We start from the raw sequence: 72089 nt of genomic DNA, 5'->3' as shown, positions 1-72089 counted from the left end.
CACAATGTTCACCAAAATCTCCGGATACCAATCCGTTGGACTATTGTGTCTAGAGTATTTTGGAAACCAAGGTTGGCACTAAAAAATACCAATCACCTCAAGCAAGCGCTTCGCCGGGAATGGGCCAAAACACCGCAGGCCATTTGGCCGTTTGAAGGCCATAATTCGTGCAAAAGGTGAGAAATTCGAACAAATCTATACTTATTCCAAAATTTGATGCTATTTCCGTCATTTTTTGCTTTCATTCAATAAAATTTAAAAAACAATTTAAAAATTATGTCGTTTGACTCTGTTGCAGTTGTTTTATCTCACCCTGTATACATAATACACTTACAAATATGTGGTGTTTGGTATAAAAACATTAAGTTCGGCCGTGCCGAACTTTTTAAATCCTCCACCTTTTATATAAAAATATCTGAATTCAAACGTGTTCCACATTAAACTTATAATACCTGTAATACAGTGGATACTTTGATAAAACAGATAAACTTTTCAAAAAACCATAAAGTGGGTGAGGGACATTAAATAGGAGCCATACCAAAACGATAGGTCTTGACAATATTATACTACAAAGATTGTTATCAATTGCGAGTCTTAAATACCAAATTTGAAACAATTTCGTGATTACATTTGACTAGGATTATCAAAATGCCTAATATCGGTGGGTACCGTTATATATGAACTATAGGAAAACGTGGACCTAGATATTCAATGTTCTTCCACCGGAGTTAGAATCCATTACAATACAATTGTTTACACAAATCCGTAGAAAAATGTGGCAACAACCATCAAAATACCGAGTAACGGGAGGTACCGTTGTATGGGGGCTATATGAAAAAGTGGACCGATATAATATCAACCATCATAGAAATAATACAAATTGTAGTTCTACATCAAATAATGTGGATTGCATCGTGATTTCAATGTGCTGGCTTTTTAAGATTTTTACAATGGATTTGTAAATTAAGATTGAAATTTCCTATTTTAGTTAAATTCCTTTCTTTCTAACATACTACTAACTCAAAACTCGAAAAATAAAACATGTACTACCATATAAATGCCAGGGACCAATTAATACCAAGTGTTTCGTACCAAAACAACAATACCATTGAAATAAAAAGTTCAATGTTATCAATAGACCCAAATAACATTATTTTGCTTTACTATACGAGTTTACACACATAATTGTGTGCTTATATCCGAATGGATCCGAAAATCCCCCCATTGTTCATGGTGTTCTACTTGAAAACCTCAGCGTTAGCTTATCATGTTCACTTTTCAACTGTTGTCACTACACAACTAAATCACAATTTCATACAAATATACACACTCTGTTTATCAAACGTTTTGTGTGGAAACTCGTTGTGAGAATGCATTGAGAAATTACTGATACAATTATATTTCAATGCGTCACTTCTATTAACCGGTGTGGGATCAAAGTCCACGATTGTCTCTGCTCTACAAATATGAACAATAAAGGCGTTTTATTTATTTTTTTTTTTTTTGGCTTGTTGTCATGGGATTTAATTATCCACAATCTCAACATTTTACGATCGCTAGAAAAAAATATGTTTTTTTATAACGATTAACTGACAATCTTTGACGAAGCAATTTTGGGGAAGCTGTAAATGCAATTGAATAGTTTATAGTTTTGGCAGACTTTCAAAATGTGTAATAGTTAGAAAATAATGATTGGTAAGGACGGACGGCTTTTTGACTTCCTTCATCACCATTTAGAAGATGTTCATTCAATTAAGAAATTAAATAAATAACACAGTGACACATCGTGGTTCAAAAACTGGGGTGGGATGCGGAATTCCTATTGGTTATGAAATGTCTTGGTCAGCAAATTAAAACTCAAACATGTTATTACCCCTAAAGATTTTAAGAGATCCAGAGAGTTTGGAGGATACGAATGTACCAAAGAAAGTCGTAAAGGTGTGTACAGAAGAAATTTATGGACGTCTGATCACTGGTGTGGAGCAATGAAGTGTTAAAAGTAGAAAATGTTAGAGTTGTAAAATCGAATTGAAAAAGCCATAGCAAGTGCAAAATCAACTTTAATAAAATAAAACCTTTTCACAAAAGTATTTTTAAAAATTATTTAGCATTGTGAGAAGTAATCAAGAGTAAAATTAAACGGGTATAAAAGCAGTTAAGTTCGGCAATTTGGAAGGAACTTGAAAAATTAAAAAAAAAGTAAATGAAAACCGTAATATGGGGACTATACGAAGACGTGGGCCTGCTTACGAAATTTTTTGTCATAGGCTGTAGTACCCATTACGAATTTGAATACGATATTTGAAACAGTTCCAGTGAAAATGTCGCAAAAGTCATTAAAATATCTAATATCGGGAGGTACCGTTATGTGGGTGCTATACGAGGACGTGAACCTGCATACGAAATCTTTTGCCATAGATTATAGCACACATTAAGATCTTCCAATATGAAATTTAAAACCATTCCGGTGAATATTGTTGCTGAAATCATTAAAATATCGACTGTCGGGAAGTACTGTTATATGGGGGTTATACGAAGACTTATTACGAACTTCAAATACGAAATTTAAAATAATTCAGGTAAATAATGTCGCTAAAATCATGAAATACTGAATATACTGATCGGCCTATATAGTCAATTGTCTTTCAAGGGGTAAAGTACCCACAAACAACTTCGTGTGTGCAATTTCAGACAATTCCATTGAAAAATGTGGCTAAAATCATCAAAATTCCGAATATTGAGGGGTACCGTTGTATGGGGGATATACGAAATCGTGGACCTATGCAGATAATTCTCTTCCAGTAAAGTGCACATAAAGAAGACAATTCCATTGAAAACTCTAGCTAAAATCAAAACAATACCGAATATCGGGGGTGGCGTTCTATGGGGGCTATACGATATCGGGGATCGATGGTGCCCATCTTCGAACTTGACCTGCCTGCAGATAAAAGACAGATCTGTGGAAAATTTTAGCTTCCTATCTTAATTCGTGATTACAACAGACGGACGGACAGGGCTAATAAGAATTTCTTAGAATTTTATGCTGAATATATATACTTTGTTGGGTCTAAAATTATTATTTCGATGAGTTAAGAACGGAATGACGAACTAAAAAAACCCTCAGTACTATGTATGGTGGATAATAACCCCACAAAGTAATGGAAAGTTCGCAATCGGTAGAAGAAAGTCTAAAGAAATTTTTCAATATATATATATATATATATATATATATATATATATATATATATATATATATATATATAAATAAATATATATATATATATATATATATATAGGAAAGTTCGCAATCGGTAGAAGAAAGTCTAAAGAAATTGTTCAATATATATATCTATATCTATAAAAGAGGAAAATGTTTGTATGTTTGTTTGTTTGTTTGTTTGTTTGTTTGTTTGTTTGTAATTTATGGACTCGAAAACCGCTGAATAGATTTTCCTGAAAATTTCCATATATACTGCAACATCGCCTGAAAGTAACATAGGCTATAAACATTTTTGAATTTCCACTTGGAACTGGAGATATAGCATCAGAATCGGAGGTACCTCCCAAAAATTTAGATTTTATATGCACATATCTATTGATTGGTTGAAGATACAGTCTCCAAATTTGGAATACGTAACGGAATTTGGAACAAAAATAAGTTTGCCAAAATATATTGTCATCGGTTCAGATTTGGATATAGCTCCCATATATATTTTCGACCGATTTCGTTCATTTGATGCCTCAAACACAATATGAATGTTCGATTCCAATGAAATTTGGAATGTGTGACGGGATTTAACCAGAAAATAAATTTGTCAAATTATATTGAAATCGGTTCAGATTTGGATATAGCTCCCATATATATTTTCGGCCGATTTCAAGCATTTGATGCACCAAACACGCTATGTATCCCCAATTTCAATGAAATTTGAAACGTGTGATAGATTTTATCTAAAAAATTGATTTCCCAAATTATATTGAAATCGGTTCAGATTTGGATATAGCTCCCATATACATTTTCGGCCGATTTCATGTATTTGGTGGGCCAAACACGATATGTATTTCCAATTGTAATGAAATTTAAAATAAGTAACGGAATTCGGAGCCCTGATGAATTTGTCAAATTAAATTGAAATCGGTTCAGATTTGAATATAGCTCCCATATATATTTTAGACCGATTTCATGTATTTTATGCACCATACACGATATGTATGTTCGATTCCAAAGAAATTTGGAATATGTAACGGAATTTTGATTAGAAAATAAATTAGTCAAATTATATTAAAATCGGTTCAGATTTATATATATATTTTCGACCGATTTCATGTATTTTATGCAACACAGACGATATGTATGTTCGATTCCAAAAAAATTTGGAATATGTGACGGGATTTTGATTAGAAAATAAATTAGTCAAATTATATTGAAATCGGCTCAGATTTGGAAATAGCTCCCATATATATTTTCCGCCGATTTCACATATTTGATGCACAAAATACGATACGTATTTCCGATTCCAATGAAATTCGGCATGAGTGGCTAAATTTGGTACAAAAATAAATTTGACAAATTATATTCAAATACGCTCAGATTTGATTATAGCTCCCATATATATACTCAGCCGATTTCAAATATTTGATGCACCCAAAGCGAGAGAGATAAAATCTGGCACCAGAAAAAATTGCCAAATTATATTGAAATCAGTTGAGGTTTGCATATAGCTAACATATATATTTCGGCCGATTTCATACATGTTACGCACCAAACATGATATATAACCGATACCAATGAAATTCAGAATGTGTGGCGGAATTTGGTTACAATAATAAATGTGACAAATTAATTGGAAATTAGTTAATATTTGGATATAGCTCCCATATATATATTATCGGCCGATTTCACATATCTGACGACCAATTTCAATGAAATATGAAAGGTGTGGCGGAATTTGGTGTAAAAGTAATTTTTTTAAAATTATATTTAAATCGGATCAGATTGGGATATGATTTCAATAAGAACCATTGACCCACAACGCCTTGGCTAACACTAAAAAACAACACAACAAATGATTTGAAATACGCTTATTACGGCGAAGTATGTTGCTATCTCGAATTCACTAATTACAATAGAAATGCCACTCAACTTCAAAAGATTGCAGTTTACTGCACGCTTGGTATTTGCTATGAAATAAATAAATCCGAAGGACAAACCCTTCGTGTATTTATGTCATGTTACTGCTTTTCTAATGGTTTTGGTTATTTACGCATAAAAGTAGTGCAATAATTTTTTTTTTAATTTTAAAATTTGTTTTTGTTTTTTCTTTAACCAACATATATTCGTAAATAAAATTTTGAATGCATATAAAATCAAAAGGGGTAGCGAAGCGCACCGGGTTCAGCTATATATATATATATATATATATATATATATATATATATATATATATATATATATATATATATATATATATATATATATATATATATATATATATATATATATATATATATATATATATATATATATATATATATATTTTTTTTTTTTTTTTTATATATACTAGCTGGCCCAGTCCGCGTTGCCGGCCCGTAGTTTTTGTCTATTATGCATATTTGTCAAAGTATAATTATTCACAGATATGACTGATATAAGTGTTCACATGCTGGTCGATTAAAAGTGTTTAAAAATACCTGTACCCATATTTAAGCCATGGGCTTCAATATTTAAACCGTGGGCTTCAAATGTGTGGATGTGATTTATATATATATATATATATATATATATATATCTATATCTATAAAAGAGGAAAATGTTTGTACGTTTGTTTGTTTGTTTGTTTGTTTGTTTGTTTGTTTGTAATTTATGGACTCGAAAACTGCTGAATAGATTTTTCTGAAAATTTCCATATATACTGCAACATCGCCTGAAAGTAACATAGGCTATATACATTTTTGAATTTCCACTTGGAACTGGAGATATAGCATCAGAATCGGAGGTACCTCCCAAAAATTTAGATTTTATATGCACATATCTATTGATCGGTTAAAGATACAGTCTCCAAATTTGGAATGTGTAACGGAATTTGGAACAAAAATAAGTTTGGTAAATTATATTGTAATCGGTTCAGATTTGGATATAGCACCCATATATATTTTCGACCGATTTCGTTCATTTGATGCCTCAAACACAATATGAATGTTCGATTCCAATGAAATTTGGAATATGTGACGGGATTTGATCCGAAAATAAATTTGTCAAATTATATTGAAATCGGTTCAGATTTGGATATAGCTCCCATATATATTTTCGGCCGATTTCAAGCATTTGATGCACCAAACACGCTATGTATCCCCAATTTCAATGAAATTTGAAACGTGTGATAGATTTTATCTAAAAAAAATTATTTCCCAAATTATATTGAAATCGGTTCAGATTTGGATATAGCTCCCATATACATTTTCGGCCGATTTCATGTATTTGGTGGACCAAACAAGATATGTATGTCCAAATTTAATGAAATTTAAAATAAGTAACGGAATCGGGAGCAAAAATGAATTTTTAAAATTATATTGAAATCGGTTCAGATTTGGATATAGCTCCCATATATATTTTCGACCGATTTCATGTATTTGATGCACCAAACACGCTATGTATCTCTAATTTCAATGAAATTTGAAATGTGTAGCGGAAATTAAAACAAATATACATTTGTCAAATTATATTAAAATCGGTTCAGATTTGGATATAGCTCTCATATATATTTTCGACCGATTTATGCACCATACACGATATGTATGTTCGATTCCAAAGAAATTTGGAATATGTAACGGGATTTTGATTAGAAAATAAATTAGTCGAATTATATTAAAATCGGTTCAGATTTGGATATAGCTCCCATATATATTATCCGCCGATTTCACATATTTGATGCACAAAACACGATACGTATTTCCGATTCTAACGGAATTCGGCATGAGTGGCTAAATTTGGTACAAAAATAAATTTGACAAATTATATTCAAATACGCTCAGTTGTGATTATAGCTCCATATATATACTCAGCCGATTTCACATATTTGATGCACCCAAAGCGAGAGAGACAAAATCTGGCACCAGCAAAAATTGCCAAATTATATTGAAATCAGTTGAGGTTTGGATATAGCTAACATATATATTTCGGCCGATTTCATACATATTATGCACCAAACACGATATATATGACCGATTCCAATGAAATTCAGAATGTGTGGCGGAATTTTGTTATAATAATAAATGTGATAAATTAATTGGAAATTAGTTAAGATTTGGATATAGCTCCCATATATATATTCTCGGCCGATTTCACATATTTGACGCGCCAATTTCAGTTTGTTGTAAAAGTATTTTTTTTTTAAATTATATTTAAATCGGATCAGATTGGGATATGATTTTAATAAGAACCATTGACCCACAACGCCTTAGGCTAACACTAAAAAACAACACAACAATTTATTTGAAATACGCTTATTACGGCGAAGTATGTTGCTATCTCGAATTCACTACTTGCAATAGAAATACCACTCTACTTAAAAAAATTCCTGCACGCTTGGTATTTGCTATGAAATAAATAAATCCAAAGGACAAACCCTTCGTGTATGTATGTCATGTTACTGCTTTTCTAATGGTTTTGGTTATTTACGCATTAAATTAGTGCAATATTTTTTTTAATTTTTAAATTTGTTTTTCTTTATCCAACATATATTCGTAAATAAAATTTTGAATGCATATAAAATCAAAAGGGGTAGCGAAGCGCACCGGGTTCAGCTAGTATATATATATATATATATATATATATATATATATATATATATATATATATATATATATATATATATATATATGTATTTATATATATACTAGCTGGCCCAGTCCGCGTTGCCGGCCCGTAGTTTTTGTCTATTATGCATATTTGTCAAAGTATAATTATTCACAGATATGACTGATATAAGTGTTCACATGCTGGTCGATTAAAAGTGTTTAAAAATACCTGTACCCATATTTAAGCCATGGGCTTCAATATTTAAACCGTGGGCTTCAAATGTGTGGATGTGATTTACAAATCTATTAAGAGCATATTTGGCTGGCTTAAGTCGTCGGCTGGCTTCTTCGGAAATGAATAAAGGAGCCTAGGCCCAAAATCGAACTAAATCAACCTAAAACTCCTTTGTTCATCTACGAAGAAGCCAGCCGGTGACTTAAGCCAACGAAATATGCTCTTAATAGATTTGTAAATCACATCCACACATTTGAAGCCCACGGTTTAAATATTGAAGCCCATGGCTTAAATATGGGTACAGGTATTTTTAAACACTTTTAATCGACCAGCATGTGAACACTTATATCAGTCATATCTGTGAATAATTATACTTTGACAAATATGCATAATAGACAAAAACTACGGGCCGGCAACGCGGACTGGGCCAGCTAGTATATATATAAATACATATATATATATATATATATATATATATATATATATATATACATATATATATATATATATATATATATATATATATATATATATATATATATATATATATATATATATATATATATATTGAACAATTTCTTTAGACTTTCTTCTACCGATTGCGAACTTTCCTTTCTATATTTGCTGTAAAGAATCAGCGAACAAGTTGAAGATTTTTTCAATTTGTTACTCTTTTTTTTTGTCATTTTTTTTTTCAATTTGTGTTATCATATTGAATTCAGTGAATTTTTTGGGAACAAAATAAAGAATAATTGTTCACTATATAATTTTTCACCAAAAAATGAAACAAGTGCGAAATACGATGTTAACTGACATCTAACTTTCAACTCCAGGGCCGACATCGTGGTTCAGCTGGAAGATTCGAACAAAAAAAAAACAAAAAAAAAGCCTAATGGGGCTCATTTCAAAGTCTGGACCTACTTCTTTCATGTGACAATAATCCGTCCAATGAGAGCTCAAAATGCAAAAATCTTTGGGAGTACAATCAGCAAAATACCAAGTATAAAGGGTGCAAAATAGTAGAGCGAATGGGACTTTTAGGATTAGGATTAGGATTTCTATCTTTCCAGAAATTCTTCCCAAGCATTATTAAACATCATTAAGGTATCTTAAATCTCCTTTATAGGTCTGATATCGATCATAACTCAAGGATAAGGGTACAACCCGATTTCATATTTATATAACCATCGTATGATTTATGCTATAACCATCGTATGATTTATGCTAAATTATTTTAGAATCATCAATTCAGGTTCGTCATCCCATAATTGTCGTCGCTTTATAGTCCCCAAAAAGACTACACATCATATTAGAATTCAAAAAGAAAGCAGTAAAGAAAGTCTTAAAGTCGGGCGGGGCCGACTTTATGATACTCTACACCACTTTGCTAATTTACTAGAGCTGCGCATAACAATTAAAAGTTTTTATGGGAGAATTCAATCATACTCGCTATGATTATAATTATAATTTAAAGTTCAAAGGGCTAAAAATGCCGAAGCATTTGTATCTTTTAAATTCGGACTTGTATTGCCCATTTGGTGCACAATTAATTTGAAATCGGATAAAAATATATATGGGAGCTATATCCAAATCGGAACCGATCTCGATAAAATTTCGCAAAGATATTTCTGAGCTGTATTTGATATATTTCCCTGAATATCGTTGTTACGGAGTGCATATTACGGATGAACAGTATATATGGGAGCTATAGCTATATCTGAACCGATCTTCACCAAATTTGACATACTAGCTTCTAGACTCAGTTCGGTCGGTCCAATTCGGGCAAATATTAGACGTTTGGTGCACAATCAAAGGTAAATCGGACGAAGTTATATATGGGAGCTATATCCAAATCTGAACCGATCTCGATAAAATTTAGTAAAGATGTTTCTGAGCTGTATTTGATATATTTCCCCAAATATTGTTGTTACAGAGTGCATATTAGGGCTGCGGAGGACATAAATAACAAACCGGATGAACAATATATATGGGAGCTATAGCTATATCTGAACCGATTTCGATAAAATTTGGCATATTTATTTTCAGGCCTAATTTGGTAGTATGTGCAAAATTCCATGCTATTCGGACTGATATTACACGTTTGGTGCACAATAAAAGGCAAATCGGACGAAGATATATATGGGAGCTATATCTAAATTTTGACCGATTATCTCCAATTTCAATAGGGTTCGTCCTTGGGCCAAACAAATGATTTGTGCAAAATTTCATCTGGATAGAGCAATAAATGCGAACTGTACTTTGTATACAAAAATACATGGACAGACGGAAGGACGGACATGCATAAATCGACTTAGAATGTGATTCTATGCAGATCATCAAAAGGAACTATGGGTCTATCTCGTTTCCTTTTGCCTGTTACTAAATTTAGCATGTTCCTGCTTTTCAGATGGTCAGATGTTCCTGGCATGTTCACGCGTTGGAAGACCGAGCTATTTGTTTGTTTACGCATTAAAGTATTACAATAATAACGTCGTTAAAATTTTTGAATTTGTTTTATTATTTTTTTCTTAATCCAAAAAATATTCCCAAATGAAATTGAATGCATATAAAATCAAAGGGGGTAGCGAAGCGCGCCAGGTTCAGCTAGTATGGTCTTTATGGTCTTCAAACGGCCAATGAAAAGCCCGAATGTTGCTCTGCGTTAATTTGGTCCATTCCCGACGAAGCGCTTGTTTGAGGTGATCGACACTTTGTTATTTTTTGTGCCAACCTTGTTTTCCAAAATACTCCAGACACAATAGTCCAACGGATTGGTATACGGAGATTTTGGTAGCAATCGTGAGCTGGAAATGAAGAGAGGAACCTTATTTTGTAACCATTCTTGCTGAGTGCGATGGTCCTGAGTCCTATTGGAATGTCCAAGATCTGCGGCCAAAATGTTGGCGTGCTCAAGCCTTTAATAAACCCTCCGGAATATTTTCACGATAATATTCGGCCTATATTCTGATGCCACGGTCGATTAATACGAGCGTAGAGCGACCATCGGCTGTTATGGTGACCCAACCCATCACTATTGCCGGCGCTTGAGTTCTTGTGGTCAACCGAAGGTGCACATTTTCAGCTAACCTCTTTGGCAAGTAAACACGATTATTTTGTTTGTTTACAAACTGCTAAACAACGAATGTTTTCCTATCAGAGGAAAACCAAATTCGGCAGTTTAATTCGACACTCTTTAGCTCTTTTAAGTCTATTTTCTTTCTGTTGCGCTGTAAGTTCTTGCACTTTTTGGAATTGCAATGATTTTACCCCGAGCTCATTTTTCAATATTAGCCGAATGGAATATTGCGATATGTTCAGCTCACGAGCCATTTTTCGGAGACTGCGACGCGGGTTTCGCTGAAGTCGCTTCTTTACTTTTCGAAACCTTTCAGCTGATGTGACTATATATATATATATATATATATATATATATATATATATAACGGTATCTCTCGGTAACGGTAATTCGGTATTTTGATGCCACAGTTCTCCTCAGATTTATCTAACACATATAACGATACCTACCGATATTGGGTATGTTGATAATCCTAGTCACATTTACGCACATAATTGTTTCAAATTTGGTATTTTAGAAGGTAAGGTGGATAATAATAATAGTTCTGCCCGGCCGAACTTAATTTTTTCGCTTGTTTTTAAAGTAATATGTAATATTTGTCATTGAAATTGCGCGTTGGAGACCCCATAATGTCCGTATCTTTTATCATAGTATAATTAAAAGACGATTAAACAAATGTCCGGATCCTTTATATTCGGTATTTCACTGATTGCAGTCCCAATGAATTTTGCATATTGAGTTCTCATTGGACGGATTATTGTCATGTGAAAGAAGTAGGTAGGTCCACGCTTTGAAATGAGCCCCATAACGTTTTGTCGGTTATTTTTGTTTGTTTAAATGTTTCCGCATCTTCCAGCTGAAGCACGATGTAGATCCTGGAGTTGAAAGCTAAATGCCAATTTCAGACACGAAACATCGCCATTTGCGTATTATTCATTCATCATTTTTGATATAATTCATTCAGAATTCAAAACAATAAAAAATGTACACTTCTATATAGTTTCTAAATTGAAAAAATTTCAAGCTAAAACAATTTTTTCTTTTTTATTTTTATTGGCATATTTTACGCAATTTTTTTTTGCCAAGATTCCATTACGAAGTTGTATGAATTGTGAAAATCCGTCAAAACGTTCTTGAGTTATAAGCATAGTAACTAATAAACAAATTGAAAAAAAAAAAAACTTCAACTTGTTCGCTGGTTTTTTACAGCGAATTTTTAAAAGTCCTTACGAATTTTGGTCCTTACTATTATTTTGAAATTTGATTCCATTAAAAAAATTTTCTCTATTTTTTTTCCGATTAGGCTCTGTTTTGATTTTTTAGCAATTTTGAATTATTTTGTCATCATCTATTCAGATCCGCCACTCCATAATTGTCGGCGCATTAGAATTCAAAAAAAAAAAAAAACATTACAAATGTACATTCCAAAAAAATGAGTCAAATCTATATCCAAATCTAAAATCTGATCATTAGATATCTAGTACCAAATATCATTCTTGTGGGGTGCATAATATGCATGTGAGGGATTTAAAACCCCAATTCGAATGAAGCATATGTATGGGAGCTAAGCTGTATCTAAACTGATTTTCTGCAAATTTGATGTACTGCTTCTAGACTGAACAAAAATTAGGTCATATCGGCTGACATTGGCTATTAACCAAAATCGGTTGAATATATATGGGAGCTACATCTAAATTTTTAACGATTCTTATCAATTTCAATAGGGTTATTCCTTGGGCCAATGAAAACTTGTTTGGAAAATTTCATCTCAATCGGATAGTGAATGCGATTTGTCTTTTCTTCACAAAAATACATGGACTGACATCGACTCAGAAAGTGATTCTAATGAAGATTCTCAAAAGAAACAATGCCACTTGGCCGACAGCTGTTAAAATGATTTCCGTGACAACTCATTATATTGTTTAAAATCGCACAAAAGCATTTTGGTGAGAATTTTCCAGAAAAAAAGTTATTCATGATGGAATTCAAGCGCGATAGTGCGATTTCTTGATATTTGGCTGGAAAACCAAAAGTGGCTATTGTTAGAGAACTCCAGCATTTAAATGTGAATAAATCTTATGTGTCTCGTACGATCGCTTGTTACCGTGATACTGGTAGCGTAGCCCGACGTCAAGGAAGTGAACGAAAGAAAACAGCAACATCAGCAGAAATGTTTCGAAAAGTAAAGAAGCGACTTGATCGAAACCCTCGTCGCAGTGGCTGAAAAATGGCTCGTGAGCTGAACATGTCGCAATATTCCATTCGACAAATATTGAAAAATGAGCTCGGGGTAAAGCCATTGAAGTTCCAAAAAGTGCAAAAACTTACACCGCAACAGAACTCAAGCGCCGGCCATGGTGATGGTGTGGGCCGCCATATCAGCCGATGGTCGCTCTCCGCTCGTATTAATCGACCGTGGCATCAGAATAAATGCCGAAAATTATCGCGAAAATATTCTGGAGGGTGTATTAAAGCCTTGGGCAAGCAAACATTTTGGCCGCAGACCTTAGACATTCCAACAGGACTCAGCACCATCGCACTCAGCACTCGCCACCCAAGAATGGTTACAGAATGAGGTTCCTCGCTTCATTTCCAGCGCACAATGTTCACCAAAATCTCCGGATACCAATCCGTTGGACTATTGTGTCTAGAGTATTTTGGAAACCAAGGTTGGCACTAAAAAATACCAATCACCTCAAGCAAGCGATTCGCCGGGAATGGGCCAAAACACCGCAGGCCATTTGGCCGTTTGAAGGCCATAATTCGTGCAAAAGGTGAGAAATTCGAACAAATCTATACTTATTCCAAAATTTGATGCTATTTCCGTCATTTTTTGCTTTCATTCAATAAAATTTAAAAAACAATTTAAAAATTATGTCGTTTGACTCTGTTGCAGTTGTTTTATCTCACCCTGTATACATAATACACTTACAAATATGTGGTGTTTGGTATAAAAACATTAAGTTCGGCCGTGCCGAACTTTTTAAATCCTCCACCTTTTATATAAAAATATCTGAATTCAAACGTGTTCCACATTAAACTTATAATACCTGTAATACAGTGGATACTTTGATAAAACAGATAAACTTTTCAAAAAACCATAAAGTGGGTGAGGGACATTAAATAGGAGCCATACCAAAACGATTGGTCTTGACAATATTATACTACAAAGATTGTTATCAATTGCGAGTCTTAAATACCAAATTTGAAACAATTTCGTGATTAAATTTGACTAGGATTATCAAAATGCCTAATATCGGTGGGTACCGTTATATATGAACTATAGGAAAACGTGGACCTAGATATTCAATGTTCTTCCACCGGAGTTAGAATCCATTACAATACAATTGTTTACACAAATCCGTAGAAAAATGTGGCAACAACCATCAAAATACCGAGTAACGGGAGGTACCGTTGTATGGGGGCTATATGAAAAAGTGGACCGATATAATATCAACCATCATAGAAATAATTCAAATTGTAGTTCTACATCAAATAATGTGGATTGCATCGTGATTTCAATGTGCTGGCTTTTTAAGATTTTTACAATGGATTTGTAAATTAAGATTGAAATTTCCTATTTTAGTTAAATTCCTTTCTTTCTAACATACTACTAACTCAAAACTCGAAAAATAAAACATGTACTACCATATAAATGCCAGGGACCAATTAATACCAAGTGTTTCGTACCAAAACAACAATACCATTGAAATAAAAAGTTCAATGTTATCAATAGACCCAAATAACATTATTTTGCTTTACTATACGAGTTTACACACATAATTGTGTGCTTATATCCGAATGGATCCGAAAATCCCCCCATTGTTCATGGTGTTCTACTTGAAAACCTCAGCGTTAGCTTATCATGTTCACTTTTCAACTGTTGTCACTACACAACTAAATCACAATTTCATACAAATATACACACTCTGTTTATCAAACGTTTTGTGTGGAAACTCGTTGTGAGAATGCATTGAGAAATTACTGATACAATTATATTTCAATGCGTCACTTCTATTAACCGGTGTGGGATCAAAGTCCACGATTGTCTCTGCTCTACAAATATGAACAATAAAGGCGTTTTATTTATTTTTTTTTTTTTTTTTGGCTTGTTGTCGTGGGATTTAATTATCCACAATCTCAACATTTTACGATCGCTAGAAAAAAATATGTTTTTTTATAACGATTAACTGACAATCTTTGACGAAGCAATTTTGGGGAAGCTGTAAATGCAATTGAATAGTTTATAGTTTTGGCAGACTTTCAAAATGTGTAATAGTTAGAAAATAATGATTGGTAAGGACGGACGGCTTTTTGACTTCCTTCATCACCATTTAGAAGATGTTCATTCAATTAAGAAATTAAATAAATAACACAGTGACACATCGTGGTTCAAAAACTGGGGTGGGATGCGGAATTCCTATTGGTTATGAAATGTCTTGGTCAGCAAATTAAAACTCAAACATGTTATTACCCCTAAAGATTTTAAGAGATCCAGAGAGTTTGGAGGATACGAATGTACCAAAGAAAGTCGTAAAGGTGTGTACAGAAGAAATTTATGGACGTCTGATCACTGGTGTGGAGCGATGAAGTGTTAAAAGTAGAAAATGTTAGAGTTGTAAAATCGAATTGAAAAAGCCATAGCAAGTGCAAAATCAACTTTTATAAAATAAAACCTTTTCACAAAAGTATTTTTAAAAATTATTTAGCATTGTGAGAAGTAATCAAGAGTAAAATTAAACGGGTATAAAAGCAGTTAAGTTCGGCAATTTGGAAGGAACTTGAAAAATTAAAAAAAAAGTAAATGAAAACCGTAATATGGGGACTATACGAAGACGTGGGCCTGCTTACGAAATTTTTTGTCATAGGCTGTAGTACCCATTACGAATTTGAATACGATATTTGAAACAGTTCCAGTGAAAATGTCGCAAAAGTCATTAAAATATCTAATATCGGGAGGTACCGTTATGTGGGTGCTATACGAGGACGTGAACCTGCATACGAAATCTTTTGCCATAGATTATAGCACACATTAAGATCTTCCAATATGAAATTTAAAACCATTCCGGTGAATATTGTTGCTGAAATCATTAAAATATCGACTGTCGGGAAGTACTGTTATATGGGGGTTATACGAAGACTTATTACGAACTTCAAATACGAAATTTAAAATAATTCAGGTAAATAATGTCGCTAAAATCATGAAATACTGAATATACTGATCGGCCTATATAGTCAATTGTCTTTCAAGGGGTAAAGTACCCACAAACAACTTCGTGTGTGCAATTTCAGACAATTCCATTGAAAAATGTGGCTAAAATCATCAAAATTCCGAATATTGAGGGGTACCGTTGTATGGGGGATATACGAAATCGTGGACCTATGCAGATAATTCTCTTCCAGTAAAGTGCACATAAAGAAGACAATTCCATTGAAAACTTTAGCTAAAATCAAAACAATACCGAATATCGGGGGTGGCGTTCTATGGGGGCTATACGATATCGGGGATCGATGGAGCCCATCTTCGAACTTGACCTGCCTGCAGATAAAAGACAGATCTGTGGAAAATTTTAGCTTCCTATCTTAATTCGTGATTACAACAGACGGACGGACAGGGCTAATAAGAATTTCTTAGAATTTTATGCTGAATATATATACTTTGTTGGGTCTAAAATTATTATTTCGATGAGTTAAGAACGGAATGACGAACTAAAAATACCCTCAATACTATGTATGGTGGATAATAACCCCACAAAGTAATGGAAAGTTCGCAATCGGTAGAAGAAAGTCTAAAGAAATTTTTCAATATATATATATATATATATATATATATATATATATATATATATATATATATATATATATATACTAGCTGGCCCAGTCCGCGTTGCCGGCCCGTAGTTTTTGTCTATTATGCATATTTGTCAAAGTATAATTATTCACAGATATGACTGATATAAGTGTTCACATGCTGGTCGATTAAAAGTGTTTAAAAATACCTGTACCCATATTTAAGCCATGGGCTTCAATATTTAAACCGTGGGCTTCAAATGTGTGGATGTGATTTACAAATCTATTAAGAGCATATTTCGTTGGCTTAAGTCACCGGCTGGCTTCTTCGTAGATGAACAAAGGAGTTTTAGGTTGATTTAGTTCGATTTTGGGCCTAGGCTCCTTTATTCATTTCCGAAGAAGCCAGCCGATGACTTAAGCCCGCCAAATATGCTCTTTATGTATTTCCAGCCTTATCCCCATGTAAGGGATCAAATTAATTGTTAGTATGGTAAAAATCGTAGCAAAATTTTCCAGTCAAATGAGCAGTAATTTGGAATTTACTGTATTTTGTACACCTCATAATTGATAGCTGAATGATTGTAGAATAGTCAAAGTTAATTACTTGTTTAAGACCATTAGCACCTTAGATTCTGCATTAGAGTCCTCATAAGTCCCCCTAACCATGTCGGTCTGTTTGTCCGCCAAAAGGTGGACTTGAGGGGTACTATTACATGGAGAAAATTCTAAAATTTGCAGATATGCTAAAATTTTTGTGTAATATTTTCACAAAATACACATTTTTAGCCAAATCCTTTGAAATATGGTAAAATCAGGAGGTACCTTTATACGGACACCACTTTGAAACATGGACCTAAATTGAAAAGTTTCTTCTACCCCTAATAATCCAAGATGAAAAAAATTGGCGTGATTTAAATAAGTAAAAATAGTTTTATCCACCTCATAATTGAGGGCAAAATGATTTCAGAATTTTACACTCATTACCGTAAGATGGGAATTAATTTTATTTGCCATTTAAATTGTAAGTTGGAGACTCCATAAAGTCCAATAGTAGAATTCAATGACGATTCAACGAATATTCGGTCCCTTGCTACTTTCTTATATTTGTAATTTGTTCATGTTTTCATAATTTATTTCATATAGGTGTACATCCCAAAGGTTTCTTGAATGTTTGGGAAGAATTTCCGGAAGGATAGAAATTCTTTTCTTACTAAAAGTTCCATTCGCTCTACTATTTTGAACCCTTTATATTTGGTATTTTACTGATTGTGCTCCCAAAGAATTTTGTATTTTGAGCTCTCATTGGACGGATTATTGTCACATGAAAGAAGTAGGTCCACGCTTTGAAATGAGCCCCATTAGGCTGTTTCGGTCATTTTTGTTTGTTTAAATGTGTTCGCATCTTCCAGCTGAACCACGATGTAGGCCCTGGAGTTGAAAGGTAGATCTCAGTTAACATCGTATTTCGCACTTATTTAATTTTTTTGGAGAAAAATTATATACAGTGAAAAATTATTCTTTATTTTGTTCACAAAAAAATCCACTGAATTCAATATGATAATACAAATTGAAAAAAATTGACAAATGAAAAATAACAAATTGAAAAAATCTTGAACATGTTCGCTGATTTTTTACAGCAAATGATTAAAGATCCTTACAAAGTTTGTCAATAGAATGTACTATTTGTAATTTAAAATTCGATTCCATTGAATTTTTTTTCGATTTTTTCCCGATTTGTGATTTTTGCAATGAGATCTCTTTTTCGTGATTTTTCAGCGATTTTGAAAAAGTAATTAACTTTTAACTTTGGTGCGACCGCGTTAAATTATTTCGATATCATCTATTCCGTTTCGCCACCACATAATTCGGTACTACACTTCCATTTAACCCACCATCAATTTCAAGACAATTAAATAAATTGGTATTAATATTCGAATTCAAAAATAAAATATAAAAAACACTACAAATGTACATTAGGAAAAAGTAAGTCAAAATGGAAAAAAATCATGCAAAATAAAACATTACTATTGTACATTTCAAAAGTCAAAATGAAAATGTTAATATATCACATTTTAACGCGATTTTTTTGGATATTATCCTTTTCGGACAGGAGACAATTCCAAATTTGTATGAATCGTTAAAATCAGTCCAGCGGTTCTTAAGTTATAAGCGTAGTAACTAACACAACTTTCTTTTATATATATAGATATATATATATACTAGCTGGCCCGGTCCGCGTTGCCGGCCCGTAGTTTTTGTCTATTATGCATATTTGTCAAAGCATAATTATTCAATGATATGAATGTTATAAATGTTCACGTACTGGTCAATTAATTTTTAATTTTTAGTCAAATGAACAGTAATTTGGAATTTACTGTACTTTGTACACCTCATAATTGAGGGCTAATTGATTTAAGAATAGCCAAAGTTAATTACTTTTTTAGATTGTGCATTAGAGTCCTCAGATTGTGCATTAGAGTCCTCATAAGTCCCCCTAACCATGTCGGTCTGTTTGTCCGCCAAAACGTGGACTTGAGGGGGTACTATTACATGGAGAAAATTCTAAAATTTGTTGAAATTCATAATTAAATGTTGAAATTTTTGTGTAAGATTTTCACCCCCAAATACACATTTTTAGCCAAATCCTTTGAAATATGGTAAAATGCGAAACATCGACCTACATTGAAAACTTTCTTCGGCCCTTAAAATCGAAGATGACAAATAGAGGCCAAATCGAAAATATAGCAGAACAACATAGCATGTCAAACTGAAAAAAATCACGTGATTTAAATAAGTAAAAATAGTTTTATCCACCTCATAATTGAGGTCAGACTGATTTCAGAATATTCAAATATAATTACTATTTTACACCCATTACCGTAATATGGGAACTTATTTTATTTGTCATTTAAATTGTAAATTGGAGGCCCCATAAAGTCCATATTTTTCATCATAGTATAATTCAATGACGATTCAACAAATATTCGGTCCCGTGCTACGTTTTTATTTTTGTAATTTGTTCATGTTTTCACAATTTATTTTATATAGATGTATATCCCAAATCTACGTTCCCAACCAATATTCTCTTGGGGGTTACAAATTCAATAGAATACAAATTTTTCTTTTCTGACCACACATTAGATGTGAAAGTGGACTTGGGGATACTCCAAAGTGGGGACTTTACATGAATAAATTTCTATGGCAATTATCTGTACGATGGTTCCTTACCCCAGAGTAGCATAAATACAATTTTTAGTGGTCAAGACCACTCCGAAAATTTTATGGGAAGAGGTTCTCTATCCCCTTAGAAACAAAGATGCCAAATAAGGGCCAAAAATAGAAGAAAGTGGCGAAGACTCCAAAAATGGCTTAAATCATACGATGGTTATTTATGAACGATATCATGACCTGCGAAAGCGATTTAAGGTATCTTAAATGTTCAGGAAGAATTTTTGGAAGGATAGAAATCCTTTTCTTACTAAAAGTCCCATTCGCTCTACTATTGTGCACCCTTTATATTTGGTATTTTACTGATTGTATCTTATTTCATTTTTTTGGTGAAAAATTGTATATAGTGAAAAATTATTCTTTATTTTTTTCACAAAAAATCCACTGAATTCAATATGATATTACAAATTGAAAAAATTGACAAAAGAAGAATAACAAATTGAAAAAAGCTTCAACTTGTTCGCTGATTTTTTACAGCAACTGTTTAAAGATCCTTACAAAGTTTGTCAATAGAATGTACTTTTTTTTAAATTCAATTCCATTGGAAATTTTTTTCGATATTTTCCCGTTTTGAGAATTGTTGCAATGAGATCTCTTTATTCTTGATTTTTTTAACGATTTTGAAAAAGTAATTATCTTTTAACTTTGGTGTGACCGCATTAAATTATTTCGGTATCATCTATTCCGTTTCGCCACCACATAATTCGATACTACACTTCCATGTAACCCGCCATAAATTTCAGTTCTCAAGAAATCAAGTCAATTAAAAAAATTGGTATTAATATTCGAATTCAAAAATAAAATATAAAAAACACCACAAATGTACATTAGAAAAAAGTAAGTCAAAATGGAAAAAATCATGCAAAATAAAACATTACTATTGTACATTTCAAAAGTCAAAATTAAAATGTTAACATATAACATTTTTACGCGATTTTTTTGGATATTATCCTTTTCGGATAAGAAACAATTCCGAATTTGTATGAATCATTAAAATCAGTTCAGCGGTTCTTAAGTTATAAGCGTAGTAACTAACACAACTTTCATTTATATGTATAGATATATATATATATATATATATATATCTATATATATAAAAGAAAGTTGTGTTAGTTACTACGCTTATAACTTAAGAACCGCTGGACTGATTTTAACGATTCATACAAATTTGGAATTGTCTCCTGTCCGAAAAGGATAATATCCAAAAAAATCGCGTTAAAATGTGATATATTAACATTTTCATTTTGACTTTTGAAATGTACAATAGTAATGTTTTATTTTGCATGATTTTTTTCCATTTTGACTTACTTTTTCCTAATGTACATTTGTAGTGTTTTTTTATATTTTATTTTTGAATTCGAATATTAATACCAATTTATTTAATTGTCTTGAAATTGATGGTGGGTTAAATGGAAGTGTAGTACCGAATTATGTGGTGGCGAAACGGAATAGATGATATCGAAATAATTTAACGCGGTCGCACCAAAGTTAAAAGTTAATTACTTTTTCAAAATCGTATATATGTATATAATTTTTCTCCAAAAAAATTAAATAAGTGCGAAATACGATGTTAACTGAGATCTACCTTTCAACTCCAGGGCCTACATCGTGGTTCAGCTGGAAGATGCGAACACATTTAAACAAACAAAAATGACCGAAACAGCCTAATGGGGCTCATTTCAAAGCGTGGACCTACTTCTTTCATGTGACAATAATCCGTCCAATGAGAGCTCAAAATACAAAATTCTTTGGGAGCACAATCAGTAAAATACCAAATATAAAGGGTTCAAAATAGTAGAGCGAATGGAACTTTTAGTAAGAAAAGAATTTCTATCCTTCCGGAAATTCTTCCCAAACATTCAAGAAACCTTTGGGATGTACACCTATATGAAATAAATTATGAAAACATGAACAAATTACAAATATAAGAAAGTAGCAAGGGACCGAATATTCGTTGAATCGTCATTGAATTCTACTATTGGACTTTATGGAGTCTCCAACTTACAATTTAAATGGCAAATAAAATTAATTCCCATCTTACGGTAATGAGTGTAAAATTCTGAAATCATTTTGCCCTCAATTATGAGGTGGATAAAACTATTTTTACTTATTTAAATCACGCCAATTTTTTTCATCTTGGATTATTAGGGGTAGAAGAAACTTTTTAATTTAGGTCCATGTTTCAAAGTGGTGTCCGTATAAAGGTACCTCCTGAGTTTACCATATTTCAAAGGATTTGGCTAAAAATGTGTATTTTGTGAAAATATTACACAAAAATTTTAGCATATCTGCAAATTTTAGAATTTTCTCCATGTAATAGTACCCCTCAAGTCCACCTTTTGGCGGACAAACAGACCGACATGGTTAGGGGGACTTATGAGGACTCTAATGCAGAATCTAAGGTGCTAATGGTCTTAAACAAGTAATTAACTTTGACTATTCTACAATCATTCAGCTATCAATTATGAGGTGTACAAAATACAGTAAATTCCAAATTACTGCTCATTTGACTGGAAAATTTTGCTACGATTTTTACCATACTAACAATTAATTTGATCCCTTACATGGGGATAAGGCTGGAAATACATAAAGAGCATATTTGGCTGGCTTAAGTCATCGGCTGGCTTCTTCGGAAATGAATAAAGGAGCCTAGGCCCAAAATCGAACTAAATCAACCTAAAACTCTTTTGTTCATCTACGAAGAAGCCAGCCGGTGACTTAAGCCAACGAAATATGCTCTTAATAGATTTGTAAATCACATCCACACATTTGAAGCCCACGGTTTAAATATTGAAGCCCATGGCTTAAATATGGGTACAGGTATTTTTAAACACTTTTAATCGACCAGCATGTGAACACTTATATCAGTCATATCTGTGAATAATTATACTTTGACAAATATGCATAATAGACAAAAACTACGGGCCGGCAACGCGGACTGGGCCAGCTAGTATATATATAAATACATATATATATATATATATATATATATATATATATATATATATATATATATATATATATATATATATATATATATATATATATATATATACATATATATATATATATATATATATATATATATATATACTGAACAATTTCTTTAGACTTTCTTCTACCAATTGCGAACTTTCCTTTCTATATTTGCTGTAAAGAATCAGCGAACAAGTTGAAGATTTTTTCAATTTGTTACTCTTTTTTTTTGTCATTTTTTTTCAATTTGTATTATCATATTGAATTCAGTGAATTTTTTGGGAACAAAATAAAGAATAATTGTTCACTATATAATTTTTCACCAAAAAATGAAACAAGTGCGAAATACGATGTTAACTGACATCTAACTTTCAACTCCAGGGCCGACATCGTGGTTCAGCTGGAAGATTCGAACAAAAAAAAAAACAAAAAAAAAGCCTAATGGGGCTCATTTCAAAGTCTGGACCTACTTCTTTCATGTGACAATAATCCGTCCAATGAGAGCTCAAAATGCAAAAATCTTTGGGAGTACAATCAGCAAAATACCAAGTATAAAGGGTGCAAAATAGTAGAGCGAATGGGACTTTTAGTAAGAAAAGGATTTCTATCTTTCCAGAAATTCTTCCCAAGCATTATTAAACATCATTAAGGTATCTTAAATCTCCTTTATAGGTCTGATATCGATCATAACTCAAGGATAAGGGTACAACCCGATTTCATATTTATATAACCATCGTATGATTTATGCTATTTTTGGGGTCTTGGCTACTTTTTCTTTTTTTTGGCCCTTATTTGGCATCTTTGTTTCTACGGGGGTAGAGAACCTCTTCGCATAAAATTTGAAATTTTCAGAATAGGGCCCATATTTGTCTTGACCACATTCATCAATTTGGCTAAAAAATTGTATTTATGATATCCTGGGATAGGGAACCATCATAAAAATAATTTCCACATAGGAATTTATTTAAGCAAAGTCCTCACATTGGAGTATCCCCAAGTCCACTTTCACATCTAATGTGTGGTCAGAAAAGAAAATTTTGTATTCTATTGAATTTGTAATTCTCCATGGGTGTTATTAGCTGGGAAATAAGTTATGAAAACATGAACAAATTACAAATATAAGAAAGTAGCACGGGACCGAATATTTGTTGAATCGTCATTGAATTATACTATGATGATTATATATGGGTCTCCAACTTACAATTTAAATGGCAAATAAAATTAATTTCCATCTTACGATAATGGGTGTAAAATAGTAATTATATTTGACTATTCTGAAATCATTCTGCCCTCAATTATGAGGTGGATAAAACTATTTTTACTTATTTAAATCACGCGAATTTTTTCCAGCTTGACATGCTACGTTGTTCTGCTATGTTTTTGATTTTTCCTCTATTTGTCATCTTGGATTATAAGGGGTAGAAGAAAGTTTTCAATGTAGGTCGATGTTTCGGAGTAGTGCCCATATAAGGGTACCTCCTGATTTTACCATATTTCAAATGATTTTGCTAAAAATGTGTATTTGGGGAGTGAAAATCTTACACAAAAATTTCAACATATCTACACATTTTAGAATTTTCTCCACATAATAGTACCCCTTCAAGTCCACCTTTCACCGTACAAACATGGTTAGGGGGATTTATGAGGACTCTAATGCACAATCTAAGGTGCAAATGGGTTTAAAAAAGTAATTAACTTAGGCTATTCTTAAATCATTCAGCCCTCAATTATGAGGTGTACAAAATACAGTAAATTCCAAATTACTGCCCATTTGACTGGAAAATTTTGCTACGATTTTTACCATACTAAAAATTAATTTGATCCCTTACATGGGGATAAGATCCATATATACTTTTTAATAGATTTGTGTAGCACGTCTACACATTTGAAGCCCACGGTTTAAATACTGAAGCCCACGGCGATGCAGAAAAAAAGCTCGTCTCACACATGTATATATATATATATATATATATATATATATATATATATATATATATATAGACGGACAGACGTACACAAATTGATTGGAAATCTTTGTTGTAGAAAATAAAATTAAAATACGAAACAAAAAAGAAGAAGATGAAGAACTTGCAGTGGTTGACAGAGAATTACTAGTTTCATTATTTTGCAACGTCTTCAATTGATGTGCTCACATCAATCAGGGAAAATTTACCAAAAATTGTATATCTATCTATACAGGGTTGCCCATATTCGACGGACCCATGGGCCCATTCCAATCGACGAGGCTTGTCCGCAGGCAACATTCTTTGCGTCAATTGATTTACCTAAAATTGTAATATTTGCCAAAAAAAATGAAGATATTTGTTCCATATTTAGTAAATAACGTACTCTTGACTCTCCCTCCAACCGTAGGTATCTGTTTGGGGTCAGATGAACTGGCCACAAATAATTTTATAAATTTATGCGTATACAATTTAAAAAAAATATAGTAACACATCAATTGAGAACTGCTTGACCGAATGGACTCAAATTTCCTTTTGGTTATTTGTAATTATAGTGGAAACGCTTTCATGAATGAAAATTTTGAAAATTTTGTTTCAGAATGCCTTTGGGAATTGCAAAATTCTTATTGAAGAAAAAAAACAAAATCGAGAAATTTTGCATATATTCTATACAATTTGGATTAAAAAATACTTCTCAAAGCATCAAAACATTTAAAATCTCAACGTACTTTTAAATTGGGGCTATGCATAATGGGGAACAATAGTAAATTAAATAGTAAACAGTTATTGTCGGTATTGATTTCACAATACTGAAAACTTTAAATGTCAAATTACAGTTAATTCGGTAGAAATTATAACAAAAACATACAAAAGGACTAATGTTTAGCGGTATTGTTATACCTAAACAAAACTTCTAACTTCCTAGGAATATTGTATAGATGTTCAAATATTAACCTAAATATTTCGCCTTTATTGCGATTTTAACGAAGGGCCACACACACATACGGACATAGATTAATTGAAATTGGATTTGTCACAAACATGGTCTTCTAAAAGTTACGAATTCAAAATTACTTTTGATTTGGAAAATATTGCCAAGACTTTTATAATACTGACAATTGAAGTTTGAAAATTTAATTAAATACGATAATATAACGAATATAAAGACGTACTGATGAATAGGAAATAAATCATAAAGTAGACTTTTCGTAGTTGTTTTAACAAATGATTTATAGCCTCGAAAATGCTTTTGAGGCTTTCAAAATACCTCAAATCGGCAAGTTATATGGAATATCAGTATGAAAGGACTATACTTAAGTGTACTGAAATCATAAAATGACACACTGGAGCACATTTAGTCAACAAATATTAGGAGATAATATTATATGAGGGCTATATATAAATGAGAAGAAATATATACCTATTGTAACATCATCAACATCAACATGGACACCGCCAAATTTGTAGATTGACTATAGTTGCAAGCTAACATTGCTTAGGCTTTTTAAAGAGAAAAACTAACCATTTACAACTTATAATAGGTTCTTAAAAATATGCATTACAAGCTAATTCTATGGGCCAGCGACGCGGTCCGGGTTAGCTAGTTGTTTTTATAAAAAATAAAAAGAACTTTGAATACTCTCCACCATTTGGAACGAAAAATAAAATCCGTTAAAAGTTCTGTTAAAATCTTAAAAATACAGAATGTAGCCGTCATATTAGGGTCTATACGACAACGTGGACCTGCATAGGCAACTTTTGTCATAAGCCATTACAATATTCACATGCGAAACTTGAAAAAAACATCGGTTAATAATGTATTTAAAATCACCAAAATACCGAAAATAGGGAGGTATCAATATATGGGAACTATAGACGGAAGGACTGAAATAGCTAAATCAACATAGAATTTTATGCTGATCAAGAATATATAATTTGTGGGGTCTAAAATGTATATTTCGAGGTGTTACAAACGTAATGACAAACTTAATATACCCAGTAGTAGTTTATTACATTTGTGGATTATAAATGAATTCCCAGGCAAATGGCCTGGCCGAACTTTTGATACCCTCCACGATTAGGCAAGCAAAACATTTTTATATAAAATATCTGAATTTAAACGTGTATATAGACCTCCAAAAAAATAAATTTTTAGACAAATTAGTGGAAAAATTTGCGAAAATCATCAAGATACTGAATATCGGGAGGTACCGTTATATGGGGCTATACAAAAACGTACATATACAATGTTTCGCTACTGGATCTAGAAACATACTAAAGTATGATTAGATTTACTAAATCTCCTCGATCCCAACTTTCAATTCCATAGTGTATATATAAAAAAATATCCACTGGTTTAACGTGTAACAAGTAAAAGGGCATTAATTTCGGCGGGGCCGAACTTCTAATACCCACCACCACTGGGTAAAGAAAACATGTGTATACAAAAGTACCTGGATTCAAACGTATTCCACTTTAAACTACAAACCCCAGTAAGATCGGTAGGAGAATGCAGTTGGAGTTTTCAGAAAACAATATAGTGGTTGGAACCGTTATATGGGGGCAATTAAAAACGGTAGCCTATATAGACAATTTTATACCACAAAAACTGTAGTCTATTGCGAGTCTTAAATGCCAATTTTCGTGGGTAAATGTGACTAGGATTATCAAAATACCGAATATCGATCTATATATCAAATACCGAACCGTTGTATAGAAACCGTTGACCAATATGGACAATGTTTTGGCTTGTAGAGCCCATTGTGCAGTACAAATACCATTTCACACAAATCTATTAGAAAATATGGCTTAAATTGTCAAAATACCGAATATCCGAAAGTACCGTTTGATGTGTGATATAGGAAAACATATACCTAGATAATCAATGTTCTACCATCGGTGTTAGAACCCATTACGAACTCCAAAGGTCAATTTTTAGACAAATTGGCCCTATAAGAACACTTTTATGCAAACATGTTTTCTGTCCGCTGGAAACACAGTTGAACAATACGACAAAAGTCTTGGAAATACCTTAAATCGGGTGATACCGTCATATGGGGCTGTAACAAATCGAGAACCTTAATATACCATTTTACCAAACAAAGGCCTTTTGTTCTATTCTACCCTACTAATAATAATTTCGACTTGTGGGTTGATTACAAATTAACATGGAGAGACAAGCAGACGGAAACACATAGCTAGAATGTGTAACGGAATTTGGTGCACATATAAATTTTTAAATTATATTGAAATCGGTTCAGAATTGAATATAGTTTCCATTTATATTTTTAGCCGATTTCATGTAATTGATGCACCAAACACGATATAAAGGTCCAATTACAAAAATCAATTTGACAATTATATTGAAATCGGTTCAGATTTGGGTATAGCTCCCATATATAATTTCGACCGGTTTCATGTATTTGATGCACCAAATCCCCTATGTACTTCCAATTTCAATAAAATTTGGAATGGGTGACGAAAGTTGGCCTAAAAATAAGCTGTACCTGGTATGTTCACGCGTTGGTAGATCAAGCGATTTGGAAGGAACTTGAAAATTAAAAAACAAACGAAGACTACTTACACTTAATTCAAACTTGTTATATGGGCACCATACGAAGACGTGGACTTGCTTACGAAATTTTTATAATATTCTGTAGTATCCATTACAAACTTCAAATACGAAATTTGAAACGATTCCGGTGAATAATGTTGCTGAAATCATCAAAATACCGACTATCGGGAGGTATCGTTTTATGGGGGCTATACGAAGATGTGGACTTGCATACACAAATTTTACGAACTTCAAATACGAAATCTGAAATAATTTCGGTAAATAATGTTTAATAATTTTTACAAATTTTAATAATTTTTACAATTCCGGTGAATAATGTCGCAAAAATCATGAAAATAATTTATTTTTATTTAAAATCACAAGATATTCGTATATAATATTTTAAATTCATATAAAATCAAAACAAAAAAATAAAAAAAGAAGAAGATGAAGAACTGGCAGTGGTTGTCAATGAATTACTAGTTTGATTGTTTTTGCAACGTCTTCAATTGATGTGTTCACATTAATCAGGGAAAATGTACCAAAAATTGTATATTTATCTATCTATATATATAAAAATCAATTGTTGTTCGTTGGTAATAGAATCCGTTGAGAACAGCCGAACTGATTTGCATAATTTTTTGTACAAACGTCCGTCATACCCCGAGTTAGGTTTTTAAAGAACAAAATATTGGCCCGCCTACTTTTACGCCCACTATTTCGATTTATCTATAATCCTTATATATGCAAAATAATGAAGATATCGGTTTTAAAATTATTACACGACATACTGTAGACTTTCCCTCCAATCCTAAGTATTTATTTGGGGGGCTGAGGAACTGACAACGCCTACTTTTTAATCTATATATAAACCAATTGTTGTTCGTTGGCAATTAAACCAGTTGAGGCCGGCTGGAACTATTTGGACCACGCCCAATTTTGCGCCCATTTTTTCGATTTATCTAAAATCCTAATATTTGCCAAAATCATCTGCTCCAAAGTTAATATACGCAATCTGGACTATAATGCCGTTATACATGCTGTTATATGGTTGCCATACCCAATTTTTTTTTGATTAGATATGGAAATAATTCGTCCAATGAGAACTCCAAATGCAAAATTCATTAGGACTTCAATCAGTGAAATACCGAATATGCAGAGGCGCTGTAATATGCGGACTATACAAAATAGTATAGTGAATTGAAAATATAATAAAAAAAAAGATTCATATACTCGGAAAATTCTTCCGAACCCTTAAAAGTAGCCTTAAATCATAGGTAACATTATACGGGCATTATGTGCTCAAATTCGTTGGGACTGCAATCAGTAAAATACCGAATTTAAAGAGTGCAAAAATAGTAGAGCGAATTGGACATTAAGTAAGAAAAGGTTTTGTATCATTCCAGAAATTCTTCCTATACTTTCATGATAAATTTTAAATCGTTTTGCAGGTCATGATATGGGTCAAGTATATTTTACAATTTAACTACATTTTCATATCAATTTCGGCAAATGTTGGTAATTTGAATACCAACCGATTATATGAACGTACTGATATATGGGGCTTGTACGAAGGCCTGGACCTGCATTTTCTGTCACACAAATTTGAAATAACTCCGATGAATGATGTCGCTAAAATCACCAAAGTACCGAATATTGTGATGTACCATGGAGGCTTTTCGAAGACGTGGCCTACATAAACAATTCTATTTCAGAGGGTAAAGTACTCCGAAAGAACTTGTGCGGATTTTCAAACAAATCCATTGGAAAATCTGGCTAAAATCATCAAAATACCGAACATCAGAGGCTAAAGTACTCAAAAAGAACTCTTTATGTGGATTTTCAGACAATTCCATTGTTAAATGTGGTTAAAATCATCAAAATACCGAATATCGGGGGTTACCGTTGTATGGGGGCTATACGATATCGTGGAGCGATATAGCCCATCTTCGAACTTAACCTGCCTGAAGAAAAAAAGACTGATCTGTGCAAAATTTTAGCTTCATACCTCTATTCGTTTTGACTCTAGCGTGATTACAACAGACGGACTGACATGGCTAAATCGTCTTAGAATTTTACACTGAACAAGAATATATATACTTTGTTATGTCTAAAATGATTATTTCTATGAGTTACAAACGGAATGACGAACTTAATATACCCTGCATACTATATATGGTGGAGGGAATAAAAATTGTACCGCTTACATAAGTCAAATCTGTGATATATTATGCTTTAAAAAATATGCATCAAAGACTAAAAGTGGCGGACCGCGCCAGCTAGTACAATAACCTGTTTAATGGTAAACTCTAAATTTTAGAAATAACCGATTTTCCTACGATTTATGTTTAACCATATCACGAGCAAAGTTTTAATTGTTTCATTATGACAATAAGGATTGCAAATTAACTATAAACTTTTACTTTTTATACCCTACACCACAAGGTGGGTATTATGTCTATGTGCATTTGTTTGTAACAGGCAAAAGGAAACGAGATAGACCCATAGTTCCTTCTGACGATCTGCATAGAATCACATTCTGAGTCGATTTGTGCATGTCCGTCCGTCCGTCTTTTCATGTATTTTTGTAAACAAAGTACAGTTCGCATTTATTGCCCTATCCAGATGAAATTTTGCACAAATCATTTGTTTGGCTCAAGGACGAACCCTATTTAAATTGGAGATAATCGGTCAAAATTTAGATATAACTCCCATATATATCTTTTGCCCGATTTGCCTTTTATTGTGCGCCAAACGTGTCCGAATAGTATGGAATTTTGCACGTACGATCAGATTGGACCTGAAAATAAGTATGCCAAATTTGATCGAAATCGGTTCAGATATAGCTATAGCTCCAATATATAGTGTTCATCCGATTTGTTATTTTAGTCCTCCGCAGCCATAATATGCACTTTGTAACTACAATATTTGGGGAAATATATCAAATACAGCTCAGAAGCTCCCATATATAACTTCGTCCGATTTTCCTTTTATTGTGCACCAAACATCTAATATTTGTCCAAATTGGATGGAATTTGACACTTACGACCGAATTGAGTCTAGAATGTCAGTATGTCAAATTTGGTGAAGATCGGTTCAGATATAGCATTGAATACCCTCCACCATTTGGTGTTGTTGGAATTTAGCAATTCCCAACAACAATAAAATCCGTTAAAAATTCTATTAAAATTATAAAAATACCGTATGTAGCTATTATATTAGGGTCTATACGACGACATGAACATGCGTAGGTAACATTTGTCATAAGCCATTACAATATTCAAATGCGAAACTTTAAAACAAGTAAAAAAGCAGTAAGTTCGGCCGGGCCGAACTTTGAATACCCTCCACCATTTGGAACGAATTAGAAAATATTCAAAAAAATAAAATCCATTGAAAATTCTGTTAAAATCTTTAAAATACCTAATATCGGAAGGTGCCGATATATGGGGGGATATACGCTGTTGTGGACCTATATAGACAAATCTAAAGTACTCACAAGGAACTCTTTGTGTGGATTTTCAGATAATTCCATTGGTAAATGTGGTTGAAATCATCAAAACCCCGAATATCGGGGGTACCGTTATATGGGGGATATACGATATTGTGGACCTATATAGACAAATACCTTTCAGGGGTTAAAGTGCTCACAAAAAATACTTGTGTGGATTTTCAGAGAATACCATTGGAATATATAGCTAAAATCATCAAAATACCGAATAACGGGGGTACCGTTATATGGAGGCTATACGATATCGTTAACCTATATAGAGAACTCTATGTCAGGGAGTAAAGTGCTCACAAAGAACGCCTTGTGTGGAATTTCAGACAATTCCGTTGAAAAATGTGGCTGAAATAATCAAAATACCGAATATCAGAGGGTACCGTTATATGGGGGATATACGATATCGTGGACCGATGCAGACAACTCTCTTTCAGGGAGTAAAGTACTCACAAAGAACTCCTTGTGTGGATTATCAGATAATTCCGTTGAAAAATGTGGGTAAAATCATCGAAATACCGAATATAGGGGAGTACTGTTATATGGGGGATATACGATATTGTGGACCTATATAGACAATTCCGTTTCAAGGGTAAAGTGCTCACAAAGAACTCCGTGTGTGGATTTTCAGACAATACGATTGGAAAATGTGGCTAAAATCATCAAAATACCGAATATCGCGGGGTACTGTTATATGGGGGCTATACGTAATCGTAAACCTATATGGAGAATTCTCTGTCGGGGGGTAAAGTGCTCACAAAGAACCTCTTGTGTACAAAGAATCCCTTGTGACCATTCCGTTGAAAAATATGGCTAAAAACATCAAAATACCGAATATCGGGGGTACCGTTATATAAGGGCTATACAATATCGTGGACCTATATAGATAATTCTCTGTCGAGGCATAAAGTACCCACAAGGAACTCCTTGTGTAGATATTCAGACAATTCCGATAAAAAATGTGGGTAAAATCATAAAAATACCGAATATCGGGGGGTACCGTTATATGGGGGATATACGATATCGTGGACCTGTATAGACAAATCTCTCTCAGGGGGTAAAGTACTCACAAGGAATTACTTGTGTGGATTTTCAGATAATTCCGATGAAAAATCATCATCAAAATACCGAATATCGGGAGGTACAGTTGCATGGGGGCTATACCAAAACGTGGACCTACATGGCTCAATACCTAAAATCCTGCAGACATAACATACATTTGAGCAAAATATTATCAATCTACTTCAATTCGTTCGGAAGCTAGAGTGATTTCCACGGACGGACGGACATCGCTAAATCGACATAGAATTTTATGCTGATCAAAAATATATATACTTTGTGGGATCTAAAAAGTGTATTTCGAGGTGTTACAAACGGAATGACAAACTTAATATACCCTCCATACTATGGTGGAGGGTATAAAAATGGAAAATATACTGGGCAATCCCAATTTATTAATGTCTATCATAAATTTTTGGTCATAAAATAATAGAAAAATATTGTTTGCCGAATTTCTACCCACAAATAGTGTTCTTTTAATTTTAAAATTACAGTATATGGGCAGAAATATGACTCTCATTGAATAACAGAATATTCACAGAATAAAACAATAGAAGTATATAGTGCTGTTTACGTGAATTAAGTAACACTCATTTTCAATTACATTTATTTAGAAATTTTGTAACGTTTTTTTAATAAGGATTGACAATTTGGATTGTTTCGTCAATAACCGCGATATATGAACATTTTGGGTGGACCATTACCTGAAATATGTTAGTATTCCAAAGAAATACTTTATTACAAAAAATTTATTTTTTCATATATCGCAAAATCAGGTAGCGATTGCGCTTTGCCTTCATTACGTGTGTGTCTTTTTCGCTGGCAATTGTTTCATTGTTGTTATTTTTTGGTAGAACATTTTGGTCAACATCCCATTTTAATGGTCTTTACATGTTATGACGATGGGTTTGAGTCTGACCGACATGACGAGATATCGAGAATTTGGTTGGATGTCACGTACTGTTATGTGTTTGATCAAACAGGGCGTAACATGAAGAGCGTTTTCTCTCCATGGCATAAATAGAGAAAATTCTGACATTTGCAGCCCTTTATCACATATATACTGTTCATCCGATTTGTTATATTTGTTACCCATAGCCGTAATATGCACTCCGTAACAACGATATTCAGGGAAATATATCAAATACAGCTCAGAAATATCTCATATATATCAAATGGGCAATACAAGTCCGAATTTAAAAGATACAAATGCTTCGGCACATTTAGTCTTATGAACTTTAAATCATAATTATCATCATCGCGTGTATGCGGAGCTCCACTAAATTAGCAAAGTGGTGTAGGGTATCATAAAGTGAATGTGAATATATATTGGCTTGTATGTACGTTCGTTTGAAACATGATAAATACACTCACTTAAATATATAATCCCTTTTCAATTTCCTTGTGCATATCTATGTGTAAATAGGGGACGACAATGTGTATACAGTACGTGCATTGCTTTACAAATTTTATATCGTTTTCGTAGTCACTGGGGAACTCTGCCAAAAACAGCTATTGTATTCAGAGTTCTTAGAGGGCGTACAAAAATTATATATTGATGGTTTCAATATAAAAACTGTGAATTCTGTAGCTTTTGTGTCGTTGCCGACAAAAATATATAAAATAAACAGTGTTTTATGTAAAAAAATCAAATAAAGGTTAAGATTTTTCTATCTATCGTTAGCGTTATCGAATAATTGAGTTCGGCCACCAACTTACTTCTTAAATTACTGAAATTACACAATTTGCAACTATTGACCATTTCGGCTATTTCGGCCATTTATTAAAACCAGAATCGAATAACTTTAAGGCAAGCGGATTGTTATGCTCAACACTTCATAATAAAAATACTCTGCTTACAAATACTAAGGCTGCAATCGCCCTGGGAGAATTAATTTATTCAAAATGAATAATAATTTATTTTAAATTTCGTAAATACATAAGAAACTTTTCAAGTTGACAATAGACATATACATGCAATGAATACATGTACAGGGTGAGATGAAAAAACCGTCACCAACTTCAGACTGCTGTCATTTCTAAGCCACTCGTTCGACAGCTGTTACCAGTGACCGCCCATTATATTGTTTACAAGCGTACAAATGCGTTTTGGTGAGAATTTTCCAGAAAAAAAATATTCGTGATGGAATTCAAGCTGGGATAGTGTGATTTCTTTATATTTGGCTGGAAAACCACAAGTGGCTATAGTTAGAGCAATCGCTCGTTACCGAGATACTGGTAGCGTAGCCCGACGCCAAGGAAATGGACGAAATAAAACAGCAACATCAGCAGAAATGGTTCGAAAAGTAAAGAAGCGACTTGATCGAAATCGTCGCAGTGGCCGAAAAATGGCTCGTGAGCTGAACATATCGCAACATTCTATTCGGCAAATATTGAAAAATGAGCTCGTGGTAAAGCCATTGAAATTCCAAAAAGTGCAAGAACTTACGCCGCAACAGAAAGAAAATAGATTCAAAAGAGCTAAAGAGTTGCTTCGTTTGGCCGAAAGTAGTGAACTGCCGAATTTAGTTTTCTCCGATGAGAAAACATTCGTTGTTCAGCAGTTTTTAAATAAACAAAATGATGGTGTTTACTTGCCAAAGAGGTCAGCTAAAATTTGCATCTTCGGTTAGCCACCAGAACTCAAGCGCCGGCCATGGTGATGGTGTGGGCCGCCATAACATCCGATGGACGCTCTCCGCTCGTATCAACCGACCGTGGCATCAGAATAAATGCCGAATATTAAAATATTCTGTACAACTGGACTCAGCACCATCGCACTCAGCACGCGCCACCCAAGAATGGTTACAAAATGGAGTTCCTCGCTTTCCGGATACCAATGGGTCGATCACCTCAATCAAGCGCTTCGCCGCGAATGGGCCTAAATACCGCAGAGCATATATATAGCTATATCTTAACCGATTTTCACAAAATTTGAAGTATTTGTTTCTGAGCTGAATTAAATTATTTTATCAAATATAGTTTTATAAAATTTCTATGTTTTAGAGACTGGGGATTATTTATTTATTAACAGCGTAAACAGGGATTATTTCAAATTCAATTAGTTATTAATTTTACAAGGTCATGTTTTCCGAATTAAGTAGTTATTTTTGGCCATGTTATTGAACTCCCAATCTTCTGCTTTGTAGCTTCTATATACTGCGGCACTGTTGCGAACATAAGCAATTCACATCATTTCACTATCTTTCGTTTGCTGACGCCGCCTCTCAAACTCACAACCTTCATTATTTGGCATTGAGGAACATAATTTTTTGTTGGTAATTTATAAGGGAATAAACCATTTTTTCTAACTACTGGTAACGTATTACGTAGATTGATTACATCAATTTTCAACCGGTTCTTCAGCTATTAGCAATTGCAAAAATCTGCAATAACTTTCTTATCATTTTTGTACACTTTGCATATTGTACATAGTTGTTGTAGGTTTTGCATGAGTTGTATATTGAGTCTTACACTAACGTATTTATTTCTATTTACTCTTAAACAAGGTTAAGCCACCTAACTCCTCAAATCTAATAAGTGGAATGGCATGCGATTACTACCTTATGGTTCTAGTATTTTGTCATGCTACTGATGAGACTTCTCAAATAACATATCGAAAAAGCCATATACATAAAAATAAGTGAAAATTGGATTATGTTTTTATACCATCCACCATACATAGTATGGAGGGTATATTAAGTTCGTCATTCCGTTTGTAACTCGTCGAAATAATCATTTTAGACCCAACAAAGTATATATATTCTTGACCAGCGTATAATTCTAAGACGATTTAGCCTTTTCCGTCCGTCTGTCCGTCACGCTACAGTCTAAACGAATTAAGATAGGAAGCTAAAATTTTGCACAGATCTCTCTTTTGTCGTATATCCCCCATATAACGGTACCCCCGATATTCAAAATTTTGATGATTTTAGCCACATTTCCCAATGGAATTATCTGAAATCCACGCAGGGAGTTCCTTGTAACATAGATTTGTCTATATAGGTCCACGATAGTATATCCCCCATATATCGACCTTCCTACCTTCCGATATTAGTTATTTTAAATATTTTAACAGAAATTTCAATGGATTATATTTTTTTTTTTTTTTAATTTTCTACTTCGTTCCAAATGGTGGAGGGTATTCAAAGATCGGCCCGGCCGAACTTACTGCTTTTTTACTTATTGTTATTTACATTCTCCAAAACTACCACAATCATATATATATATACAAGTAATAGTAGTAATTAATTAATTATATTCTGAACGTCTGTATAATTGTTTGTTTGTTTGAAAAAAAAAAACAAAACTGACCCAATCCACGTCGCTGGTCGTTGTTTTAGTTTTGAAAGATCTTGCCTCTATTTTTGTTTGTTCTTTTTTGTCAATCCACGCCCAAATTAATATATACGGTCGATTGCTAAAGTTCCACAAAATCGCATTCAAATTGTTTTCTGTGAAATTATTTATTATATTATTTTGTAATACAAAATTTCAAAAAAATTATCTTAAAATGTCATTTTCGATTTTATTTTTTTTATTATTAGCTTGGCTTACCATGTCAACTTTAGTTGTGTATGTGTGAGTATTATTTTCAATTATATGGAAAAATTCCGTTGTAATTTAAGTTTCCCCTTAGCCACCAGAATAAACATACTAAAGTATGATTAGATTTACAAAATCTCCTCGATCCCAAGTGGCAATTCCATAGTGTATACATCAAATAAGATCCACTGGATTGACATTTGAAATCGAAAGAAATTCAACATTTTTTTTCAATTCGAAATTTGAAACGATTCCGGTGAATAATGTTGCTGAAACCATCAAAAAACTAATTTTTTTACAATTCCGGTGAATAATGTCGCAAAAATCATGAAAATAATTTATTTAAAAAAAAATTATTTAAAATCACAAGATATTCGTGTATAATATTTTGAATTCATATAAAATAAATATAAAAGGGGTAGCAAAGTGCACCGTGTTCAGCTAGTATTAAAGTAGTAGTAGCACCCGATGACAGTATTAACAAGTAAAAAAGCTGTAAGTTCGGCCGGGTCGAAATTTTAATACCCTCCACCATTTGGTACAAATTTGGCAATTTCCAAAAAAATAAAATCTGTTAAAAATTCTGGTAAAATATTAAAAATACCGAATGCCTATACGACGACGTGGACCTGCATAGGCAACTTTTGTCATAAGTTATCACAATATTTAAATGCGAAACTTGAAGAAAAATCTGTTTATAATGTAGCTACCGTTATATGGGGTGCTATACGAAGACGTGAACTGCACAGACAATTTTCTGGCATGGGCTGAAGCATCCATTACGAACTTCACATGCGAAATTTGAAACAATCCCGTTAAATAATGTCGCTAAAATCATCAAAATACGAATATCGGGGGTACGGGGGGCTATACGAAGACGTGGACCTACATGGCCCATTTTCAGTTTTATGTTGCAGTATCTATTACGAACTTCAAATACCAAATTTGGAATGATTCCGTTAAATAATGTCGCTAAAATCATCAAAATGCCGATTTATGGGGGCTATATGAAGACGTGGACCTACATGGCTCATTTTTTGACTTAGGATGTAATATCCATTACGAACTTCAAATACCAAATTTGAAACGATTCCGGTAAATAATGTCGCTAAAATCATCAAAATACCGAATATCGGAGGGTACCGTTATATGGGGGTTATACGAAGACGTGGACCTGCACAGATAATTTTCTGTCTTAGGCTGTAGTATCCATTACGAAATTCAAATGCCAAATTTGAAACAATTCCGGTGAATAATGTCGCTAAGATCATCAAAATACCGAATATCGGGAGGAACCGTTATATGGGGGCTATATGATAACTTGGACCTACATGGCCCATTTACGAACTTAACCTGACTGAAAATTTAGCCTTCTATCTCAATTTGTTCGAAAGATAGCGTGATTACAACAGACAGACAGACAGACGGACATGGCTAAATCGTCTTAGAATCAAGAATATATATACTTTGTTGGGTCTGACATGAGTATTTCGAGGAGTTATAAACGGAATGACAAAATTAATATATCCTCCATAGTATGGTGGAGGGTATAAACAGAAATAAAAACAAAATATGCCATTCTTGAGACTTTGAACAAACGATCCTCGTTCATATATTGCATTCTTTTCTTTTTCTTCAAGGCATTCTAAATATTGTTCTATTTTTACGACTCTGCCTACCATTGGCCAGTTGTCATTTTTATGTGAAACCTTATCAACATTGAAATAAAAACACACAAAAGTGTTAATGATGTGATATGGAATTTATTGTTATTATGAATTATAAATTCGATACGTTTGGACTATAGACTCCCATTAAACAGTTGCTGGGGTCGTTAGAAGCGGCGAAGTTTTGAACTGTTGTTATTGTTATTAAAATTTTTTATTGCTATGTATGTGTAATTGTTTGATACTTGGAAACCAAATAAAGGAAACCGAAATCGTTGTTATTAGAAAAATAATAATGAAAGCAATGTTACGATTAAACTTTGAAACTGTTATGGACAGTAGAGTCGCTATAATTCACACGTCGTTCGTATATCGCAAATATAATGCTCTTAAAAAGCATAATTAACCCTTTCAACAACAAAGTTGACAACGGGCAACCTTAAGTTGGGAACTTCTACGAGACGTGATTTATTTGAATATATTTCAGGTTTATTTTAAAATTTAACAATTTGTATTCGAAAATAAAGAAATTTTTTTGAAAAAGCTATGTTCTCTTTATGACGTACTTCTCAAGCAATTTTTGTGGAGTGTTTCATAAGTTTGATTGGACTACAGAGGATGCAACACCAAGAAACATTGGTCCTTAACCCACCATGTAGTGTATCTATTTCTATCTATCTCACATGAAATGGATTGATTAAACATAAGTAAACCAGCTTGCAACAGCTAAAACTTGCTTGGTCATTAAATTCCAGTTATTAAAGCTAAACTTACAGGGGCTGGAAGCACATGTAAAGAAACCCCAGGTCAAACTTTTTTTCTATATTGTTTTTTTTTTTTTGTTTCGTTAAAAGTCGACTAATTTTATAATATCAACTTTACTTGTATGTTTAAGTGGTTGTTGCAATAGTTGATATCAATGAAGCAACACATGTAAGCAGTCTATAATAACAACAAGTCTACCAAATACTAACAGGAGTCGGTCTGTGGATAAGAACTATTGCTATCCGATTAATAGAAACAGCGTAGACTATTTGGTAGAGAATATGGGAAAGATAATTAGGGTAGCTTTGGGTTGTTTATATAAAGTTTCACCCAACTGAATTCAGTGCATTTTTTATTTGTTTTCCATTTCATATCATTTGTATTATTTGGGAAAGTCTGTTACTCTTTTGAAACTCCAATCAACATTGATGATAAGAATGCGCTGATATTTTTTACTTAAAAATTAAGTGTTTGTTATATTGAATAAATATTTATAACAGAACTCACGATATTTGCCTACCAATTATTTATTTGGCATTTCAGGTTGTTAAGGGATTTATACTTTTCATATGGCATATTGGGTTGTCATTGAATCAAAACTTGCTTTAGGAAAATCGGTTTACGTTTCGACATAAGCCATTAAAAAAGGTATCGTTACTTTTAATATTTTACCGGAAATATTTAATTTTATTTGAAGTCATTGCCTGTGGAGAGCTTGAATTTATCCAAACGAATTCTTACAATTTTCGTCTGATTGTCTCATGTGTAGAGTTTGGGGTCTGAAATTCCCGGGGAAATATTATTTCTAAATATTTATATACATATCAACAAAACGATGTGTCGTACTTTTAGGTTAAGTAAATAAAAATTTATAAATAAAAACTTCAACGCAAATCTATATATATAAAAGAATATTGTATTAGTTACTACGCTTATAACTCAAAAACCGCTGGTCTGATTTTAACGGTTCAGACAAATTCGGAATTGTCTCTTGGCAGAAAAGGATAAAAGCCAAAATAATAGCGTAAAAATGTGAAATTTGAACATTTTCATTTTGACTTTTGAAATGTACAATAGCAATGTTTTATATTGCATGATTTTTTCCATTGAATTACTGTTTTCGAATGTACATTTGTAGTTTTTTTATTTTTGAAATCTAATGTGATGTGTAGTCTTTTTAGGGTAGTACAAAACGACAACAGATAAAACTGCTATTTATAGATTTTATGTTTTTATTGTGTAACTATATCATTTCAGAAGAGTATACAAAATAAAGAATTATTTTCACTATATAAATGAAAGTTATGTTAGTTATTACGCTAACTAACTTTTGGATTTTGGAGTTATTACGCTAACTTGATGGATTTTGACAATTCATACAATTTCGGAATGGTATCTTGACATACTATATTGAGTAGTACATTTGTTATTGTTTTGCATTCTGACTGAATAATATAAAAAAGGAAATGAGTGCGCAATAGGATGTTATATGGCGATCTTTCATGTCTAAAATTTGCATCTAGCTTTTAATTCCAGGACCTACATCGTGCTTCAGCTGGAAGATACAAACGCTTTTTAAGAAATAAAAATGACCGACAAAGCGTTATGTGGCTCATTTCAAAACGTGAACCTACTTCTTTCATATGACAATAATCCGTCCAGAACTCAAAAGAGTGAGTGCAAAAATGGTAGAGAGAATTTTACATTACGTAAGAAAAGGATTTATATTATACCAGAAATTATTCCTAAACTTTCAAGATAAATCTTAAATCGTTTTGCAGTATTTTAAGTATATTTTACAATTTAACCATATTTTTCATACTAATTTCGGCAAATGTTGGTAATTTGAGAAAAAATATCCTTGCAAAATATGATCATGGTTTGGATCAAATGATTGAAGCTATTTTTGGGGTGTTTTTCATTTTTCTTTCTTTTATTCGGCATCTTTGTTTCTAAGAGGGTAGAAAACTTCTCCTCATAAAATTTTCAATTTTCGAAGTAGGGTCCATCTTGGTCTTGACCACATTCATCAATTGATTTGGCTAAAAAATTGTATTTAAGATACTCTTGGGTATAGAACCATCTTACAGATAATCGTCCTCATCGGCATTTATTTAACAATTGTCACCACATTAGTGTACCCCCAAGTCCACTTTCATAACCAATGAGTGGCAAGAACAGAAAATGTTGCATTCTATTGAATTTACAACCCCCAAGAGAATATTGGCTGGGAACGTAGATTTGGGATGTACGTCTATATGAAATAAACTCCGAAATGTCAAACTGGGACTCATTCAGTCGGAAATTGTGGCAGAAACATGAAAAAATTACAAATATTAGAAAGAATCATTCTGCCCTCAATTATGAGGTGGACAAAACTAAATACCACGCAGCACATTATTCTAAACGTTGGAAATACAAATTCCAAATCATAGCTAATTTAAATGGAAAATGTTGCTGAGCTCTTTACAATACCAAAAATTTAGCTGAGTTTTCACATGGGGCTATTATAGATGTTCCATATCATACACTCAAATTAAAGCCTATGGCTAAAGATCCAGATCAGACTATTTAAAAGCAATGAACATCTATTATAATTTTTGAATAAATATTTATTTCTATTTGGAAATTACAATTTTTTTTTTACTAATAATAAAAATTGTACCGCTTACATAAGTCAAATCTGTGATTCGTGCGCCGGCAACGCGGACAGAACCAGCTATTTCATTATAAAATCAATAACTCACAAATACCAAAATCAGAATTTTGATTGCTGGACGAGTGGACTAGTTTATCACAAGGAAAATATTTTAATGTGTACATTAGCGGAAGAAGTAATTTTCACAATTTGGGTCGGATTTAAATATCTAAAAAGTTGAATTCCTCCAAATGCGAAAAATTATAAATGAAAAATTGCAGAAACATGGATTGAGTTTTGCAAACCACATTGTAGCTACAATCTCTGATGGGCCGAACGTCATGAAAAAACGTGTTTTCGAAAGTTCTATAGGAGGATTATTTACTGGAATCATACCATACATATACACTTAAAATATGTATTAAACGGAAGTAGTGACGTTGAATGTGGTTTCTATGAATAAATGGTAAGAATAAAACTATTTAAAATTATTTATTTTTCCAATACGAATATTATGACATTTTATGGATTACACAAGAAAAATTGTCAATATTTTAAAAGAAGAAAAATGTCCCTTTACAAAAATATGCGCAATTGAAAAAAGAAATCGACTTGGCAATTGATGTAAAACAAGTTAAAAAGTAACAATCGGTTCTACCGACAGACGTATACCCTCAGCCAATGTTCGCGCCTTTTGGTTTATATTTGTGACCTTTATAACGGCTGCAAAATCTGGAACATTTTTAGTTGTTGGTCCATTTCAACCGACAGACGTATACCCTCAGCCAATGTTCGCGCCTTTTGGTTTATATTTGTGACCTTTATAACGGCTGCAAAATCTGGAACATTTTTAGTTGTTGGTCCATTTCAACCCCTAAATATATTGTGGACATCTTTGAAAACAATAGGCTTAGCCCTTCTGAGCCTAACCCTACCCTTGTGAAAATTTTCGTGAGGATCGGACGATAATTGCAATCTGTATATAATAACCCCAACCCATGGTACAATGAAGAGAAGGTAGGTCAACTTTGAAAAAATTGCAAGTATAGAGGTCTACCTGTTTGGCGTGTAATGTCAGAATTAGTATCAAAACAATAAAAAATCAAACAACTTGTTGCATTTATTTTGAATAAATAATTGAAAACCGCGATAATTGAATGAAATGTCAACACTTCTTTTCAAAATCATGTACTATATATCTCTAAAGGATTATTTCGCTACAAAAACTCTAGATTTTGTCGATGCATACGTTGAAATAAACATTTTGAAAACACCCGAATTTGAATGTTTGCTGAACAATTTTTTTGTTATTGAAAAGAAAACACATACATAAACAAATAAAGATGACATATTAAGCCAAGAAAATAAAAAAAATTAAAATCATATGGTAGTTCTGCCCTACCTTGATATCATTGTACCATGCCCCAACCTGTGTTGCAAGGTGAAAAAAATATTACAAAATATACACTTCAATATTTTAAGTCAAATTGAAAAAATTGCATGTGATAAAAAATATGAAAAAATAACATCATTATGGGCATCTTTTATGCGATTTTTTAGATTTTATTCTTTTTGCCAAGAGGGCATTCTGAATTGACAAAATATGTCAAAATCGGTCCAGCCATTCTTGAAATATAAACGTTCTAGCTAACATCCCCTTCTTTGGATATACATATTGTATATATTTCGCTATATATATATCTGATATATTTGCTATTGGCATCTACGTAACGGTCAGAATTGACCTGTTCGTTTATTTGTGATTTCGCAGGGATTAAAAATATTTGCGGTTTAATGGGAAATTTGACTTTTATTTAACACAAATGTTATGATCTATTCGACCCACTAAATATTACCCAATGACCATCAAAATTGGAAGACTTCTGCGCAGCCCATGCTAAATTCCGCGTCGATTGGTCTATAAGTGCGACCTGTAGAGCAACTGCAAAATCAGGAAAATTTTCAGTTTTTGGTCAATTTCAACCACTAAATATTATTCGATCATCTCCAAAAGCAATAGGCTTCTATTCTGGCCCTAGCCCCACCTCCATTCTAAATTTCGTGAAGATAATTGCGACCTGTAGAGTGATTATAAATTAACATTGACAGACGGACGGACGGACACACATAGCTAGATCGACTCAGCTCGGCGAGATAGGAAGATCCATATATACTTTCCTATGTGGGAAACCAATATTTCGAGATGTTACATAATTTTTGGCCCAATCAAACTTATAATACCCCAACACATAGTATTGTATGGTATAAAAAAAATGGACCGATTGCTTCATTAACTATAGGACTAACTTCTGTGGTATGTGAGAGGGTATTTTCCATTGTTATGTTAATGGGTACGCAATGTTATGTTAATGGGTACGCAATTTTTTAACACATTTTAATTTTTAAAATTGATACAATTTTTGTTTTAAGTGTTGCTGTATAATGACGTAGAATGTCAATTTTTGTTACGATTCTTCGGAAATTCCTAAACTCTTCTCAATTTTTCCCCTCAATAAAATGTAATTATTAACTCCCTCGGCCTTTGCCATCCCATCTGAGAATATTCATAAGACACGAACAACAAAATTTATGTTGCCCTTATCACATTTAAAATGTGTCTAGTTGTTTTCATTTCTTTTTTTTTTTTAATTTCATCGTCACAATTCAATGACCAACTGCTATTTGTTTTTATACTACCGTCAACACATACACATTTTAGTATATTAGCTGCCGATTGTTGTTGTTGATTGTTGGTGATCGTCTGTACTGTGAAGTGAAGCAGCGACGTAGAACAACACTTCCATGTTTTCTTTTGTCAAAAGAAATAGCAAAGTGCTTAATACTCTCGATCGGTAAGGTTGCTTTCTTCCGTTCCTCTTGCCAAACAAAGCAAAACCTTTCGTCCGAACGAGCGAACCTTTTCGAATCAAATGAAGGTTTACCAAAGAAAGACAAAAACGAATTTATAACGTGATATTACTCTAAAAACCAACATTCGCCGAACTACTCTACCTCTTGTCTTCTGCATTCTAATCAAAGTGAGTGAAGTTACATCAAAATATATGGCATTACCACCAATTCTCAAGATTGGTAGTTGAGATAGCTATGTTGTGAGTTTTAAACTCTCTTTTTAAGACACAGAGAGCGCTCTGTCTCTATAAGAAAATGTATTGACCAAAGAGAACAATTTGGCCATTCAGTTTTAGCCAGTGTTCCGTTTTGTGTGTGTGTTTCCTACTTAATCTCAGTTAACCAATAAACGTGATTTGAAGTTTGTTATGTTTCGACAATGACTGGTCCAAGTAGAAGTGCATTTAAAACCGGTTTCGAATTACGTACGCTGCTTCAGAAGTAATTAAATGATTTAAAGCGCGTGTGGCATTGCACTGTGAATAGTATTCCAATATCCCAAAAAGTAACCAATTTATGTAAATATAAAAAATAAACAAACTACGGAAACATTCCAAAGCATTATTAACTAGTCAGCTGTTTGATATGAAAATTAATTCTGATAATTTAAACTCGTCAAATTTGTTGTTGCTGTTGTAATTCTTGAAGCCTCATTAAAAACTATTTAATAAAAACATATCTATGTAGAAATGTATATTCATAAGTATGTAGGTTTGTACATAAAAAAATATAATCGATTTAATGTGGTCGTACGATAATATAACAAAACAATTTGTTGTGTTTTTTTCTTCGGTTTAAAAAAATGGAAATCTTGACACTTGCTATAGCCGTCAGTTGTTTTTGAAATGTTAAATTGCGGAGAACGAATACAATATTTTTATTTATTTCTGGTTATGTGTGTATGTAAACTTGTGTAAATCTTCACCCCTCCAGTTCATTGCTCCTAGTCCACATAACAATTGACCCATTTCTTGTTTGTTTGGAAGCAAGTGAAATTGAAAGCTGAGATTGAATTCCCAATAATAACATTAAAGCTTTGTTATAAATTTCCGCAAAAACTTAATAAGAATAGCTTAGTGAAGAAAATTCTATTTAATGTAAACAAAGACAAACTATTCCGGATAATAAGGAAACACACAATTTATTTTACAATTGAACCCTAATTTAATTACGTATTCTTCCTTCCCCACCATTCGCAGTTTCCCAATAAGATTTGCTGCAGTCGGCAATTATATACTTAAATTCTCTGCATATACCAATAGTCGGCATTTTTTTTTTTTTTTTTTGAATTCAACTCAAATGAATACGATTATTGCAACTATACATAACAACTAACTTAAATAAGCTTCAATGACGATTTCAGCTGTCTCTTTGTATATAATAAGGTGAGAAAAATTATATATTCCATTGAAGTTTACATTCTTGTAAATATAAAAATTAAAGAATTTTCTTAAAGCTGATTTTTTAAGGGAAAAAATAATAACTTAATTTGATTATTTCCTCTTTATGTAAGAAACCCTCTTTATTCTTTTAACTCTTAATTAAGCCTGACTATTATATGAATTTGGGCATTTGTTTGTAACATGGGTCGATTTATGCATGTCAGTCCATCTGGCCATGTATCTTTGTCAGCAAGTTACAGGTCACATGTATTTTTTTAGTTGCGCCACGTTATGGTTAAGCTCTTATGATTATGATTTATTTCTCTATTTCTCTTTCGAGATGAGCTTAATTATCTGAAATTTTAGATGTAGCCATTTTGCCAGATTTCACGTGAATTGTGCATGAGTTCATAATATTTCCAACACTATGACTGATTTTGATACATGTATACGTTGTAAAATGCGCTCCATGACAATGACATTCGGTAAAGATATAACATATTGTCTAACATTTTACATTTACATTTGTCGAAATCACTTTAGAATTTAATGTAATACCCATATATATTTTCCTGTAATTGGGTATTTCCTTCTAATCTATATCTATAAAAGAGGAAAATGTTTGTATGTTTGTTTGTTTGTAATTTATGGACTCGAAAACCGCTGAACAGATTTTCCTGAAAATTTCCAAGTACACTAAAACATCGCCTGAAAGTAACACAGGCTATATACATTTTTGAAATTCCACTTGGAACTGGAGATTTGACATCAGAATCGGAGGTACCTCCCAAAAAATTAAATTTTATATGCACATATCAATTGATAGATTACAGATACAGTCTCCAAATGTGGAATGCATTACGGAATTTGAAATAAAAATAAATTTTTCAAATTATATTGAAATCGGTTCAGATTTGGATATAGATCCCATATATATTTTCGGCCGATTTCGTTTATTTGATGCACCAAACACGATTCGTATATCCAATTCCAACGAAATTTGGCATGAGTGACTAACAAAAATAAGTTTGTCAAATAATATTCAAATCGTCTCAGATTTGGATATAGCTCCCATACATATTTTCGGCCGATTTTATATATTTGATGCAGCCAACGCCATATGTGTGTCCGATTCCAATGAAATTCTGACAGAGAGACGAAATTTGGTACCAAAAAAAAAATTGCCAAATTATATTGAAATCGGATGAGGTTGGCTCCTATATATATTTCAGCCGATTTCATGTATGATATGCACTGAATACGATATGAATGTCCTATTCCAATGAAATTCAGAATGTGTGTCGGAATTTGGTTACAATAATAAATTTGACAAATTTATTAAAATTATATTATTATATTCTATTATTATATTATATTCTCGGCCGATTTCACATATTTGATGCACCAAACATGGTATGTACATCCAATTTCAAAAAAAGTATGGAATGTGCGATAGAATTGGGTGTAAAAGTAAATTTTGTCAAATTATATTGAAATCGGTTTATATTGGATATGATTTTATTATGAAGCATTGACCCACAACGCTTTTGCAATGGTAATTGGCTAACAGTAAACAACCACACAACAATTTAATTGAGAATACGATTATTTCGAGGAAGTATCGAACTCTTTTATTGTAACAGAAATGCCACTCAACTCCAAACCATTGGAGTTTCCTGCGCGCTTGGCATTTGCTATGAAATTAATCAATCCGAAGGACAAACCATTCGCGTATGCAGACTAAATTTGGCATGTTCCTACTTTTCTCATGGTCAGCTGTTCCTGGAATGTTCACGCGTTGGTAGACCGAGCTATTTGTTTGTTTAAGCATAAAAGAATTACAATAATTACGTTTTTTTAATTTTTTGAATTTTTCTTATGTTTTTAAACCAACAAATCTATATCTATAAAAGAGGAAAATGTTTGTATGTTTGTTTGTTTGTTTGTTTGTTTGTTTGTTTGTTTGTAATTTATGGACTCGAAAACCGCTGAATAGATTTTCCTGAAAATTTCCATATATACTGCAACATCGCCTGAAAGTAACATAGGCTATAAACATTTTTGAATTTCCACTTGGAACTGGAGATATAGCATCAGAATCGGAGGTACCTCCCAAAAATTTAGATTTTATATGCACATATCTATTGATTGGTTGAAGATACAGTCTCCAAATTTGGAATACGTAACGGAATTTGGAACAAAAATAAGTTTGCCAAAATATATTGTCATCGGTTCAGATTTGGATATAGCTCCCATATATATTTTCGACCGATTTCGTTCATTTGATGCCTCAAACACAATATGAATGTTCGATTCCAATGAAATTTGGAATGTGTGACGGGATTTAACCAGAAAATAAATTTGTCAAATTATATTGAAATCGGTTCAGATTTGGATATAGCTCCCATATATATTTTCGGCCGATTTCAAGCATTTGATGCACCAAACACGCTATGTATCCCCAATTTCAATGAAATTTGAAACGTGTGATAGATTTTATCTAAAAAATTGATTTCCCAAATTATATTGAAATCGGTTCAGATTTGGATATAGCTCCCATATACATTTTCGGCCGATTTCATGTATTTGGTGGGCCAAACACGATATGTATTTCCAATTGTAATGAAATTTAAAATAAGTAACGGAATTCGGAGCCCTGATGAATTTGTCAAATTAAATTGAAATCGGTTCAGATTTGAATATAGCTCCCATATATATTTTAGACCGATTTCATGTATTTTATGCACCATACACGATATGTATGTTCGATTCCAAAGAAATTTGGAATATGTAACGGAATTTTGATTAGAAAATAAATTAGTCAAATTATATTAAAATCGGTTCAGATTTATATATATATTTTCGACCGATTTCATGTATTTTATGCAACACAGACGATATGTATGTTCGATTCCAAAAAAATTTGGAATATGTGACGGGATTTTGATTAGAAAATAAATTAGTCAAATTATATTGAAATCGGCTCAGATTTGGAAATAGCTCCCATATATATTTTCCGCCGATTTCACATATTTGATGCACAAAATACGATACGTATTTCCGATTCCAATGAAATTCGGCATGAGTGGCTAAATTTGGTACAAAAATAAATTTGACAAATTATATTCAAATACGCTCAGATTTGATTATAGCTCCCATATATATACTCAGCCGATTTCAAATATTTGATGCACCCAAAGCGAGAGAGATAAAATCTGGCACCAGAAAAAATTGCCAAATTATATTGAAATCAGTTGAGGTTTGCATATAGCTAACATATATATTTCGGCCGATTTCATACATGTTACGCACCAAACATGATATATAACCGATACCAATGAAATTCAGAATGTGTGGCGGAATTTGGTTACAATAATAAATGTGACAAATTAATTGGAAATTAGTTAATATTTGGATATAGCTCCCATATATATATTATCGGCCGATTTCACATATCTGACGACCAATTTCAATGAAATATGAAAGGTGTGGCGGAATTTGGTGTAAAAGTAATTTTTTTAAAATTATATTTAAATCGGATCAGATTGGGATATGATTTCAATAAGAACCATTGACCCACAACGCCTTGGCTAACACTAAAAAACAACACAACAAATGATTTGAAATACGCTTATTACGGCGAAGTATGTTGCTATCTCGAATTCACTAATTACAATAGAAATGCCACTCAACTTCAAAAGATTGCAGTTTACTGCACGCTTGGTATTTGCTATGAAATAAATAAATCCGAAGGACAAACCCTTCGTGTATTTATGTCATGTTACTGCTTTTCTAATGGTTTTGGTTATTTACGCATAAAAGTAGTGCAATAATTTTTTTTTTAATTTTAAAATTTGTTTTTGTTTTTTCTTTAACCAACATATATTCGTAAATAAAATTTTGAATGCATATAAAATCAAAAGGGGTAGCGAAGCGCACCGGGTTCAGCTAGTATTTGTATATAAAATGTTGAATGCATATCAAATCAAAAGAGGTAGAGCGCTCCAGGTTCAGTACCGAACTTTTACTTTCATCCTCCATATGCAAATTAACACTATTTGACCTTAAATACATTTGCGTAAAACTTGATCAACCCTCTTCATTTCCTTTGGAAGCAGACGGACGGCATAACATATGGCCAACATTTGACATTAAAAACAATTTTTTTGTAAAATTGTCCAAACTGTTTTGGAAAATTACACTCAATACAATTCGTAAAATTCTTTGATTTCAGTTTAACTTCATCTTCTTTTTACTTTTGTTTGTCAATAATAAATCAGCAGCTGTCCGGATTGCATGTACATATGTATGTCAGTTGTAAAAGATCAAGGTACAAAATATAAATACAGAAGACAAAAAAAAAATAATTTCAATAAATAATCGATTGATTCAGATGGTCTTTCACACAAGTCTTTGTTAATCAGTAGAAACAGAATAATTCATAATTATTTTTTTTTTTCTTTTCGAAAAGATTGCAACTTCGTAATGCAACTTTTTTCGTTTGCTGATATTATTTTTGCAACCTTATTTCACACGTCCATTCGTTGTTATTTGAATAAATTTAAATGCGTATATTTCCAATATTATAAGAAATGTATGTTTGTATGTACATATGTATTTTTACTTGCTCCTGCCATGTATACTAATTTTTTGTTCCAAAAATGTATGTATTAGAACATAAATTATTTAAAATGAGTAGCCGAAACGGCCATACATACAAAAACTATTACACATTCATGCATTTATATGTACATATATGACATTTTTGTTAATATCTTCTTACCAATCGGAAATACTATTTGAATTTTTAAGTTGTATAATTAATTGTCTATTCATTTATTTAATACGAGGAATGAAAACGAAAGTTTTGTTTGCAAAAAAAATTGATTCTATATACCATTTATGTTTCCAGCAGACTGTTTGACAAAACTACCTCATTAGTATTCTTTGTGAGTTAAACGTTATGTTTTATCTTCGTTTTTTCTATAAATAAACCATATCATATTTATAGGCAAGCTCTCCAATTGTTTAAATCTATTTGTGACTTAAAGCGGTCAGGTCGAATATTTTGTGCTTTAAACCATGAGAAATGTTAATAATTAATATTGTTAACAGTTTTCATCTTATAATTATATGAAAACTGTTAATTTTTATATAATTTATAAATCGGACGTCTGGCACGCTCCACCATAGCATGAAGGGTATATTAGAATCCACAAAATGTATAAATTCTTGATTAGCATAGAATTCTATGTGTATTTAGCGATGACATAATTTGTGTCACACTTTGCACCGGAAATATTTCATATTTGGAATTTGCAGTTCCCAATGGATAGTACATCTTATGACAGAAAATTGCTCAAAGCCCTCCTACAACGGCACCTCCTTATATTCGGTATTTTGATGATTTTAGCGAATTACTTACCGGAATATTCAATATACAGATCCACGTCTTCGTATAGGACCCAATGTGACGGTAACTCCCTATATTCGATATATTTATGACTTTAACTGTATTATTCAACGGCCGAGCTTACTGCTTAGCTTTACTTGTTTTCCCATTAAAACTAAAATACCCTTGCTGACCAAAATGTTAATTTCGATAGAACAAATCATTTTTTCTTCACTTAATCTATATATATAAAAGAAAGATGTGTTAGTTACTGCGCTTATAACTCAAGAACCGCTGATCTGATTTTAATGATTCAGACAAATTCGAAATTGTCTCTAGGCAGAAAAGGATAAAATCCAAAAAATCAAAAAATATGAAATGTTCATTTTGACTTTTGAAATGTACAATAGTAATGTTTTTTATTGCATGATTAATTTTCCATTTTGACTTACAATTTTCGAAAGTACATTTGTATGTTTATGTGTAATTTTTTTGGGGAGAATAAAGCGACAACGGACAAAACTGTTATTTGTAGATTTTATGTATTTATTAGGTAAGTGGGACTATAGAAATAATATCATTTCAGAGGATGATAAGCTATGAACAAAAAAAAAATCAATATTTTAGCACGTACGAACTGAAATTGCAGGCGGGTTACATTGAAGTATAGTATCGATGGTGGCGAAACGGAATAGTTGATTTCAAAATAATTTAATGCGGTCACAAAACTAAAGGATAATCTTTTAAAAATCGTTAAAACATCTCGAAAAAAAGATACTTTCATTGCAAAAATTCTAAAATCGGGAAAAAATCGACAAAGAATAGTACATTCTATTGGCAAACTTTGTAAAGACCTTTAAACATTTGCTATAAAAATCAGCGAAAAAGTTGACGATTTTTTTTAATTTGTTTTTCATTTTTGGTCAATTTTATACAATGTACGATTTTTTTCAAATTGGCTTATCATATTGAATTCAATGGATTTTTTGTGAACAAAATAAAAAATAATTTTCCACCATAAAAATTAAATAAGTGCGCAACACGATGTCTAAAATTGATATCTAGCTTTCAACTCCAGGGCCTACATTGTGCTTCAGCTGAAAATGCAAACACATTAAAACAAACAAAAATGACCAACAAAGCCCAATGGGTCTCATTTCAAAACAAAGAAGTCTGTCCTTCTTTCATATGAGAATAATCCTTCCAATGAGAGCTCAAAATGCAAAATTCTTTGGGACTGCAATCAGTAAAATACCGAATATAAAGCGTGCAAAATAGTAGAGCGAAGTTCTTCCCAAATATTCAAATATTCAAATTCATGATTTAGTTCATAACTCGGGGATAAGGGTTCACCCCAATTTCAAGTATATTTAACATTTTAACGAATTTTATATAAACATCGTATAGTGTAAGCTTATATAACAATCGTATGGTTTATATAACAAAATGGTCTTGGCCACTTTTTTCATCGTTTTTGGTGCTTATGTGGCATCTTTGTTTCTAAGGGGGTAGAAAACCTCTTCGCATAAAAATAGTTTTATACAAATAAACTTATTATTGTTTTATGTCATTTGGTACTTCGTATCATCAAAAACAAGAGATTTAATTTAATTTTTAGCAGTTCATAACTAATGGACGATCTAGCTATGTGTGGCAGTGTGTTCGTCTGCCTGTCTGTCCACGATAATTTGCAATCACTCTATTGGTCGTCAGAATGGAGATCTATTGTTTTTGAATTTGTTCGCAAAATATTTAGGGGATAAAATGGACCAAAAACAAAAATTGTTCCTGATTTTGCAGTCGATATGAAGGTCACAATTATAAGCCAATTGCAAAGATTTCGTGTCTTGAAAAGGACAGAATCCTACCAATGTGGATGGTGGTCAAATGTTATTTAGAGACCAAAGGACCTATTTTCGTTAAATCGCGAATATATTACCTGTTTAAAGGTCCATCTCACCAACATTGCAAACATATTAATGCTGATATAGTTGACGTGAGATATGTTGATATATACAAGAATCAACAGTTCAAATACCCATTAGCACAACAGATGGTGTAAATTTTGGGGCAAGTTAATAATATTCTCTGCCGAAACTTTACCGTATATTATAGTGTTGTAGGTTTTTACATGGTCGGCCCCGCCCGACTGTAGTCTTTGCTAGCTTTTGTTTATGTTGTGTTAGTTTTATTCTATTTACTATTTTTTGCGTGTTTTTTTTTTGCATTAATTTTTGAGTATAACATGTTTCTTTAAAGGAGTTGGACTCAACCAAAATCAAAAAATGGAAAACCTTCATAGTTTTGCGCCAAAGTTTAGCTTTTTTATCGAATTGAAAGAGAAAGCGTAAGCTTTATATATATATGTAATCTGTCAGTAGGCGGACCAAGTTCACGACGTAGAACCATATTTTTGTACAAGCCCCATGAAACGAAACTTCTTCATATTCGGTATTTTGACGATTTAAGCCACGTAATAGGTTCTACCATCGGTGGCAGAGCATCAAATGTACAGGGTGAAATGACAAAAATGCCACCAACTTCAGACTGCTGTCATTTCTAAGCCACAACAGCTGTTGACATTTTTCCAGTGGCAGCTCATTATATTGTTTACAAGCGTAAAAAAGCATTTTGGTGAGAATTTTCCAGAAAAGGAGTTATTCGTGATGGAATTCAAGGTTGATAGTGTGGCTGGAAACCACAAGTGGCTATCGTTAGAGCACTCCAGCATTTAAATGAGAATAAATCTTTTGTGTCTCGTTCCATCGCACGTTACCGTGATACTGGAAGCGTAGCCCGACATTAAGGAAGTGGAAGGAAGAAAACAGCAACATCGGCAGAAATGGTTCGAAAAGTAAAGAAGCGACTTGATCGAAACCCGCGTCGCAGTGGCCGAAAGATGGCTCGTGAGCTAAACATATCGCAATATTCCATTCCTCAAATACTGAAAAATAAACTCGGGGTAAGGCCATTGAAATTCCAAAAAGTTCAAGAACTTACACCGAAACAGGAAAAATATTGACTCAAAAGAGCTAAAGAGTTGCTTCGCTTGGTCGAAAGTGGTGAACTGCCGAATTTGGTTTTCTCCGATGAGAAAACATTCGTTGTACAGCAGTTCGTAAACAAACAAAATGATCGTTGGACACGCAAACATTTTGGCCGCAGACCTTGGACATTCCAACAGGACTCAGCACCATCGCACTCGGCAACCATTTCCAGCGCAAAATGGCCACCAAAATCTCCGGATACCAATCCGTTGGACTATTATGTCTGGAGTATTTAGGAAAGCAAGGTTGGCACTAAAAAATACCAAAGTGTCGATCACCTCAAGCAAGCGCTTCGCCGGGAATGAGCCAAAATACCGCAAAGCAACATTCGAGCAGCGTGTGACGGTTTCAATGGCCGTTTGAAGCCATAATTTTTTTTTGCTTTCATCCAATAACATTTAAAAAATGTAAAAATTATGACGTTTTACTTTGTTGCAGTTGTTTATCTCAACCTGTATATCCATATTTTCATTGGGTATTTTAATAATTTTTAGCTACATTTTCAATGGAATTGTTTGAAATTTGCCATTTGATACTCACAAAATATAACAGGTTATGATTTTAGAGGGAAATCCCTTATAACTTATTGTAAGGACACACATTTGTGAACAATTGTAGCCGTCTTGATCTAAATATCCATTTGTCAATGGGTGTTTGGTATACAATGTTTTTTTTTCTATATTATCGGTATTATCTAAATGTGTCATAACTTCAAAAAGTATTTGGTGAGCTATACATGAAAGCATGTAGTACATGTGTACGTCATATTTTGTTAACATTTATGGTATCATGAAAACTTTTTGCTTGGCAAAACTTAACAAAACGTTTTTGAGTCGGTAAGGCCTTATGGCCTTATTTATATTTAAAACTAGCTGGCCCGGTCCGCGTTGCCGGCCCGTAGTTTTTGTCTATTATGCATATATTCCCAAGCATAATTATTCACAGATATGACTGATATAAGTGTTCACGTACAGGTCGATTTAAAGTGTTTTAAAATACCTGTACCCATTTTTAACCAGTGGGCTTCAATATTTAAACCGTGGGCTTCAACTGTGTGGATGTGCTATACAAATCTATTAAAAAGTATATATCAATCTTATCGCCATATAAGGGATCAAATTAATTTTTAATATGGTAAAAATCGTAGCAAAATCTTCCAGTCAAATGAGCAGTAATTTGGAATTTGCTGTATTTTGTATACTACATAATTGAGGGCTGAATGATTTAAGAATAGCCAAAGTTAATTACTTTTTTAAACCCATTAGCAACTTAGATTGTGCATTAGAGTCCTCATAAGTCCCCCTAACCATGTCAGTCTGTTTGTCCGCCAAAAGGTGGACTTGAGAGGGTATTATAACATGGATAAAAATTCTAAAATTTGTAGATATGTTGAAATTTTAGTGTAAGATTTTCACCCCCCGAATACGCATTATTAGCCAAATTCTTTGAAATGTGGTTAAATTAGGAGGTACCTTCTTTATATGGGCACTACTCCGAAACATCGACCTACATTGAAAACTTTCTTCTACCCCTTATAATCCAAGATGACAAATAGAGGCCAAATCAAAAATATAGCAGAACAATATAGCATGTCATAGCATTTCGCGTGATTTAAATAAGTAAAAATAGTTTTATCCACCTCATAATTGAGGGCAGAATGATAAGATGGGAATTAATTTTATTTGCCATTTAAATTGTAAGTTGGAGACCCCTTAAATTCCATATTTTCATCATAGGATAATTCAATGATGATTAAACAAATATTCGGTCCCGTGCTACTTTCTTATATTTGTAATTTGTTCATCTTTCCACAATTTATTTCATATGGATGCACATCCCAAATCTACGTTCCCAACCAATATTCTCTTGGGGGTTAAAAATTCAATAGAATACAAAATTTTCTTTTCTGACCACACATTAGATGTGAAAGTGGACTTGGGGATACTCCAATGTGGGGACTTTACTTAAATAAATTCCTATGTGGCAATTATCTGTATGATGGTTCCCTACCCCAGGGTGGCATAAATAAAATTTTTTAGCCAAATCAATTGATGAATGTGGTCAATACCAATATATGCCCTACTCTGAAAATTTCAAATTTTATGCGAAGAGGTTATCTACCCCCTTAGAAACAAAAATGTCAAATAAGGGCCAAAAAATGAAAAAAGTGGCCGGCCAAGACCCCAAAAATGACTTAAATCATAGATGGTTATATAAATATGAAATCGGGTTGTTCCCTTATCCATGAGTTATGATCGATATAAAGACCTGCAAAAGTGATTTTAGGTATTTTGAATGTTTGGGAAGAAATTCTTATAAAACCTTTTCTTACTAAAAGTAGCATTCGCTCTACTATTTTGCACCTTTTATTTCAATATTGGTATATTACTTATTATTCTCCCAAAGAATTTTGCATTTTGAGCTCTCATTGGACGGATCATTGTCACGCTTTGAAATGAGCCCCATTAAGCTTTTTCGGTCATTTTTGTTTGTTTAAACGTGTTCGCATCTTCCAGCTAACCCACGATGTAGGCCCTGGAGTTGAAAGGTAGATGTCAGTTAACATCCTATTTCGCACTTATTCAATTTTTTTAGTGAAAAATTATTCTTTAGTTTGTTCACAAAAAAAAAATTGACAAAAAAAAAAAGAATAACAAATTGAGAAAGTCTTCAACTTTTTCGCTGATTTTTTACAGCAAATGTTTTAAGATCCTTCCTTACAAAGTTTGTCAATAGAATGTACTATTACTTTAGAATTCGATTCCATTGAAAATGTTTTTTTGATTTTTGCAATGAGATCTCTTTTTCATGATTTTTCAGCGATTTAGAAAAAGTAATTATCTTTTAACTTTGGTGTGACCGCGTTAAATTATTTCGATATCATCTATTCCGTTTCGCCACCACATAATTCGCTACTACACTTCCATGTAACCCGCCATCAATTTCAGTTCTCAAGAAATCAAGTCAATTAAATAAATTGGTATAAATATTCGAATTCAAAAATAAAATATAAAAAAACACTACAAATGTACATTAGAAAAAAGTAAGTCAAAATGGAAAAAAATCATGCAAAATAAAACATTACTATTGTACATTTGAAAAGTCAAAATGAAAATGTTAATATATCACATTTTTACGCGATTTTTTTGGATATTATCCTTTTCGGAGAGTAGACAACTCCGAATTTGTGTGAATCGTTAAAATTAATCCAGCGGTTCTTAAGTTATAAGCGTAGTAACTAACACAACTTTCTTTTATATATATAGATATACAAAGCATAACTATAAACAAGATCTAAATAAATAGTTTAACATATAACTTGTAAAGCATGATGTCTATCGAAACACAAAAATGGATTTGATATTTGAGTTATTTATTGATAAAATTATGCTTCTTAAACGGAATTTGTCTGTCTAAAAGCATGGTTAATACCAAATTATTATGAAACAAACCCGATAGCTATGTTAAAAAAAAACAAACAAATCATTCATTAAGCAGGTTTTTCAGTTTCTTTCTTTCGCTGTTACTTTAATTTCTTTTTTTCACACACAGTTATAGCAAAGAAGAATACAAACAATTTTTTATTGAAAGAAAAAGATGAGGTACAATAAAGGTGGTGGTAGTAGGTGGATGTGGTGATTAAGCTGAACTGTGGCACTATGACAGCATAAATAGGAGATTTAAAAACAAACAATAAACTTAATAATGAGGATGATCCTCCAGAATATTGCCATGGTTATTTTTTTTCCATTATCAGTAGTTATAAGCCATGGGCATATTTGAATTATTTGAAGTTAAAGATTTTTCAAACTACGAAAATATTGGCTGGCAAAAGTGACTGTATCCCAAATAATGAATTAACATAGGTCTGATCAAAAGATATGGGTTGTCATATTTAAATTTTGAGAATAACTCATAGTAGTACGTGTGCGTCTTGATTTTAGCACTCTTTTTGTTCGTCTCCTTTCCTCAGACTGAATAGCTGCATAATTGGGCTCCATATCTTCATATTAATATATTGGCAATCAAATTTCAGTTAATGACGTGGTTAATAAATGTTCAAAATTTGCGAAATCAGCACGCTTTTACAGGGTGTCTTTTAAGCCCGATAAAACTGGAAAATGTAAAAAATAGCACAAAAAATTAAATTTTAATCAAAATTGGTTTTTATTCGAAAGATCAATACGTGACATTAACATTTGACAATGATTTCGGGCATATGGGCACCGCGGCTGTTCTTGACGAAGTGCATTCTGGACGTCCAATTTTTGGCCACTTTTTCGAGCACTGCTGGCCGTATGTCACGAATAACACGAACAATGCTGGCCTCAAGGCGTCAAATGTTGCTGGTTTATCAGCATAAACCAGCGACTTCACGTAGCCCCACAGGGAATAATCGAGAGGTGTCAAATCGCACGACCTTGGAGGCCAATTGATAGGTCCACTTCTCGAAATCAACTTATCGCAAAATTTTCATTTCGCCGTATGGCACGTAGCGCCATCCTGTTGAAACCACATCTCCTCCGGATCAATGTCATCCATATTTTTAAACAAAAATGATCATGTTGCGGTAACGATCTCCATTGACCGTAACGCGAGCTCCGGCCTCATTTTTAAAGAAATAAGGTCCAATGATGCCACCAGCGTGAAAACCGCCCCATACGGTGCAATTTTCTGGATGTAATGGAGTATGTAGGGTCTCTCGTGGATTGATCTCACTCCATATGCGGCAATTTTGCTTATTAACAAACCCATTAAGCTAAAAATGCGCCTCATCACTGAACACAATTTTGCGATGGATCAACGGGTCATTTGCCAACTGCTCTAGAGCCCAATCGGGCTCGATTTTCAAAGTAAATTTGGATAATTTTACACTTCTAAAAATATTTCGAAATGTGCTGAGATCTAGTATTCCAGCGGAATAAAATTTTATTTTTTTTTTTTCAAAACAAGTAAAAAAAATTTAAGTTCGGCCAAGCCGAACCTTGAATGCCCTCCACCATTTGGAACGAAAAGGCAACTTTAATAAAAAAAATCGGTGAATAATGTAGCTAAAATCATCAAAATACCGGTACCATTATGTGGGGGCAATACCAAAACGCGGGCCTGCACAGACAATTTTCTGTCATTAGAACATCTTCCTGCTCAGCATTGGACTAAAACCTTTGAAATACCGAAAATAAGGAAGGGAAAAACACCTAATTACCAAATTGCACTCATTTATCTTTAACAAAGTAAATCTGGATAGTAAGAGGAAAACCTCTTATTTTTTTATTTATTTAGATTCGCATCTCTTCCCTCAATTAAACTAAACAAAGCAGTCGGAAGGCAGCCAATATATGCAAAATTAAGCGTATTCAAATGAATTGCTAGCAAAAGTATCGTCCATTGAACAAGAGGTGAAAATGATACTTTAAGTTACAGAATTCTTCATTGATTTACAACAACGTAGGTTCAATTTTATTAAGCACATTTTTACACAATACTTTGCGATAACAGTAATTATTTATTTACAAGTGAATGCCAACCAATGCCAACCAATTCGAACAACATTAATTAGTATGGCATATACAAATATGTACAACGTACAATGCTGCTATACAAAAGAATATTTGTTTAGTTATTTTCTTTTGTAGAGAATTACCATGATAGAATTAAGAAGGTAAAGTCATGCAATCATATGTTTAAATTTTTTTCAAAATTATTCATTTGACAACATCTCATTGTCAAAATGTGTATTCATAAATCCATTGTACATACACAAATTAGAGATGGGAACCTGCCTTCTATGCAGTGAAATTTGACAAGGTAAATTACAGAAAATGCAAAGATGGAAGTGCTTATTTGAAATGACTTTACCTTCTTAATTTTACCATGAGAATAACATAATTTCTTAAGTCGACAAACGGCGTATTTTTCAAAGCCAGTTGAAGATTTTTACTAACACATTCAATATTGGATCTATATTTTACAAACAGGAAGGCAGACTTCATATATACTCCCGCCACATTTAAGATTTTTGGTATCATATTTTTAAAATACCCCTATAATAGACATTTAAAAATTTCCGATTGCTTGTCGCGATCAGAATAAAAATTATATTTCGCTAATATTATGGTTTTTGGTAAAAAGTGCTACACAACAGAGACATTATACTCATTTAGTATGCCACAGATTCCATCATATATAAGAAGCCATTTTATAGAAAAATATTCAATTTTGCATGAAATACAATTACGATTCGCTTGTTATAAAGTAGTGAAGCTTTTTAATACTCCTTTAATTTTATTCTTACAGATTGATTTGCAACGTATAGACCTGCTGTAACAACCGCTTCACCCAGATAGTAGTTTTAATTTTGACACATGATTTCGGCAAGGGAACAATTCTTTGCCAATACCGCTCCGACGTCGGCTGCTAGCGTTGGTCTTGGTATAGAAATCGTTGGTGGAATGCCGCCAGTCTACAATTCTACAACTATGCCATTGAAGGCAGCAAATGGCAATGACGGTCGACGAGAAAGTAAAACAACCTCAAATTCTCAAACCGATATGCATGAACATACGGCTAAAGTCAACACTTTGGAGGAAAAGGATGCCGGACGGTTTTCAAATTTACCATCACGCGACCCGGTCGACATGCAGTTCAACAATCTTTCATTAACAGTTAACTTGGGTTTCAGAAAAGGTAAGGGAATCGAAAATGCCAAACCTATTTACCAAACATTCGATAATATTTTTGTATTGCATCACTTTTATCATTTATTGATTTTGCTCATGTTACTGGCCATTTTCTATGCAATAGTAACATTTTATTCACAAATACATTTGCACTACTATTTTATAGCTGGTAATAGTCGTTAACATTTAAAATGGAATATGTCTCATAAAACCATGTACAAGTGTGTATCGACTCCATCCATACTTATTATGTTTAAACTAATTATACGCCCTATCTTATCAATTTGAAATTTCGACAAATTCACTCTCCCATGAGGCAGTTTTTGTGTTTAACGATAAAGGTTTTACGAAAGTCCCACAAAGAAACAAGAATTTATTTTGTTTTTGAATTTAACATTGAATTTCGTTCCGTTGGTATATAACTGATAAGAGTAATAAACAATTGGACATAATCAGGTGTCCAAAACTAAATAAAATGTGTGTAATTGGAAGGGCAAGTGCCGACTGAATTGGCGGCATGAAACTTTTGACCATTGGTAATATTTGCTTAAATATAATAGATCTTATGAAATACATTGGCGTTTTTATTACCTACACAACACTGTTCTGGTAAAAGGAATGTAACCAAAAACATATCAAAAGAGGTCTACTTTTTCCAATAGCACCATATATAACGCCTTCGATACTTGCCTATTTTACGTATTTTGGAAATGCCAATAATTTAGGTTATATATATTATCTTCACAGAAGAGTAGTTATGCCTATGATTTTATCCATTCCTCCATTTAGCGATACACCCAATTTATTGCATTTTCAAAAATGTTATCTCACTTCTCTCCCGAGTTTGAAGTTTGACATACTCACTAGGCGAAATATGTGCCTACATTTCGCTAATGCCCAATATTACTTTACTTGACATCAATAAATAAATTTAAGAAGAAAGAAAGAAGCTAAGTTCGGCCGAACTATTAACACTCTCCAAAATGAGGTAAAGAAAACATTTATAAATACAGGGTGAGACAAAAAATGCAGCAAAGCAAAGTCAAACGCCATAATTTTTATATTTTCTTAAATTTTATTGAATGAAAGCAAAAAAATATCGGAAATAGCATAAAATTTTAAAATAAGTTTAGATTTGTTCGATTGGTCACCTTTGGCACGAATTATGGCCTTTAAACGGCCAATGAAATTGTCACACGTTGCCCTAATGTTGCTCTGCGGTATTTGTTTCAGAGGGAACTGATATATGGGAGGCATATCCAAATCTGAATCGATTTTCACTAAATTTGACGGAGACATTCAAATCTTTTATACCAAATAACATTGCTATTGAGTGCATGATATCACTTCGAGAAGAAAAAAATATATAAATCGGAGCCGAGTTCCACAAAATGGAAACGTACGTCTCGAAATGCATTCCATTTAGGCTGATATTAGCCGTTATTTGCACAGTAAACCTGAAATCGAATTAAGGATATATATGGGAGCTATTTGTCAATGGTATTTCCGAGTTCTATAAGATATCTGGTACCAAATATCATTGTTGTCGAATGCCTATTACGAATGTGGGAGACATTAAACCCCAAATCGGATAAAAAGTATATATGGGAGCTATGGCTATATCTGAATTTGAAGTACGGGTTTATTGGATTAATTTAGCCATTTAGTGCACAATAAACCTGATATCGGATAAAGATATATATGGGGGCTATAGCTATATCTGATCCGAATTTCTTTGATTTATTTGCTTCTAAACTGAATAAGGTTGGATGTGCCAAAAATCAGATCATTTGGACTTATATTGGCCATTTGGTGCACATTTACCCGAAATCGGTTGAAGATATATGGAAGCAATATCTAAATCTGAACCAATCTTTATACAATTTAATAGAGGGATTTCTGGACTGCATCTGATACCAAACATCTTTTTTTGTGGGGTGCATATTACGAATAGCTTTAGCTATATCTGAACCGATTTTTGCCGAATCCGATGTACTTGCTTCTAGACTGAATTCGGTCGGATGAGCCAGGTCATTTGGACTTATATTGGCAATTTGGAGCACAATTAACCCGAAATCGGTTAAAGATATATATATGGGTGTTATATCCTAATCTGAACCAATCTCTATAAAATTTGACAGAGGCATTTTCGAGCAGTATCTGATGTCCGGTTCCCAATATCATTTTTGTGGAGTGCATGTTAAACATGTGAGGGACCTTAAACCCCAAATCGTATAAAACATATGTGGGAGCTATGGCTATATCTAAACCAATTTACACCAACTTTGAAATACGGGTTTCTAGTATTAATTTAGTCGCAATTGCCAAAATTTACTCCATTTGGGCTGATATTAGCCATTTGGTGCACAATTAACCTGATATGGGATGCAACGTATATGGGGCTATTTCTTCTAAAATGAATTCGGTTGTATGTGCTAAAAATTCAGGTCAGTTTGACATATTTTGGCCATTTGATGCACAGTTAACCCGAAATCGGTTGAAGATATAGGGGACCTATATCTAAATCTAATCCGATTATCACCAATTTCAATAGGGTTTGTCCTTGGGCCAAACAAATATTGTTTGGAAAATTTCATCTCAATCGGATAATAAATGCGACCTGCATTTTGTTCACAAGGATACATGTACAGACGGACTGGCATGCATAAATCGACTCAGAAAGTGATTCTATGAAGATCCTCAAAAGTAACAATGGGTCTCTCTCGTTTCCTTTTCCCTGTTACAAACTATGTGATGTGAGGCGTCTATATCTATAAAAGAGAAAAATGTTTGTATGTTTGTATGTAAGTTATGGACTCGAAAACCGCTGCACAGATTTTCCTGAAAATTTTCAAGTATACTATAACATATCCTGAAAGTAACATAGGCCGTGTAAATTGTTGATATTTCGCTTGAAACATCAGAATCAGTACCTCCCAAATATTTAGATTTTATATGTACATATCTATTGATCGTTTACAAATACACTCTTCAAATATGGAATGCGTAACGGAATTTGGAACAAAAATAAATTATATATATTTTAGACCGATTTCGTTTATATGATGCAACAAATACACTATGTATCTCTAATTTCAATGAAATTCGGAATGTGTAACAGAATTTAGTACAAGAATCAATTTACCAAATTATGCATAAATCAGGTTCGGATATAGCTCCCATATATATTTTCACCCGATTCCGTGTGTTTGATGGACCAAACGCGATACGTATGTCCGGTTCCAATGAAAGTCCGCATGAGAGATGAAATTTAGTACAAAAATAGTTTTGCCAAATTATATTGAAAGCAGATTAGATTTGGATTTGATGCACTAAATAGACTCAATTTAGCTTTTTATACCCTACACCACAAGGTGGTCAGGGTATTATGTCTTTGTGCATTTGTTTGTAACAGGCAAAAGGAAACGAGATAGACCCATAGTTCCTTTTGATGATCTGCATAGAATCACTTTCTGAGTTGAATTATGCATGTCAGTCCGTCTGTCCGTCCGTCTGTCCATGTATTCTTGTGAACAAAATGCAGGTCGCATTTATTATCCGATTGAGATGAAATTTTGCAAACAACATTTGTTTGGCCCAAGGACGAACCCTATTGAAATTGGAGATAATCGGTAAAAAATTAGATATAGCTCCCATATATATCTTCGTCCGATTTGCCTTTTATTGTGCACCAAACGTGTAATATCAGCCCGAATAGTATGGAATTTTGCACATACAACCAAATTAGGCCTGAAAATAAGTATGCCAAATTTTATCGAATATATTGTTCATCCGATTTGTTATTTTTGTCCTCCGCAGCCGTAATATGCACTCTGTAACAACAATATTTGGGGCAATATATCAAATGCAGCTCAGAAATACCTTTGCTAAATTTTATCGAGATCGGTTCAGATTTGGATATAGCTCCCATATATAACTTCGTCCGATTTACCATTTATTGTGCACCAAACGTTTAATATTTGCACAAATGGGATGGAATTTGGCACATACGACCGAATTGTGTCTAGAAGGTAGTATGTCAAATTTGGTGAAGATCGGTTCAGATATAGCTATAGCTCCTATATATACTCTTCATTCGATTTGTTATATTTGTTACCCACAGCCGTAATATGCACTCCGTAACAACGATATTCAGGGAAATATATCAAATACAGCTCAGAAATATCTTTGCCAAATTTTATCGAGATCGGTTCAGATTTGGATATAGTTCCCATATATATTTTTATCCGATTTCAAATTAATTTCGCACCAAATGGGCAATACAAGTCCGAATTTAAAAGATACAAATGCTTCGGCATATTTAGTCCTTTGAATTTTAAATTATAATTATAATCATAGGGTGTATGATTAAATTCTTCCATAAAAACTTTTAATTATTAAGTGGAGCTCAACTAAATTAGCAAAGTGGTGTAGGGTATCATAAAATCGGCCCCGCCCGACTTTAGGACTTTCTTTACTGGTTTTACATTACAATAAATACTTTTTTAATTCTATTTGAATTCGTATATAAAATTTTGAATACATATAAAAGCAAAAGGAGTAGCGAAGCGCGCTGGGTTCGGCTTGTCAAAACATAAAGTGGAAAATCACGAAAAATCATCAATATAATTCTAGTTAAGTATACCTAAAATGATGAAATTGTCAGAATAGATCCACTATGTTTTAACCAGTTTTAAGTAATTTAAAAGTTTATATGCATTTTCAAAACAAATTATTAATAATTTCAATATCATTTCAACGTTTTAAGCATTAATCAACAACTAGATCTGGATTCTTGTTCAGCGAAAAAATTTAATTTGTCATTTTGATAGAAATTTGCATCTCAATATTGGATAATAGTTTTTCAGAGAATATACAGGATTTTGTTTTCGGAGTCAAAATGAATTCGTCTCCAGAGTCTGGATCTTATCAAAAGTGGTTCGACTCCGCAGCTCTTTGTTTTGTAACGATTTTTTTATTATTGCGTGTGCTTTTAAATTTCCTTTTTTGAATTACAGGAAATAAAGAAATTTTACATAATGTAAGCGGGAAATTTCCTGGAAGTCAATTAATTGCTATTATGGGACCTTCAGGTGCTGGTAAATCCACATTGCTCGATGCCTTGTCAGGATTCAAGACAACTGGTGTCGACGGTTCGATTTTGCTTAATGGCAGACGTCGAGATTTGAGTAAGTAGTAATATTAGAACATCTATTGGTTTGAAGATTTTAATAAGGGTGAACTTTATAGCCGCTTTTAGAAGGATGTCCTGCTACATAACACAGGATGATCGTCTACAACCGTTATTGACTGTAAACGAAAATATGCACATAGCTGCGGACCTTAAACTTGGTCCAAATGTATCGTATGAGGAAAAGGAAGCCAAGGTATGTGTGGAAAATATGCAACTTTTGATATTTTGGAATTCCGTCCAATTTCTCCCTCCTAATTTGTATTTTGTCATTTGTATGTTATAGATTGAAGATATTTTGTTGATGCTTGGTTTATACGATCATGACCAAACTATGACCAAACGTCTATCTGGTGGTCAAAAGAAGCGACTCTCTATTGCAATGGAACTTATAAATAACCCAACTGTGATGTTTTTGGACGAGCCTACTACGTGAGTATTTTTGTTATTGTATGTTGTGGCGTTTAACCAATAACCAATATCGTGTATTGATCCTTGGGCCCTCAATATATATGTTTACTCTGTACCCCCGATATTCGGTTTTTTTGATGTTTTAGCCACATTTTTCAATGGAATTGTGGGAAATTCTACACAAGGAGCTATTTGTGAGTACTTTACCCGCCTGGAAGAGTATTGTCTATATAGGTCCAAGATATCGTAAAATGCCTATGCAACGGTATCCACCGATATTTGGTATTGTTTCAAATCTCGCATTTGAAGCTCGTAATGGGTACTACATACACTACTATGACGAAAAAATGCACATGCAGGTCCACGTTTTCGCATAGCACCCATATAACGATACCTCCGGATGTTCGGTACATTGATGGCTTTAGGAACATTATTTACCGGAATTGCTTCAAATTTCGTATTTGAATCTCGTAATGGGTACTGCAAGCTATGACGGAAAATTGTCATTGTAGGTCCTTTAAAATGGTGAAGGGTATTGAGGGTTTGGCCTGGCCGAAATTAGCTGCTTTTTATTCATAGTACCCAAGTTTTGATTTTTGTATCCTGAACTCCGTTATTTTTTACGAAAAATCTTCTATTTCAAGTATATAAGAGAAGATTGAATATTTCTCGAACCAATGAAAACATCTCATCACATTGAATCAGTGTTCCTTAAATTATTCAGTCAATCCCTTGAGAGTGGTTGCTTTTCCTATTAAAATCATGGTAGAAGAATACAGGTAGTCGCATCGACACAACTGCTGGGACAGTGAATTGTCAAACCAATTTTGGGATTGAAAATTTTGAATGAAAAATTATTTAAATTTTTAAAAATCGTTTAAAAATACATATTATAACAACCTCCGATTAGCGTCGTATAAGAAACATATAAAAATTTACATATTTTTGACAAAACAGTTTAAAAATTTTGATATATAAATGTTCCCAAGCGTTGATGCATCCACCTGTAAATGAACGACACACATTAAAATGTAGCAACTAAACTTATTGGTTGTGTTCCCGTACTTGTAAACAAGAAATATGTTACATTCTCCCAAATAGTAGTTCTGTTATGAACGCTCTTGAAGTTCAAAAATGTCGTGTGTAATTTGAAATAAACAATCTAATAGTGCGCATTCAAAACTTAGGGTTTTAAGGAAAAAGTCGGGTTGTGTATAGCTAAAGATGATTCATACATTATTTTCTCACGACGCGCCGATGGGAAATACACCCATAAACTAAAGTTCTCATTTTGTTTTTTTTTTTTTTTTTTGATTTGCAGTGGCCTTGACAGCAGCTCGTGTACCAAAGTTTTGGAGCTATGTAAAATGCTTGCCCAACAGGGACGTACTATAATTTGCACTATTCATCAACCAACTGCAAAACTGTTCCAAATATTTGACCAAGTCTATGTTCTAGCGGCTGGTAACTGTGTTTACCAGGGAAGTACAGAAAAATTAGTTCCCTTTTTGCAGGCCGTTGATTTGCCATGTCCAATGTATCACAATCCTGCCGATTACAGTAAGTAAGCACATTATTTTCCAAAATGTCTTTGATTAAAAATCTATTTTTGTTTCAACAGTTATTGAATTAGCCTGTGGAGAATATGGTCAAGATAAGGTTGACACTTTGAAATCGGCTTCAGAAAATGGCAACTGTCTAACATGGTTCGATCATCCTGAAAAGATTTTAAAAGCCACTGATTTGATGAGGAAATATCCTGTGGCAAAGAAAACGAATAAACGTTCCCTTGAAGATACGAGTTATATGAATCAGTTGTCGGTACTAATGCACCGAGGCTATATCAAAGCAAAGCGTGATACCACCCTGACACATCTTCGGATTGGTGTCAATGTGTTTGTAGCCATAATATTAGGGGCAGTTTACGCCAATTCGGGTAAAGAGGGCTCTCGCGTGATAGACAACTATAATTTACTTTTTGCCATTTTGATTCATCATTCCATGACAACGATGATGTTAACAGTTCTTACGTGTAAGTATCAGGCCTATCGACAAAATATCTTGGGATTACAAAATATCTATAATGCATTTAAAGAAAAATTTAAGATGTTGAGAAATTGTGTATCTTTTATAAATTCCAGTCCCCATTGAGATGTCCATTTTACTAAAGGAACATTTTAACCGATGGTATTCACTGAAGGCGTATTACACATCCATCACACTGCTTGATCTTCCTATATCGGTACGATTCTTTCGTCACTTCCCTAGGTCTCATTTCAAATGTTGAATATTAATGCATAATCATCTTTCAGATCGTTGGCAGTCTTTTGTTCACTATTATCATATATTTGTGGAGTTACCAACCAATGGAGTGGAGTCGATTCTGGATGTTCTTTGCCATTAGTGTTTTAACTGTGTTTGTGGGCCAAAGTTTCGGTTTAATGATCGGAGCGTGGTTTGATGTTGTGAATGGCACTTTTTTGGCTCCAGTTTTGACCATTCCCATGATGATGTTCGCTGGCTTCGGTGTAACATTGCGCGATTTGCCCTCATACTTGAAATGGGGAAGTCACATTTCATATTTGCGATACGGTCTGGAGGGTTTCGTGAGTGCTATATATGGTAATGATCGTGGTACCTTGGAATGTGAAGAAGCCCCATACTGTCATTATAGGTTAGCAAGCAAATAAATTATGTAATTCGTTCCACATTCATTAATCCACTTCTATAAAATATCCCCAACCAGGTATCCAAGAAAATTTTTGGATGAAATAACCATGCGTGGTGATCAATTTTGGAATGATATTATTGCCCTTGGTGTCATCATTTTGATCTTTAGAATCGCTGCCTATATCATATTAAAAGCAAAGATAAAATCGGTGAAATAGACAAACCTATGGAATACGGTGCTGAAATATTTGTGCAATATTTGTTTTAACCTGTATTAGCTGTATGAGTGATGATGGCGAAACTAAATTTGGCCGGATTAAGTTAATTTAAATAATCATTATGTATTTCTGAGCAATTTTTTAGTAACTACCGTTAGTAATTATTTAATTTTGAAAGTGTTTGGTAAGCTTTTTTTGAGTTTTAATAGGGGTGAGAGTACATACATACTTATACATATGTATGTACCAAAAACATTCCAGCAATAATAACGACTAGTAAACACAATCATTGTTTTTCTCTAAATACAAACAAATAAGAGTTAAGTTCGGCCGGGCCGATCTTTTGATATCTTCCATCATGAGGTTAAGAAAATCTTTAAAGATAAAAGGTATTGGATGAGATTCCACTTTTACCAGTGAAATTCATAAACACCATTATACGGTGTCGGCGCCACAATTTAGGCCTATGTAAACAATTCTTCAGTTTAAGTCAAATTTAAACATCCAATATTCAATACAAAAAATGGTATCGACCTAATCCGTTATATTCCAAAGGGCACATGGTTCTATCATCATATGATTTTATTCTATTTATATAAATTAAAACAAGTAAAAAACATTAAGTTCGGCCGGGCCGAACTTTTAATACCCTCCACCTTAGGGCAAAGGAAACATTAGAACCCACAAATACCAATTTTTATACACATTCGTGGGAAAATGTGGCAAAAATTATAAACGGGGTTATACAAAAACTTGAAACTATACATACAATGTTTCGCCAACGGTGATAGATCCCATAACGTCAGACAAATACCAATTTTTAGACAAATCCGTGAAAAAATGTGACAAAAACCATTAAAATACGGAATATTGGGAGGTACCGTTATATGGGAGCTATACCAAAACGTGGACCTATGCATGCAATGTTTCCCCGCCGGAGCTAGAAAAATCTGAAAAAAGTGGCAAAAATCATCAAAATACCAAAAATCGTGGACCCATACATACAATATTTCACCACACGAACTAGGACCCATTATGACCTACAAATACCAATTTTCAGACAAATCCGCGAAAAAATGGGGCAAAAATCGTCAAAATACCGAATATATGGAGGTACCGTTATATTGGGACTATACCAAAAAGTGGACCGATATATCTCATTTTCAATACCAACCATCCTAGACACAATACAAATTGTTATGCTACGTCAAATAATGTAGGCTGTATCGTGATTTCAACAGACAGACACACGGACAGACTGACAGACGGACATCGTTAAATCGACTTAAAATTTTATGCTGAATATATATATATATATATTTTACTCGTACTTTTAGACAGACGGACATCGTTAAATCGACTTAAAATTTGATGCTGAATATATATATAT

At 33.0% G+C, this 72089-nt stretch overlaps 1 protein-coding gene across 2 annotated transcripts; it reads left to right on the top strand.

Annotated features, from left to right (window-relative positions):
• Positions 1 to 45612: 45612 nt before the first annotated feature.
• LOC101887291 (ATP-binding cassette sub-family G member 4) lies at positions 45613 to 70985 on the top strand. 2 transcript variants are annotated; one of them, XM_005184486.4, is made up of 10 exons: positions 45613 to 45836; positions 61827 to 62216; positions 67228 to 67398; positions 67460 to 67596; positions 67687 to 67832; positions 69133 to 69371; positions 69433 to 69843; positions 69953 to 70053; positions 70124 to 70485; positions 70558 to 70985. In XM_005184486.4, exons 2-10 carry the CDS (start codon positions 61895 to 61897, stop codon positions 70697 to 70699), a joined length of 2031 nt encoding a protein of 676 aa, XP_005184543.2. In that variant the 5' UTR covers positions 45613 to 45836; positions 61827 to 61894; the 3' UTR covers positions 70700 to 70985. The 2 variants fall into 2 exon arrangements, with proteins under 2 accessions (XP_005184543.2, XP_005184544.2); XM_005184487.4 differs by lacking the exon at positions 45613 to 45836 and adding an exon at positions 46942 to 47093.
• The last annotated feature ends 1104 nt before the right edge of the window (positions 70986 to 72089 follow it).

Source organism: Musca domestica, unplaced genomic scaffold (assembly GCF_030504385.1).
Source record: "Musca domestica strain aabys unplaced genomic scaffold, Musca_domestica.polishedcontigs.V.1.1 5, whole genome shotgun sequence".
Classification (NCBI taxonomy): Eukaryota; Metazoa; Arthropoda; class Insecta; order Diptera; family Muscidae; genus Musca; species Musca domestica.
This window is presented reverse-complemented; position numbering and strand designations above follow the sequence as displayed.

Coding starts and splice junctions, on each gene's coding strand:
- LOC101887291 (XM_005184486.4), top strand. CDS start 61,895: ATGATTTCGGCAAGGGAACAATTCTTTGCCAATACCGCTCCGACGTCG. Junction 67,399..67,459: donor TGGCAGACGTCGAGATTTGA/GTAAGTAGTAAT, acceptor TGAACTTTATAG/CCGCTTTTAGAAGGATGTCC. Junction 70,486..70,557: donor GCCCCATACTGTCATTATAG/GTTAGCAAGCAA, acceptor ATCCCCAACCAG/GTATCCAAGAAAATTTTTGG.